Source organism: Amphiura filiformis, chromosome 8 (assembly GCF_039555335.1).
Source record: "Amphiura filiformis chromosome 8, Afil_fr2py, whole genome shotgun sequence".
NCBI classification, from domain to species: Eukaryota; Metazoa; Echinodermata; class Ophiuroidea; order Amphilepidida; family Amphiuridae; genus Amphiura; species Amphiura filiformis.
The window spans coordinates 42329149-42401237 of NC_092635.1; the positions used below are offsets into that span (position 1 = coordinate 42329149).

At 36.7% G+C, this 72089-nt stretch overlaps 3 protein-coding genes across 3 annotated transcripts; all 3 read left to right on the forward strand.

Moving 5' to 3' along the window:
- Positions 1-329: 329 nt before the first annotated feature.
- Positions 330-16614, forward strand: LOC140159064 (isovaleryl-CoA dehydrogenase, mitochondrial-like). The gene is made up of 11 exons (XM_072182394.1): positions 330-508; positions 3782-3871; positions 5507-5558; positions 6584-6753; positions 9927-10020; positions 10912-11045; positions 12702-12798; positions 13844-13937; positions 14090-14171; positions 14780-14957; positions 16352-16614. The coding sequence occupies exons 1-11, from the start codon at positions 335-337 to the stop codon at positions 16486-16488; spliced, it is 1302 nt and encodes a 433-aa protein (XP_072038495.1). The 5' UTR covers positions 330-334; the 3' UTR covers positions 16489-16614.
- Positions 16615-26032: 9418 nt separating this feature from the next.
- Positions 26033-40708, forward strand: LOC140159552 (broad substrate specificity ATP-binding cassette transporter ABCG2-like). The gene is made up of 17 exons (XM_072183044.1): positions 26033-26053; positions 27765-27973; positions 28425-28484; positions 29417-29531; positions 30358-30510; positions 30812-30969; positions 31453-31604; positions 32380-32487; positions 33611-33690; positions 34189-34254; positions 35121-35206; positions 35796-35885; positions 36400-36524; positions 37127-37281; positions 38300-38389; positions 39071-39135; positions 40004-40708. Exons 1-17 carry the CDS (start codon positions 26033-26035, stop codon positions 40152-40154), a joined length of 1884 nt encoding a protein of 627 aa, XP_072039145.1. The 3' UTR covers positions 40155-40708.
- Positions 40709-53876: 13168 nt separating this feature from the next.
- Positions 53877-68846, forward strand: LOC140159553 (broad substrate specificity ATP-binding cassette transporter ABCG2-like). Its single transcript, XM_072183045.1, has 11 exons — positions 53877-54026; positions 54512-54571; positions 54751-54865; positions 57361-57513; positions 63081-63238; positions 63872-64023; positions 65237-65350; positions 65899-66065; positions 66655-66720; positions 68504-68589; positions 68843-68846. The coding sequence occupies exons 1-11, from the start codon at positions 53884-53886 to the stop codon at positions 68844-68846; spliced, it is 1218 nt and encodes a 405-aa protein (XP_072039146.1). The 5' UTR covers positions 53877-53883.
- The last annotated feature ends 3243 nt before the right edge of the window (positions 68847-72089 follow it).

A 72089-nucleotide genomic window follows, 5' to 3' on the forward strand; every position in this document is an offset into this window, starting at 1 on the left:
ATCAAATTAGTAGACTTTCTGTAAAAAACCAAATCATTGGTGCCTGATGGGAAATACTAGTACGCCATCACCGGATTGCTCTCAGCTCTGCTAGCTGGCGCTCTTTAAGCTTGCTACTCGCATTCAACAGGCAGAGTTCGCAAAACTAACGGCGTCGATATTTGCCAACCCTAATTAACATGATCAAGGGATCGAAATTAATTATTCATAACCGATCGATAACTGGCCTCATTTTCTAAGTAGCAAGCCAGCGGGATATGTCATAGGTTTGCGTTGATAATAGAACAACCGTGAATCTAGTGTCACCCCCTTGCCAAAGGTCACAATTTTCAAGATGGCGTTGTTTACGAAAACAAGCAGGCAGCTTGTTCGCCAAATTACAAAAGCATTTTTACCTCATTCGAAAACAGTATTACCTACTACTTCAGCACAATGTATTTCAAGACGCAACCAGTCTACATTAGAAATAGATGACGTGGTATCGGGACTCACAGAGGACGAAAAACAGGTGAGTTGTCAAAGTTACAGACAGCCCGTAGCCCAATTAGGTAAGCTTAAAAAACAACAACAAACTCTTCCTTTATACGTGCATACTAGACTGCAGAACTCAGTCCTCAATGATAGTCAGTCACTTATCTTTTGGTCGTTATATGACTATCATTTGAGGACTGAGTTCTTACTATACATCTTCCGAGGTGCAGTTTCAGACAATAGCTTGGGATCATGGGATTATTGGGGTACCCTGTGTAAAGATAGTCACTTGTGCTGAGCATGAAATTGGTCACTTATCGCTCACTGTTCAAAATGTGACATCTACACCAATTACAGTCCCCGAAACTGTCTACTTTTTAGCCGACCTCAATTCGAAACATTTAGTGATAGTTAAAAATGCGATCCCCAACCCTTTGGTTACCTTTGGACGAATTTTTGAAATCTCCGCATGTGTCTCCGTGCTCTGAAATTCCCGGTACAAACATCGAAAATGTCGCAATGCTCAGTTCTCGGTGATGATACTATATCCGCATCGCTGTTTTCATACATGAATATGCATATCTCTGACCCCTGTAAGGTCAAGAACGTGGCGTTGATTTCAACCAATCCGATCCACCGCTTAATAAGCAGCTTGATACTGACGTCATATCTGAGGTGACCAGGAGGCAGGAGCTACCATTTTGGTAAACTGAACTCGACTCGTATGCGTTCTTTTGGTTCACATAAATCGAACAAAATTTTCAATAACGGGTAATAGTATGATTTCAATTTTTTATTAATGAAGTTACTTGTAGTTTTGAGGAATGACAAAGTTGTTTTTGGAAACTTAGATGTTTGTTTCAACTGATGATGTAGGATCGCAAGGTGAGTGAATTCGTGAAGAGATTTGCTTGTTTGAGTGATAGTAGGATACGGGATGTAGGCTAGTCCTCTGTGTTTGACCGGCCCGACGCCTCAATTCACACGCGTCTCAATTGCAGTACCTGCTTACCAGACAGCAATACTGCGTATTGCTGTATGGAACCAGATATATTATTGGGGCAGAGCCCCAGAGGTTATCTTTTGAATTCTTTCATGACCACTGAAGCATAGTCAAGCCTGTCAAGGACACTCGGCGTGAATTGATAGACCATGTCACTCGCCACAAAAGAATGTCAAAGGTCACCCAACACCAATTTGGTGTACTTCCGCGCCTCGGAAAATGATGTTTAAAAGGTACTTTAGGACTATGTGCATACCTCATATTGAGTATTGTCGCACGGGCTTAACGTGCACAGTTTTTTTACCTATGCACGATCCTGGAACCTAGGATTGATTGCAGATATCAGAACCGGGTTTGGTCCCCCTTCTCGGTTCGAATAGCTCTGACACTTAACGTGCACAGGGTTTGACTCTTCCTGTACACGGGACCAACGGCTTTACGTGACTTCCGAATCACGGACGAAGCACATACACTACCTATATCTGCACATGCTAAGCAGTGTATGGGGGCGAGAATAAATTCTTCAATTAAATTATGATATTAAATAACTGAACTTAATTGAAGGATTCCCGACTATTAGGCTAATGAAAGTTGATTCCTTGTTTCCCGTTACCCTACTCCGCTCAAAACCAATTGCTGACCAAATATTTCATTATTTTGAATAAAACATTGATTTCTAACAAACTTTAACATACCAATAAAAAATTGTGGTTTTAAATTATATCATAAACCTCTTTCTGTTGATTTTCTTTGCAGTAGGAGCATAGCATATGGTTAATAATGAATTAATAATGAATACCTACTCACTTCCCTGTCTCGTACTTTTTGATCTGCTCTGATCTCATCCCGTAAAAAATATTGTGAAACTTTTGATAATAGTTGTACAATCACCTTCAGGTGGTTGTAAACTACATCTGTAAACTACAAACTGTGATTTATCACATGTATACATGGGGGTAGTTATTGGTTTACACCTGTAACAGATGCAATAATGAAATGGTATGAAATAATGAATAATGAAAATGAAATGGTCACCTACACAGTCATGAAAAATTGTGTAACGGGAAACAAGGAATTGACTTTCATTGGCCTTATAGGAACTTTTTGGGAGGGAAGAGAATTTTCACCTCAGCTCAGCGATCATCAATTCACTGACATTGTCACACAATCGACCCGTGGATGACCTGTACCAGAAAGGGATGTTATAAGAGACTGTTGTGCCCTTTGGCATCAGGATAACATGTTCTTCGATTGAAGTTCAAGTTGATTATTACTAGTGATAACCTGATTGAATTCCATCATTTCCCTCCAAAGTTACGGCGGATTTATGTATTTTTTCTGATCGTAATATAGTAATACTTGCAAGGGTCTGTGGGACTTTTAAACTGGTGGAAATGATTTGGGAAAGGTTTTCCCGAGACTGGCAATATTATTTCTACGATCAGCCAAGTTTGGCCATAAGAAATATTGTCATTAAATTACTGGAAGTAATTGTTTTCCTTTGTTTATGAGTGCAGCCTCAATGCATTGTGGGTAAAATTGACATCATTCTGCTCAGAAGTGCTGGACTTTTAAACTCGGAAGTCGCGATAACCAGCTTGGCTCAATCCATAAAATCTACTCATCTCCGATTGATTATTAACCATGATAGTACATTATACAATAGGGGAAGGTCTCCTGGATTCTCCTAATTTTATCTCGATGATGTGACATTGCTTACCTGTGTGATTTCCAATCATTTGTAGAGCCAAGATTTCTTCGTGATGTGGGCCTACATTTTTTTGTACCATGCAGCTATGCATTCAGTTTATGAATAGAGACACTTGCACTGTATGTATTGCAACTCCACGGTGTAGCTCTGGGGTTTCAATTATTAGAAGTGCTACATCGGTGGTGCTTGGAACATGGTAAATTTACGATTAGCCCTCCAACTTTTTACACCATAGTTCATTGAAACACATGCACGCTCAGCTCTACCTCTAAGGTTCACAAAATTTTTAAGTCCTTTTTTGTAATTTCATACCACCCACTATATTACATTGTACATCATACGTGATTGGTCAATACAATATTAATGCCCAGTTTTTGGTTATAAGCAAGCTGTACAAGAATGAAATGCACATCAATTGCAACATATGCGATAGAATTAAGTAGTGATTTTCTTTGTTTTACCCTATTGTTTGATTCAAAATTAAAAGAGAAGCATATTTAGTGAAAACTAACAATTTGTGGAAAAAATATAAAAAAATTGTAAATTCTTAGAAGTTGAGTGTTTTGCTCATCATTGTTGTTGAACTATTTCTACAGTTGCGAGAAACTATAAGACGTTTTGCAGTAGAAGAAATTGAACCTATAGCTGCTGAGATAGATCGGACAGATAATTTTGCTGGAATGAAGGTGAGTACTGTACCATACATATTATTTTATGGTGCACACCTTTTAAGCTTGCTATTATAAATCGATTAATTGGATAAAAAGGATCCTTTTCAAACAGTATTGACAAATTAAGATCGGGGGTGGGGGGTACTGATCAAGTTTGGTTTTAGTAGGGGTGTGCCGCTGAGAATTTAAAACTGGACCCATCAATATATACCAATTTTTCAAGAAAACTGGACCCATCGATATATATTATATATATCAAAAGTCAAAAATTTTGGCTGAATTTAACCCAAATTGTCTTAGTTTTTACAAATGTTCCTCCAAATTCTGGGGAAATTTAAAACATTTTGATTGAGATTGAGGCAAAATTGTGTTATTTTCAACAAAACAGAAAATTAAGAAAGGACCCATCCATATTATAAAATTATACCAAAATTGGCCTAGAAAAAGGGGGTCATTGATATAACAAAAGGTCGAAAATGCTACCCAAATTTGTGGCACTTCCCTGTATGGTCATTTGTACTGAGTACCCCCTGGGATTGAGACCTTGTTCTTAGCACATCTCTGACACAATCTGCAAGTTGAAGAAAGTTAATGTAGAGAAAACCCACAGAGTCCAGTGATTAGAATAATGGATCTGGATTTTATACTACTCAACGCCCTAGACTGCTGCCCTCATTCGTCAACCTTCTGGATTGACGACTGCGAAAACTATGTTGAAAAAAGTGACGGATTTTGCAACAGGATTCCTGTGGCATCTAGAGCATTCGCAGTTGTGTCCAAATTGGCCTTTTGACCAAGTTTGTTGTTTTTAGAACTTCAGAGCGTGTTCTTGTTACAACGGCGTGGTACAGCGATGCAGTACACAAGCACCGCTAGTCAGTCATGCTATAGCGCACAACCAAAGTGGCATTGAATATTTTCAGAAGTCCGTCATGATATGGACTGTAAGTTAATGACTACAAAGAATAACACAGTACAATGCGCAGTGTAGACGGCTGATTGGAATTAGTCTCATCAGTTGATAATAATGGGCTATTAGAATTGAAATCCATATACTGGGTATCCCCTGATAGACATTACCAATAATCTCCTACACTACATGTATGGAGTGTGAATTTCAAAAATGGCTTTCTCTGAGGTGAATAATTTCTTTCTATGTATATGTTTCGGTATCTTACTTGGAAATGGATAATCTGTAAAACCTGGTTCACAATGTGATATATTTATTTGGTGATATGATATTTATTACTCTTCATGTTGGTGCCATACAAAAAATAATACAAATACAAAAGTTGCTACAACCCCATGCTGATGTGTCTCTCAAGGATAGCGTGATAGAGAGTGAGTTCTCTTAGCACCTACCACAGGTTTTTATCCCACCTCCCTATTGTTCGAAACTGGTTCAAACTCGATCTGAATATGATGAACAGATTGGTTATGAAAAGTATCAGATCGATCGTAAATTTGAAATCGTCTTACGACAGTGTTTCTATTTCTATTTTTTTTAAATAAAAATATTATGAAAAAGGTTGATTAACCATCAGCATTCTACCTTGTTACACGCATGTACCAGTTTCTCTTTCTCATTCTTTTGCTGCTGAAGTTTGTGAATGTTAACAGTGAGTCTGTCTTTGTTTTCTTTTCAAACAGGAATTCTGGCTCAAGCTTGGACATATGGGATTGCTTGGTATAACATGTCCAGGTAAGTATAGATAGTCTGAGAAATTATGGTATACCAATGCAGCCTTTGTTTGAATGTTCTGAACACAGACAGCATGAACCAGTTGACCTGGCAATCGATTGTGACATCACACTACGATGGTGAATAAACTGTGAAAAACGCAAATGAAAAATGAAAAAATAAACAAGTGTACCTGAAGTGCCAGGGGTACTAATAAAGTCAAGGAACTATTTTATTTTTTCCCCGTGGTATAAAATCTCAACTTTTTTTTTTTTTTTTATGTTTCTGTGTTTTTTATTTTTACAAGATATCACACAAAAAAGAATTACAAAGCAATCATAAAAAAATCACAAAAGATCACCAAAAACAAAAATTTTGCACAAATTTAACGCTAATGATACAATCCAGCAACAAATGTTGAAAAATCATAGCATACCTCATAGCATAGATCATGCAGCCATCAAAACTTTATGAAATAGATACAGCAAAAATTACACATCAAATCTCCATTTACGGAAATGGGCAGAAAGCTTGTCTTTTCCCTTAGCAATAAAGTATTCTGTTTCCTATTAAATGTAACATGGGCCCTAAATCCAATAAAAGTTGGCTTTTTATTTTGAAATTTACAAATATAAATATAATATTTTAAAATAAAGTCAAGTAACTATTTTGATCTTTGGGCCCACACATATGTGGTGCTTATGTTATCCCCCAAACGGTTGTCTGTCTGGTTCTTTGTTTGGTTGGCTGGGTTTTTTTTTGGCTGGCTGTCTGGGCGGAAGGAATTTCATTAATCCACTGTGCCGCTCCAAAGCAATAACGGATCAACTTCAAACTTGGTATGGCGATTGGATATGGTGGCCTGATGTGCTGTATAATTCTGTGTCTTGTTATTTGCATATTTATAGTATTTTCTGTGCTTCATGTTATTTGTATTTATAAACCTTTGTTATTTACACACCTTTGTGTGTGGGGGGGTGGTCACCTTAATTTAAATTACGAACTGCGTAATTCTAGTTTATATTGTACTTTCCATTTTTCTTCAGAAAAGTATGGTGGTACAGGTGGAACATACATGGATAATGTGATTATCAATGAAGAGATAGCACGTGTGTCAGCCTCTGTTAGTTTGAGTTATGGTGACCATGCCAATCTCTGTGTGAATCAAATTGTACACAATGCAAGTGAGGAACAGAAAGAAAAATATCTGCCCAAGGTAAGAATGATGCACTTAATATATACATTGTACATGTAGGCCTATCATACAGGCTGAGAAAAATGAGATTTTGCCCGACATCTGACAGGCAATTTCATTTGCAACATGCAGTGCAAATTTTGCAGCGGGGTCTACACTACTGCAGCAAAAAATTACCACATAGCATTAACCCAAGACAGAGACAAGGAAACACACGGAATGCAATATCTTAGGACCACTTATTGACCATCGGGATAGACAATAAATTTATTTCATGCACTTTTCCATTAAGGGCTGGGGTATGAACGTTTGGACAGTATTTATTTTGGGACATTAGAGCACATCAGACATATCGAATTACATTCTGAATACGAAGAATGTCATTCTGATATCAAATAATTTAGATTTTTTGAAAATCGCAATTTAATACACATTTTATGGCAAATCATTAAAATTGATATTTTTGATATTTAACAGTACTTGAAGTAAACTTTATAAATCTGATGATTTATACTTAAAGTGTATGTAGGTGGGGTGAAAAGCCGACGATCAATTGAAAATTTGGACCTTTTCAGTATTGAAGATATGGATTTTTTCCCCAAAACACCAAAAAAAAAAAAATTAGGTCTTTTTGGGAAAAAATCCATATCTTCAATATGAAAGGTCAAAATTTTCAATTGACCGTCGGCTTTTCCTTCCTGCTACATACACTTTAAGAATATATCATTAGATTTATATAATTTACTTCGAGGACTGTTATATATCAAAATTTGAAAAATATCAAATTTTTATAATTTGTCATAAAATTTGTATTATATTGTAATTTTCAAAAATGGAAATTATTTGATATCAGAAAGACATGCTTCAGATTCAGAATGCAATTCGATAGGTCTGAGGTGCTCTCATGTCCCACAAAAATACTGTCGAAACGCATAATAAACGCTCATTTTAGATCCCTTAAAGATTCCAGCCATTAAGCATAAAAAGCACAGGGTGTGCGAAAAACCCAGAAAAAAACGGACAAAAAAGGGGAGATTCAAAAGTAAGAGCGAAAAGGCTTGACCCAATTTCTATTCTTCAGCGACCACCCGACTGAGGAACGTGAATCCCAATCCCATAATAATCAAAATGGAGGATTCGAGAGCGCAAGTGAGAATACTGGACCCAATTTATAATTCTACAGCATGCAGCCGACTGTAAAACGCGGAATCCAAAGAGTGAAAATGATATTCACTACAACCCAAAAAAGGGAATCTTTATAATGGCTGGAAACTTTCACTATCAAATTTTTCATTCTATGATTTTAGCGCATACAATCAGTTGCTCCGAGGGCTACGGCCTGGGATGAATCCTCGAGGTGATGAACCTGGAAGATACAACGACTGAAAGAATGAATGTGATATAATATTAGTATGAAATATATGGATATACATGTGCATATAACGTGAAGATGTAAGCTAAAAGAGACAAACATCTCCTAATTATTACTTTTTTTCTATTGGTTGACATTATATGCTTTTCTCTTAAGATTCACTTCCTTACTGTTGGTAGAATTTTGAAGATGAATTTATTAAAGAATGATTAACTTAACCTTTATAAATGAAATTGCTAACTGTCGCACTATGTTGAATATCCGTGCATTCATTATTTTAACTGACCTAACATGTCAGTTTTTTAATTTATTATTTAATTTTTTCGAATATTTCTTGAATACATCTTTAACTATGTCAAACAAAGAGGCATGCCTATGGCATGCCATCCAACATTATGAGTTTTTCGGTCAAATCACTTTTGCGATTTCTTTTCCACATGTTTTAAAGCACAACGGTATAAAGCATGCATAAAGCATGCTGTCAACAAGCAATAATCAATTTAGCTTGAATCAATTTTCCGGTTCCAATCAAATGTGTTAAACACAACAGCAACACTTGCTTTTTAAAAATTTTAAACACAATTTTTATAAATCACTGCTTGACTAAATGATCTTGCATTTAGTAGCACTACACTTCCCCTTTAAATGGGAGAGGTGGGTGGGAAATAAATTTTTTACGTCCTCCCGGTTGCTGGTCAACAAATGCAATGATCAAAATCTGCGATCTCTGTGGCCAAACCCATATGAAAGAAGCGCTCTCATTGGTTGAAACGACGATGCTAAAATCGCGACCATGGAAACTCCCGGGGAATTCCGGTCTGACAAAATACGACCCGGAAGTATCTCTGCTTGGGTCAAATGAGTTGTCTAACTGTTTCACAAGTTAGAAAACTTTATTTTGAACAGTGACAAATGTTGTGAAGGCGTAAGACAACTTTATAAGACAATGTCTGATGCCCTGTTAGGGTGAAGCTTATAGGCCACCTCATTTTTTTAAATTATTTAATATATAATTGGCTAGTGAGACAAAAGTGAGCGAGTAGGCAGTCATGGCTAGTTAAGATTGTCTGAGTGCCAGCCTCGCGTGCCAGCTGCGGACTCCGGTGGAACAGTGGTAAAGCTCTTGACCGGTAATCGTGAGGCCCAGGTTCAGTCCCTTCCAGGTCCTGTCTTTTTTTGCTTTCTCAATTTATTAATGTTAGTTTGCCAGAGCTTTATAAATTCATTTCAATATACAGTCCAACCGCCCTTATCTAGACCTCTTTTATCCGGATCTCTCTATTATCCGGACATGTGATCTTCATAGAAAAAAATGTTTTTAATGCTTTGACAGCTTGATTTCATGCACTGAAGCATTTAGAAGGCCATAACTATGTGGCATAAAGCACACAAATGCCATCTTTCAGTGTTATTACCCCATTTTAAGTAACCCTTTTCTGTCTCAATGTTAGCACTTCAGATATTCAATGCAGAATTACATATAATTCACTTATCCTGATTTTTCACTTATCTGGCCAATGCTGGGTCCCATCATGGCTGGATAAGAGAGGTTGGGCTGTAAATCTATTGTAAGTGGGACGCCATTGGAATTAAGTTTGCACTGTTAGCTAGACTATATGGGTCATCCTGACATCTCGACATTTAGGTGTCTGATTATGTTGTTTCCTTGCTTGATTTATCTTGTTTTCATATGTATTTTGTGATGTCAGTCGATTTGTCAAATAAACATGGAATAAGAAGTGCTTTAGGCTACACCTGAGCCATAATGGTTTGACACTTAAAATCACTGACTCTTCTTACTCTGTATTTTTTGTGTGTTAAGTTATTAACCGGTGAACACGTTGGAGCCTTGGCTATGAGTGAACCAGGAAGTGGATCTGATGTGTTGTCTATGAAACTAAAAGCTGAAAAGAAAGGTAAGAAACATTGAATGGCAAATTTTAATTGTTATTCCACCTATGGTCTCAATAACCTACAATGCTTGTCAGAATGTGTTGGGACACCTATGGAAAAAACTACACTGTATTATGACCTTATTCCTGTTATTTTTAACATGCTGAAGTGCTGCTTTCTTTGGTGTCAATCCTAAGCCCTTCTCCTTTCCTATTCTTAGTCATGGAGTGGTCTATTACGTAGATACATAATTTGAATGGACAATCACATGATTTTGGGTGTCATCTATCAGGCTGTAGACGACCCCACGACCACGTCATCATGAGTATTGATAACACGTAACACGCTCATAGAGGTGCACGTATGTATCGCGTTGTATGCGTAGACGCAGTGCGAAATACTTGCACATGCTAGCAGTATGCGCAACAAAAGATGTGAAGTTGTAAGCAAGTTTCGTTCATTTTTATAGAAAAAGGGGAGTTTTTATGATGGTAACTTAATTTTTTGCTTTAAAAATAGTTTACAGTTATTAAAATAATATTTAACTGACTAAGAATGAGAATAAACGATAGGAATTTTTATTTTGACTATCCTCTATCTATGATAGACGACAGGCAAGTCCAATATTTTTATCGTAGTGGATACCGAATGCGCCGGCAACCTACTCAAAATATTGGACTTGCCTGTCGTCTATCACACGGTAGAGGATAGTCAAAATACAAATTCCTATCGTTTATTCTCTAAATGTTTGGCAAATATAATAAGCATATATGATTCAACATTAATGGTTGAAAGTTTCCCAACACTTTTGATGAGCATTGTAGGTCAGAACTACAGACAAAAATATGGATAAAACCAGCTAGCTGGTACTACATGTAGGTTAAATTATGACATTGTTTTCATTGTTTTGACAGGGGATTATTATGTACTGAATGGAACCAAATTCTGGATTACTAATGGCCATGATGCTGATGTGTTAGTAGTCTATGCTAAATCTGACTTCAATGTGGATCCAAAGAATGGCATCACTACATTCCTTATTGAAAAGGTAACACATTGGGCTATTGCAGTTGAAATCCATATACCCCATATGGAAGACATAGCCTTAATCTATCACACAAGGGGTGTAGATTTCAAATAGAGTCACTCATTCTGAAGTTATATCTTCCATAGGGTTTGTATGGATTTCAACTGGAATAGACCCTGCAATAAACCAACCGGAATGATATAGCAATTGAAATGGCAGCCATGTTGGAGGACAGTGTGGTCACCCGCTGTGGTCTTTATGAAATGTATGTATGTATGTACAGTTCGAAGGTGACAGAGGGACAGGTCTCTAGACCGATTCCGTAACCATTCATACCAATCACCTGTTATATTGCATTATCATGCGAATTGGCCCATGTTACCTTACGGAGGAGAGGATTTTATTTAAATGAGGTTGACTCTCTCATGAGTGACGTCATATCTCTTCTTTACCCACTGCACTCCCAGATGTGTTGAGGTTGGGGTGGGTGTGTACGCACATGTTGGTTTACACTAAACAACACTAGGTTAACAAGCATGGTACATATTAAATGTGTGATGTCTCATGATTCCATTGTAACCAATCAGCATCTTGAATGGCACCAACTTGACATCATACATTCACATACCGCATTCATGTTCATTCACCTACTGTTTTCTAATGTGTCTGAGAACTTGTACTTGTAAGCACACTGGTTCTCCTATACCAATTGCTCAAGGACCTTGCATGTGTCCTTTTAATGTATAGTGTTACATAGGGTAAGTGGTATGTCTTCGTATAGTGTACACACAGACACACGCCCCCCTACCTATACCTGCTGGAAACCGTGGACATTGTGTATTGCTGATGGACAACAGAGGAAGTCTGAATCAACGTTTAATCACCAAACTGAGGACCAGAATGGTATATTTTTTGTGTATAACAAAAAATAACTTACCAAACCGAAGTTGCTATTTTTAATCCACAATAGCAGACATAACTCTCAAATGCATTTTGACATGCAATTGGGACCTACTGCAGACCTCTTCAAAACAAAGATGGTGCTCATTTGTAGCTAGGTCCATGGTTTGGAATGCAAATAGACTCCTGTTGTGTCCTTGGTTGGAGGTAAACATGCACACCCCACCACACTCACACAACACATGCATGTCTTATTCTTCAGAGGACATGGTGTTGAACACACACAGTCACCTCAAATAAATATTTCTGTCAATATCACCATTCTGAGGTCACATGTTTCAAGTTTGGTGTCCTCAGAAGGTGGGAATATGAGGGTATGTGTGTGTAATCGCCTTCAATCGAGGACGCACATAGCACTCTACATTCCAACCGCAAACCACTCGACAATGCGGGACCGTCCTTGGTTAGTGGAGGTCTGCAAACGACCACAAATGCATGTATAATATACTTGCCAAATACATCCTCTATCATTAGATGAGATTAAATTCCATACTCTCAAAAGTACACAAACAAAATGGCGGAAAACGTCCACGATATGTCGATTGAGAACGCATTCGGATATCCATGTAGGGGTGTGTGTGCAACTGCATTCATGTATGTGTGTGCCAGAAAGCGATAAACAGAGAAGTAGAAAGTTGCCTGATGTAGTTTCACTCCTAGAATTACAAAGAAATATTTCCTCTTTAGATTACTGATCAAATTTTGTTATTTCTGCAGGGTATGGAAGGATTTAGTTGTGGACAGAAGGTAGACAAATTAGGGATGAGGGGATCCTCAACGAGTGAGCTTGTTTTTGAAGATTGTAAAGTACCAGGTAAGGACCCCTAGTCAATGTATTGGGGGCAGATGATGACCTGCACTTTTCTCATTATGGGCTATTGCAGTTGAAGTTCATACACTCTGTATGGAAGAAAACTTCTGGTGTTGCCCACTAAATCGTTACCCGAAGTGTTTCCACTGCGAAAGTCACTGCCACCACTATTAACCACTTCAAACGGTGGTTGACGGTGAGGTTCACTCGCATCATCCAGCATTCACCTACACCCTATCTGTTTCTATACTGTGCCAATAAAGTATCCTTACACTTGGAAAAGTAACCACAATTTCAAAACTGAACAATATTAGGGTAAATTTGTTTTTTTAATAGATGCACTATCTAATCCTGCACATTATGACAGCACATTGAATCCAATGTGACCTCAAGAAGTAAAGTTACAAGCAATTGAATAGTCAAAGGTAAAAGTGACAAACTGGCCTATACAAGGCGCAAAAAGATTCCAACAAGCGCAACAAAGAGACAACACGTTTCTTCAATGAAGCGTTATTTAAAGCAGTTTTTATTTCAGTTTTTACTACTCTGTACTTTTCATAACTTTCATTTTATTTGTCAGTTCTTTTGTTTCAGTTTTCTTTTGTTCCTTTTGTTTTAAATTAAAGCCAAATGCATAAATTAACCATTCACCACTCTCAAACCAGATTTGTGGAGTTTTGAATAGGCCAGTTTGTCACTTTTGAAACTGGACCTTCGTCTAATCAAATGCTTGTAACCTCTTGAAGTGACATTGGATTCAATGTGGTGTCATAATGTGCAGGATTAGATAGTGCATCTATTAAAAAAATAAATTTACTCCAATATTGTTCAGTATGGAAATTGTGATTATTTTTCCAAGTGTAAGGATTCTTTATTGGTGCAGTATACTTGGTCCGTTACCACGTATGCTCACATCCCCCCAAATTAACTTGAATTCACCGTCAACCATTTGCTCAGTAGAAACAGGCTGATAACCCGCCCTCAAGAATACTAAATCTGTTTTCATAAATCACTATGTTATTGATAAATTGTTTCTTGGTTTACCTAGCTGCTAATGTGATGGGAGGAGTGAACAAAGGAGTACATGTACTAATGAGTGGACTAAATCTAGAGAGGCTTGTGCTTGCAGCTGGTGGTATAGGGTAAGTATATAGATGATATTGATATTATCAAGCACAACAAATATCTTAAACAGATGTTTATCATGTATCGTCATTGCACACATTACTATTCATTGCCTGATATTTTGTTGGTTAAGTGCATAAAATTACTTTGTGATTCAAATGTTTTGCAGATTAATGCAAGCTGCATGCGATGTTGCCTTTGACTATGTACATCAACGCAAGCAATTCGGACAACCTATAGGACATTTTCAGGTAAGCCATCAAACTTTGTTTATTGCAAAAACTTTGTTTATTACAAAGGTCGTAAATATCTTGAGAATTTGCCCAAAATTTGTAATTTTTTGCCTAATACTGTGGAATTTTCAGTGATTTTTTTCTCTTGGCTGAATTGATACTGGGGAGGCGGGAAAGCCCATGTTTGGGATGTAGATGCCGGCATATCCCACTTGGCATTACCACTGCAGATGCTACATATGCACACTTTTTTAACACTTTCCAGTTTTTTGATGTGAACATTTCTAAATCTAATATTTCAATTTTTTTTAAAGTATTGCATACATTAGGCCAAAAAAAAGGTTTGTCTCAAAGCTCACAAGTGATTTTTTTTAATTTTTTATTCCTGACTTGGTATTTTTATGGTAATTTGAGAAAAAAAAATCTTGATTTTCGCCGAATTTTTTCGGAAAAAACTATAAAAAATGTTTTTTTTGAAATAAAACAAATTTCCGCATTTCTTTTTTTTTTCTCTCTCAAGCTTTGAGACCAACCTTCCTTTTTTTGGCCTTAAAGGAATTCATTAAAACAACAATTTCCTCCATAAAATGATAAAATCTTTGCTCCTTTCTCCCTGTTACTTCTAGCTTATGCAAGGCAAAATGGCCGACATGTATGTCAAACTGCAGGCATCTAGAGTTTATCTGTATAATTGTACAAAAGCCGCTGACAAAGGTCATGTGACCAACCATGATTCTGCTGCTGTCTGCCTGTATGTGGGAGAGAATGCTACTCAAGTTGCACTGGAGGCCATCCAGTGTCTAGGTAGGTGACATTTGGTACCGTAAGTTCAAGACAATAGCTAAAGGGAGGGGGAAGAGGCAGGGGCAAACTGAAAATAGTTTTTGGCTAAAATTGGGGATATCAGTTAAATCAACCCTTTATAAATGCTCTTTCCGCACTATCCAGGACAATTAATCAATGCATTGCGCTATTTCAGTTGAAATCCATACACTCATTATAGAAGACATGACCTTAATATCCCACACAGGGGGTGCAGATTTTAAATCAGTCATCACCCACCCAGGTAACTCCATTCCCAGTGTGGAAGATTAAGGTCATGTCTTCCATAGGAGGTGTATGGATTTCAACTGGAATAGCCCAATGACCCGGATTTTGTCCCTTAATCATGGCACACTTTGTTAGAATCAAAAGTCATCTGGCAATAATCAAGAATGTGCATGAATATTGGAGATCAATTGTTGATTCTTGCAAACCTATTTTAGAAGAATTGATAATGGCCAGACTTGATTATCTGAGTATATCCAAATTTGAAGCCAAATTTTATGATTGCAAGATTTTACCTGAAGACTGTAAAATACCTGTCATGAGTTATGTTAACATTGTGATTATTTATGTAATATTTGAAGGGCTTTGAATAATTTGAAGAATATATATTGCACAGGACAGGCAAATATTATACAAGTCGAAGATGAGTGTAATATTTTTGTGTCAAGTGTAATATCTTGTATCACACAAAAATAAGCCATTCAATATCATTATTATTATTTTTCTCAAACTGACTTGGTAAGAATAAATTAGATTAGACCTGACAACCAAGCACAACTAATGTGAGTGTAACGCCGATCAGGAAAATGTATGCGCGTGCACATCATCTGCGCAATCCGCATACAATATTTTTTTAAATATTGTAGTTATCCAGGTACTTTGAAGAAACTATCCAACATGCAGATTTATTTGTGGCATGTAGAAAGCTGATATGAATAATGATAAATAATTATTGCTTGGATCAGAGAGATGGATCAAGCTCAAAGTGCACATTTTGGCTCAGAAAGTTATTTTTCACCTAAATGACACCCAGTTTTTAGTAGTTCCACACTGAATGACCTTGATATTTTTTAGTCCACACTGAATTAGCCCTCGTTTTTTTTTTTAAGAAACCCTACACTGTAGGCACAGGTGTGTCACTTTTATATTTACTAGCAGGATTTATATTTAATGGGGTTAATATATAATTGCCCACTAAGACACAGGCAATCATGACTAGTTGAGATTACTTGTTGTAAAGCACCCACCCATTAATTATGAGGCCAGGGTTCAATTCCTGGTAAGCCCAGATTTGTTCACACTCTATATATTATATATCAGTTTACCTGACGCTCATAATATCATTTGTTTTAAAATTTTCTTCTCTACAGGAGGCAATGGCTACATCAATGATTACCCAACAGGCCGATTCCTTCGTGATGCCAAACTTTTGGAGATTGGAGGCGGCACAAGTGAGATCAGAAGACTGATTATAGGACGGGCTATGAATGAAATGTTTAAGCAGTAATTTTTTGATCTCAAGATGCATACACTACAATATTCCTATTGGGGCAGCCTGCACAGGTACACCATTGCCAAGTTACTTGGCTGGTACCGTGCAGTACCAGGGGAGTACCAGTGTAGCACCAGTGTTGTACTACTGCAGGTGGGTCCTGTGCAGTAGCAGCATTGGTACTGTTTAGGTACTTGTGTGAACCAGTCAGGTATCTTAGTGATAGTGTACATGTGCAGGCGGCTATAATAGGAATCTTGTTGTGTATATCTCAGACTTGTATGGAGAAATTTTAGATGGGATGCCAAATTGTAATATGTATATGGGATACACAAAATGAATACATATATATTTTTGTACTGCAATGATATAACTTTATGATAAGCAATGTGAAATTGCTGTGTGTTTCATCCACATTATTGCGGGGTTGTAATAAGACTCCAATAATTTTATTATTGGTTAAGTTTTAGCTTGATGCTGGTTTCATACTTTGTCGCTCTGACAACAATTTTGCTTCACTGTTCAGTCGCACCAGAAATGCTAGCTGTGACCAGCAGTAAGCCGATATTATATCGATCACTCCACCACTTTGCCCAAAGTGGCAGATCGCTAGAAGTTCAAGTCAGCCATATGCGAACAGGATACGATTTTGAGCCAATGAGCACAGAGCGGTGCTGAGCGGCAAAATCCATAGTCATGCTGCAACATTCATATCATGCCGCTGCTGCTCAGCAGCATGCCCCTCTGCTTGCAGAAAAGTGCAATTGGCATGATGAAAAGTCGTTCAGCAGCAAGTGGCAGAAAGTATGAAACCAGCATAATTCAAGGCAAGTCACTTGAGTCACTGTACAAATTCAATGTGATAGAATCATTGTATATCACTCAAATCAGTGGCCTCATTTTAGCTCAATGCACAAGTCATGACTTGTTAAAACACTCTACATATGGAAATAAAATCCAGGATTTTTTTGAAACAATTACATGCATGCAGAGGATGGCAAATCTGCTGGTTTCATACTTTCCTGCTGCTTGCAATTGCTGCTCTGCCAATGATTTTGATTCACTGCACAGTCACACCAGAAATGCTAGCGGTGACCAGCAGCAAGCCGATATATCAATCACTCAACTGCTTTGCACAAAACGGCTGATCGATAGGAGATGAATAATCAAGTCAACTCGGGAGCGGCGCCATTCTGACGTATGAGAATATGAAATTATTTCTGGTTGTGCTGGGTGACAACGTTGGTTTTCATAGTCATGCCGCTGCCACTCGGCAGTGTGCCGCTTGCAGAAAAGTCCAAGCGGCATGATGAAGTATCATGTTGCTCAGTACCAAGTGGCAGAAGTATGAAACCAGCATTAGAGGATGATATAATTGACACTGTCATGATTACCTTGTACGTATTACATAAAGTATAGGAACTTAAAATAATGTTCTTTGTAAACCTGTATAACAAAGGTGATTTTTCCAGTTTATTGAACAAAATGTAGACTTTGTAAGATTTGATTTATGACTCAGGAATTAGCAAGTTCTTCAGCATCTTCAATGCAATCAAGTCAAATTATGTGCAATTCTTTTTTATAAAAAGTGCATGTTGGCTTTGGAACCATGATGACAAATTCAAGAAATTTTAATCAAAATTATGCTATTGTATCATAAAAGTTTGAAAAGTAATGTACATCACATATTTACAGCTGTCCAGCAAAAGTTCAGTTTGCTTCCTTCCAGCAACAACACAATTTTTATTTGTATTATTATTAGTATTATATCAAATCCAATCATAAAACAAGCATGCAAAAAGCCTAATGTTGGTTGGTGTTAACAAATATCATTATTAATATTATTATGGTAAGCTCTTGGATTCATCATGTACCAAGGGGATTAACCGACCAGGGTTTGGGTGAGCGCTTATATCTTATATTGTTTACATAATTGCACTTGTAAAAAAATGACCAAAAATTTTAGTTTTGAGTTAAATTGCACCAGCATGCGCAGATTTGATGTTAGAAGTAAATGGTGACCACCGAGATCACATAGGCTATTCCATTTAAAATCCACACTACCCTTGTGGAAGATTTAGCTTAAGTCTGTCACAGAGGGAGTATCAATGTTGAATAGAATAGACAGTTGGGTAACTTCCATTTGTAATACTCACTCCAGTTGTGGAAGATATAGGTAAAGCCATAATACAGGGGGAGTATGGGTTTCAAAATGATTAACTCTGACCAATTACATTTGAAAAACATACTCCCCCTGTGGAAGATATTTCCTAAATCTTCCACAGGGGTAGTGTGGATTTCAACTGGAATAGCCCATTTCTTTTTAACATCTAAATGGAAAGTTACACATTACACAAGCTAAATGGTTCTGATGTCGATAAGAATCAAAATTAGAATTTCAATTTCATTACCTGTGCCATTCTCAGAGCTTTATTTTGTTGAAAACCCCATAAATATTAGACTTACAGTTCCAGAGATATGGTCATTTTGGTGCTGCTCAGAACAAATAGGATAAAGAGTAGGGGAGGATGAGGCTGTTGATCTGATCACACACCTTTTCACACACCTTTAAGGCCATCTTAATTTAATTGTTTTTCTCAAAGCCCTCCTGCATTAGTAAAATCTCCTGCTTTTTCCATGTTATTCCTTCTGAATTGAGTAAATTGTATTTTTTCCACAACACAAAAATCTCACATTTGACATTGTGAGATGTGAAACTAGAATGGATAAAATCTTCAGCTTGACCACAGTGAAACCTTCTTGAGAAATGAAAGGTGGTCTGGCAAAAAGCTTGTCCAACAGTTTGATCAAAAAATTAAAAGTACTTAAAAAAAAACCTAAAAAAACCTACATTTCTGCATTTGGTTTTCAACTTGGGAAGGGCTTTTGGACAAACTATTGAATTAAGATGGCCTAATGATAAATGATAGTTTTTATGTGCAGATAATAATAATAATAATAAACCCGCTTATATAGCGATTTCAGTCCGAAGACCTCAAAGCGCTTTACAAAACAACAAAATATTAAAAACATCTACAGATCTCCAAACAACAGCAGAAAAGTACAGAACGAAGCAATCAGATACTGAGATAGTGGTGATATTTTAAGCCAAGAGAGGATTTTGCTTCTAGACAATTTGTGAGGACTGGTAGAAGAGCAGACACACCCTGCTTCAAGAACTGTGATGCACAAAAATTGGACATAGGGACATATGATTTGCAAAAAATGTATATATATATAATATGTAAATTAATTTTAAGGTGTCTGATATTTTGATGGCATTTATGGTTGATCATAACATTTGTCTTGGATGAGACCTGTTCTCACAAAATAAACAGAAAATTGCCAGGGAAAAAAAGGATATACCAGAAAAGTTGAGATACCAATGGAAAACAAAAAAATTCTTTGAAATATTGACTTGTGAATGCCAAGTGAGTGAACAATCGTAACAAGTTTTATATACCTCATATATAGATTCCTGTCATCTGATTGGTTAAAAGTGGGGGCATTGTTTTAACTATTCCCTGTATTGAGAGAATTTCATCAAAATGAACTATTGACTGGTCATGGAAATGAACTATTGACCGGTCATGTGCATCCTTTTCAAAGTGCGCACTCATAACCATGTACATCCATTCAGTATATAAAACAAATATTGAATGCTTTATATTTTGGACATGGTTAAATTTATAGGCCTGCGGTGATCAAAAAAAACCTGGCTGCACCTCAGGTCATAACATGGTTTTGAGATCACCTTAATTGGGCATATAATTTTAACCATGCCCCTTATAGCAGTCAATATTTGTTTATTATATCATTTGAATGCTTATGATCCAGAGAAAATGAATCTAACCATAACTCAGAAATAAAGATTTGAAACTTTCCTCTCGTTTTGTACAAACAAAGGACTCTCATATGTTATTATCTTGTGGATGAAAATTATATTGATATCACAAAACCTGTTGTACATGGTTTTATCATGTATTCTTATTGATTGGGTGTGGTTTGTAAAGAATTTATGTAATTTGATTGGTTTTCAGGTGTATGATATCACACAATATTGGATAGTGATATAAGACAGGGCGCACACAACTGCGGCACACTTGTTGATCCTCAATGATCATGCAATAATGCGCTTGCATAATACACAGGCGCAAATTAAGAACGTGATTCAGCAGTTTAGATGTCCGTGACGGTTTTGTTCATTTAAAACAATGGGGGTGTCCTCAACCTGTGACTGAGTCACAAAAGTAACTTTCTTTTCAGTTTTACTTATAAAAATTATACTTCAACTGAATAAGAATGAGGAGATAAATGACAAGATTTTGTCTTTGCCTATCCAATATCGTGTCATAATGGATGAGCTGGCCAATATTTTTATCATAGTTGCGCCGGCATCCACTACTCAAAATATTGGCTAGCCCATTCATTATGACATGATATTGGATTGGCGAAAGACAAAATCCTATCTTTTATTCTCTAATTATTAATCTAAAGCAATCAGTTGCATTGATTAATACATAATTGACCTCAAAACAAGGTCGATTGTAACTTGTTACACGCTGAATTTCATATCTTTGTATACTGATTGTCATGCGCATATCATGATAAAACTCATGATTTTCAAATAAAGATCCAAGGTTAGTGACTTTTTATCAACAAATGCATACTTGCCTACATAATTGCATTGGCGGCACCAGATTGCTTTTTTTGAGGGGTGAGCATTGGGGAAAAGAGTATTGATTTGGGGGATAATATGGGAATTTTCATAAATTGTGGATTTGTCAACTCAAAAGTGGAAATATCTTTTGTGGATTTGGATTAATTTGACCTTTGACCTTAATGCCCTCTATCTGCTCAAGCATAAAATATGTTACTGTGTAATTTGAGATACTTCTCAATGAAATTAGCCCATTGAAAATTTGACCCCATTTAACTAATCCCATGACCCCTACCAGCAGTGGGTCTGTTGCCCGAGGTCTGTTGGTCAATTTTGTGCTAAAAATGCTAAGCCTAAAAAATATTAGCCATTTCAGTGATCCCAACAAAGGTGTAAAAAAAATAAAATTATATATAAGTTGCCTAAGAGTGAAGAATAAGTCATTAAAATTATCAGTAGGTATTTTTGCTATGAAAAATTTGCACAAAAAAAAATGAAGAAAATAGCAGTATTGACAAAGTTGAAGCCCTTTCAAATGCATGTAGTTAATTTCTCAAGTATAGACATCACAGATTCAACTAAAATGTCATTAACCCCAACACCCAAAAATACCACAAAAAACCACGATGAAAAATTAAGCGCATGTGTGAATCCCAGGGTCTGCGATGACGCAATCACCCGTAGTGTTATATGCTCATGGAATTGCTGCCCGGGCAGCGATAACCTGTGTAGCTACCGGTCCGTGATCGTGTGGTTGGCATGCAGGGGATCAAAGGTTCGAATGCTGTGGGTGCCAAGTGACTTTTTTCTTCATCTTCTCTCCTTTTTCGTATCTTCTGTAATATCCGATATCAAAAAGCAGGGTTAAGTGTTAGGGTTAATTCAGCTTAACCACTAGCAGGCTATGTTAGCACATCTATGACACTAACAAAAGTGCCAAGATCTGAATTGATGATCCTCCGGATGAGCAAATCACTGAATGGGCCTTTAAAGCTCCAAAGTCAGAGACTGGTTCCATCTGTGGTTCAATTTTAAGTTCAGTCAGTTATCTTGCTGGACAATCAGATAAGAGTATGCTATGTCCTATTTGACCATTGTCCAGCCAATGTATAAGAGAAGGTGAATGTGATTTGCATGCAATAGATGGCATGACTGTTCAAAGTTCATACATTCTCATGTGCTACGCTTGGGAAGTGATGGTGTGCAGCATGTTATAGGGAGTATACATGTTTAGTAGCCAGCATCGAGGTAGATAAGGACAGAGCGCCCTGCTCCCTGAACCGATGATTCATCTGCTCAAGATTGCTTGTTGCCAGTTCGTTATAAATCAACCCCTGAATTACCCGCTATGAAATAACACACGGTTCCAAAACCATGCATTAAATCTACTCTTTTGTGTAAAGATAGACGAAGTTGGAACAAATTATGTATTTAAACGCATTATATTTCCTTGTGCATTCTCATTTTATGTAATTATTGCTAGGAATGCACGAATATCCTCTAAATCTAGTACAATGTAGGTTTCGTCAGTGTTGCCCGATCATCCAGACCACTTTGCCACATTTTCGGCTTCATTCGCAAAAGTAGTCTAGATGATCGTGAAACTGGACAAATGAACTAGATTTAGGAGTGTATATTCTATTTTTTAGCCAAAAATAGTAAATGTCATATTTTTGGCATTATTTGGTCAATAATTCAACAAATTCACTCAGGATCCAAAAAATGAAAGAAAAATAAAACATTCCTGAAATGGAGGGTCTAGATTACAAAAACCACACAAAAGCCTCATTTTGGTCTATTTTTCTATTTACAATCATTTATGTCTTCAGTTGATAAGTCCATCTTAAATAGTTTGTCTCAACACCCCCGCGGATATTAGTAAAATCACCCACTTTTTGCGTGTTATTCCAGCCGAATTGAGGAAATTTCATTTTTTCCACTTTTTTTCTCCAAAATCCACCACAAAAATCTCACTTCTGACATCGTCAGACGTATAAAGTCATAAACCTCAATAAAATCCTTTATCTTGAACATGGTGAAACTATACGTGCATATTCTCCAGCAAATTCTTGTCAAAAATCTTGTCCCACATTTTGATAAAAAAATATTTAAGTGAAAAAAAATTGCATTCCGCATTAGGGCTTCAAATTTGCTACAAACTATTAAGATACCCTATTAGATATCAAGGGGGGGGGCTAGGTAGTTGAGTCGGACAAATTTTTTTAGCACCTTGGTGAAGCAAATTTTTTTTAGCACCCCAAATTTTTGGGGCCCTGTTGTTGTGGATTTTGGTGAAAATTTGTGAAGTAGATTGAATCAATTAAGTGTTTTGACACAAAAGCTAAAATAATAAATATGACGAAAAAAAAGGGAACAAATCTGCATGAAGTGGGAGAAAATTTACAGTTTGAAAGCTAAAATAGTCAAATATAATAAGGTTAATTTTTCTTCACTAACTGTGACAATTTTGTTTTTCATCCTTGACACCAATTTTTTTTTCTGGCCTGAGGTGGAACAATTTTTTTTTTTTTGGTCTGAGGTGGAGCAAATTTTTTTACTCAGATGACGAGGCAATTTTTCTTTGCAAAAAACTACCAAGCCCCCCTGAGGGGTTCTTCTTGCTTAAATGTTGCCAAGGTTAAAGATTCTGTTTATTTAAAGCATTGCTTTGCAAACAAATGACCAATTACCGAGTGGACTACAATATGTGTGTTGTCTCTGATATGTACCTCATCAACAAACAACCAGAAGGTTAATAAACTTTGTGAGGGTAAAGTTCGCTAAACTTACTTTGCGCATATTAACCTGACTCGGAAACAAACAGGGGCAAAGTGCAAGAAACTTTTTGTACGTAATATGTGTCGTGTTAAAAAGTTTATCGGGAACTTTTGAAATTGTTTACAGTCGCTAAATAGTTCATTAACCCTAGACATGTATGCAGGGTAGGGCTGTATAAAAACTTTCCGAGACGTGATATTAGACTAATAAACTGAATGTAGCCAAGAGGTGTGCTGTGATTTGATAGCTGTACGCAGAGAGGTTTACAGTCACTATATAGTTCATTAACCCTAGACATGTATGCAGGGTAGGGCTGTATAAAAACTTTCCGAGACGTGATATTAGACTAATAAACTGAATGTGGCCAAGAGGTGTGCTGTGATTTGATAGCTGTACGCAGAGAGGTTTACAGTCACTATATAGTTCATTAACCCTAGACATGTATGTAGGGTAGGGCTGTATAAAAACTTTCCGAGACGTGAGATTAGACCAATAAACTGAATGTGGCCGAGCGGTGTGCTGTGATTTGATGGTTTTATGCAGAGGTTAATATACGTGTTGATACACTGTACACTGTAAGTATGATTGTTACACTTAATTAAAAGTTTTAGTATACAATGTTTTTAAATAATTATTTCTGATAATTTAAACATATAGGAAAACTGAGTAATTGTGTATTATTATTGCGATTGGAGTAATAAGAGTTTCAAAGTTAAATGGTCAAGATAGCAATTAAAAAAAAAATTTACCACATTCTGCTTGAATAGAAAGAAAATTGACCATTATTGCTGATATTATATCACGTATGACATGTGATTATGTGAAGAAGATCATGTATAATTATGTTTGTAAATTAGTGTGAATTTCATAAGTCAAGAGTGCTTTGGATCAGTATTTTGGTCTAAGGGGAAAGGAAGTCACTCACTAAAGAGTCAAATATCTAACTCGTCATTTTTAATTCTTGCCTTTTGCTGTGAAAATGACAAGATCTTTTTAAATCAGTATCAAAACCAACTATATTAAAGCCTGTCTACGTTTATAATACTTTTTGTATATTTGTGAATATTCTTAATCATCCTGGTAGATAAAGAAAGTAAAGCAAACTATTAAGCGATGATTAACCATGATATAAAAGTAAGTCCACATGAATTGAATATTATACTTTACTTTACAATGCTTTGTTTGACAGGCAAACATCTTTCTGACAAACTTGATTGTAGTGTGCCTCATGCCTGGTGTGGCTGTACCAATTAAATTGTAGTGAATGTTAGCTGCAGGAGCAGGGTTGATTTGAATTCTAGCTATCTATTCGTTTCATTCATCGTTTGAGGCAGGGTTTGAGGCCAGGTTTGAGGTAAGTGTACTATTATTCATGTAGCTAGAGTTGTGAAAGAGATACAAGACAAGTAATGTGTGGATCCTGGGCTTGTCTTTTGGAAGAGTTTGTACAGAAATTATTTCCCACAATAAAATATGTGTATTGCATAACAAAGATATGTGCTATTATGTTAATGTGAAAGACATGATTCTGTTTTGGAAAATGCACTGAAAAAATGCAGTATTGGTTTATAATAAAATGATTTGTTTCAAGTACTCCCTGTATGGATCTCATAGACAAATAGGACTTTGCAAATTTGTGGTTTATCATTTGTTTCATTCATCTATTGTCTTCACAACCCTTAATATGCCTTTCTCATTAAATTTTGTCATTTAGAATCTGTGAACAAGATGTTTATGACCAATGGTCATAAATCTATTGATGACCAATGGTCATAGATAACTTGTTTAAAATATATAGGTCTAGCGAAAATCATTATTTTAAGAACTGCCAAATCTTATAACATAGATCTAGACCCCATTTACACAGAAAATAATCTAATTACATCATTTGAAGTTGACTTATGTCAAGTTCAAATGACGACAACCCTGTTTACACACAAATGAAGTCGACTTCAGGCTCTGTGTAAACAGGGCCCGGTCCAAGATTCATCCCCTGAATGAATTCATTATTTGCCCCCGCTATTTGCCTTGAAGAATTTGCAGTAAATTCCATTTGTATCATTACTTTCAGATTGCAATCTCAAGAATTGATAAAGAAAAAGAAAACTTGGCGGATTGATGATGGGAGATAAATCCGAAGAGGTGAGTATAATATATGACTCCAACATATCAAAGGAATCTATAATACAGCAACAGGGAGCATGTGCCTCCCAATCAACTGCAAAATTTAGAAAATCCCAAAGGAAACTTGCTGAAAAACGGCTTCCCCCCCAATCAGACCTGGTGCCCCCAATCATGGTCGGTGCCCCCAATATGGAGACTCATGCTACGCCACTGTGCTGCAATATGTGATCTATAGAAAATGTTATTATTTTTCCAGGGATCCGTATATACAGCACCTATATAGATGTGATCAAACAATAATTTGCATACTAAAGCTTGATCGTTACAAGAGTTACACATATTTGGCACATTATGTTTCATGCAAAATGCAACTTGAGCAACGACCCACTTAGTAAATCAGTTTCCCGGGTGCATACCCAGGGTGCATAGTGAAATAATCCGTAGGTACACTATTTGCCCTTCATTAGCCACACACAAAAATGGTAGATCTGGTGACTCTTTGGTTCTACCTCATTGGGACATATAGGTATATTTGTTACAGAAATGCCCAACTACATTTTGATGATTTACATACTGTTCTGGTTGGCAGTCACTTTAGCTGTAAATACGCATAATCCCAGATCGTTAGTCCTGATGTAGGTGATTAACAACCTCAGGTGTTGCTGTTGGTGGCTACTAGATGATGAACTTCAGATATATCTATTGTGCCTAAAACTTTTTAATCCTAACATTTTACATTATATTTAGGTATCCATTAAATATTGGACCATACTTTGCATACTTGTAAATGTTAAATTGGTAGATATTCTAAAGATAGCTCAAATGGTAATAGTAAGATTTTTGGTGCATTTTGAAAATATGCAACTTGCCTATTTTTGGCGCTAAAATGATGTCACAGACAATTGTTGACACAGTAAAAAATGGTATACGTCATATATATTGTAGTGCAAAGTGATGTAATACCCGAGTTCAAGGGCTAATGTGTACAAAGTGAACTTTTTATCGAATTGATAATCAACAATAATGATATCATTATAATGACAGTGCTAGGTATTGTATAGTCAAGATCAATAAGCTAACAAAATATTTATTTTGTAACTGGGCAGTAAGTGATTGACCTTTTTGGTAAACCCCATAAGCCGTTGCGAGTACACCTGAGATATCGTCATTTGACGTCACTTTGACTTGTGACATCAAGTGATGACATCACAGGTGTACTCGCAAAGGCTTATGGGATTTACTGAAAAGGTCAATTGGCTAATTTCTGTATTAGTGGTCATTTGGGGGTTTTATTTTTGCAGATTTCGTGAATGGAGTTCCATCCGTGAAATAAACACCTCGCAGAGTGCCCCTCTGACAAAAAAATAAAAGAGGAAATTAGGAGGGCAAAGGAAAAGAAAAGGGCAAATTCAACCCGATCATGGGCCAAAATAGTGTAAAATACAAAAATGTGCGCGCATTGTAGACATGAAGTCATTTGCATGATTATGGCAAATATAGTGTAAAATGCTCAATTTTTGCATGCTACATGCGCAGATCATCCCAATAAAGCCTTCTTTGAAGCTCGAAAATCTATGTATTGTATGATGCAACTGTAATATTTTTTGTCTATGCCCCCAAAATTTTATTTTGCCCCCTGACCCAAAAAGCTGGTTATGCCCCTGGCTATAACACCTTGCCTCATTACAAGAAATAATCTTCTGATATTCATTTTTTTTTCTGGTTGTAGACCAAACTGTTGCTTTCCGACAGCAACCATCATTCAGGCAGCCACCATTACAACAGCATTTCTGACTATTCCGTTGATAAGAATCACAGCCCCAATGATGCTTCAAACAAGTATACAGGGACATTGTCTTTCCATGACATCCAGTATACAGTACAAGTCAGTGCAGGAATGTGTAAACAAAATGAGAAAGTCATCTTGGATGGTATCAGGTAAGTTCAACCATGTTTCATAAAATGCTCAATTTGAGGATACTAATTGGAGGTATTGACACAACAAAGTAGTTAATGGTGTCTCCAACAGACGAGGTGCTATAGTTTATTCCACAATGTGTCGATTAGCCTAACACACAAACCATTGAAATTCTGTCATAGCCAGAGTTTCAAACAATATCCACAAAGCATGCAATGTGTAACACCATAGCTATATAGTGAAAGAATGATGGTATATTATATTCTTACACAAAATTTAATGTAAAAGTGCAAGACATGGACTCTTTCCCCAGATGCCCTTGTGCACCCTACTGCATCAAATGCTCATTTGTTAAAAGCTACCGGTTTATTACCATTTCAAATAAATAATATACCTTGTCACCAGGTTGAGTTTTACTACTGATGTAATTATGATAATTTATAATAATTTTGAACTAAATTTTTGTTCTAGTGGTGTTTTCAAGCCTGGAATGAATGCAATCATGGGACCAACTGGAGGAGGAAAAACAAGGTAAGTTACTGCTGCAAAATTTCTTCACATCCATTCCTGTGTAAGAGAATACACATTTACTGGCTAAGTATAGACCACTTGACATGTGACATCATTGCCCGACAATATGCGTGCAACTTGTGGCACTTTCCATTGTTCTTTGCCCTGCAGTGTGGGTATGCATCGTAGTTTGCTCAGGGCACTTGCATTTTAAATCGCCCACGCCATTTCATATAGTACAAGAAAGCCATTGAACAGTGTAGCAGTTCGTTCAAGCATATCGATAGACCAGTCCCTCGCCTTTGTTGATAACCAATGATGTCAAGTCATAGATTCTAAATCGATAGTCAAGTGGTCTATAGTTTATATCCCAAATTTCATCTGAGACCCTGTTGATGCCATGAATAAGTTGCAGTTTAATTTCAACCTTATATTCAATTTAAAAGTGGATTAATTTAGTGTGTCTTGTCTCAAGTTGAGAGTAACACCATGTTGAATTCCGCAGTGGCAGATTTGATTCGGTGCATTCATGCTGTTGCATCACCAGTGTATGGACAAATCGCCCTTCTATGCGTATGTATATGCCCCGCAGGATTAGGTTATGGCATGAGCCAAATCTGCAATGGCAAAATCAGACATGGTGCTACTCTCAACTCGAGATGAGACACACTATATGCATCAAATCGAGTGAGTGTTGTTTATACTCTCAGTAAGTCAACATCCACAACTCAAAATAGAGACCTGCCTTTCCTCTATCACACGATAGAGAAAAGTAAAAGTAAAATTCTTATTGTTTATTCTCTAATTGAATTGCATTTTTATCCCATATGAAAACCATATTTTTTATATAAGATTAGAGATTGATAAGCAAATGCTCTGGTACAAGCATGTAACCTGTTCACATGATGTAAGACTACTAAAACTGACTTATCATCATGTTGATTTTACTGTAGCCTCTTAGATATTTTAGCTGGAAGAAAATCTAAGCAAGGCATATCAGGCACAGTACTTATTAATGGTGGACCACAACCAGAAGACTTCAGACTTCTATCAGGGTATGTTGTACAGGTAGGTACCAGAACTTTACCCAACAAGGAAAATAGCTTCAAATAGGTTTTAATATTTAAAAATAGGAAAAGCGATCCTGCCTGGGAATCGTACCCAGGACATCAGGCATGGACCTCAACCTGAAGACTTCAGACTGTTATCAGGATATGTTGTACAGGTAGGTATCAGAACTTACCGAACAAAAAAACAACAACTTTGAATAGCTTTGAATATTTAAAAATAGGAAAAGTGATCCTGCCTGGGAATTGAACCCAGGACCTCAGGTTAATGAGGCTTATGTCTTAACCACTCGGCCGTGTTTATTATTTGTGACTGCGAACCTGATGAAAAAATTACGTTTGTTATTTCATACTCTCACTTGTAACTCCGATGGGGGGGGGAGGAGTACTTAAGTTTGATTTTGGTTGGGTGTGCCACTGAGAATTTGAAAGTGGACCCATAAATATACCAAATTTTCAAGAAATTTGGACCCATTGATATACCAAAATTCAAATTTAACCATATTGTCTTAGTTTTTACAAATTTTGTTGGACAATTTCAAAATTTTGGCTAGATTGAGGCAAAATTGGGCTATTTTTTGAGAAAAATGAAAAAAATTTGAATAAAGGACCCATTCATATACCAAAATTTGCTTAGAAAAAGGGGTCCATTGATATACTAAAAGGCCGAAAATGCTACCCATATTTGCGGCACGTCCCCGTATGGTCATTTGTACTAAGTACCCCCCTGGGTTGTAACTCCATCTACAAAATATGAAAGAAGGTGTCGACACATATCTTCACAGTGTAATTTGTTTTCATTAAATGAAATATGTGCACTATTTCAGGATGATGTGGTTATGGGAACACTCAGTGTTCGTGAGAATCTTGCCTTTTCTGCAGCATTGCGTCTCCCTCCCAGTGTTACTGAAAAGGAGAGAGAGCAGAGGGTTGAAGATGTGATTCAGGAATTAGGACTGCAGGACTGTGCAGACTCTAAGGTAGGTTCAGTAGTCCGTAGAACCTTGACTGACCCCTCGGTCCTGATTCCAGGAATTAGGACTGCAGGACTGGAGTACCTGATATATAATAAATTGAGAAAGTGAAGAAAGGACTTGACCCTGGACTCTGGATTACAAGTCAAGTGATTTCCTCCTGCGCTCCCCAAGTTCAAAATTGGTATGCGAGGACTTGTTTAAATCTTGGTAAACTTTTTCCCAAGTTGCTCTATCTGAACACTTAAAATTGATCTTTTGGATAATTATTTTAATTTAATTTCGTTACTTTCTATCACGCATCTAGGTTGGATGTGAATTTATACGTGGTATCTCAGGAGGAGAGAGAAAGAGAACCAATGTTGGGATGGAGTTGATTATTAAACCAATATTCCTCTTTATGGATGAGCCTACAACAGGATTAGATGCAAGCACTGCTGGGTCCATCATGTCAACAATGGCACAGTAAGTTTCCTAACACTATCGTGTGTGATATGCAATATTTGAATACAGGACTTTTACCTTGACCACCTTGTGACACTAAACCTACATGCAAACTACAGTGGCATAGTATGGGTCGTCATATTGGGGTGCACCGCCATGATGGGGGGCACGGGTCTGATTGGGGGGGCACAAGCCATTTTGGCTATTGTTCTATTGGATTTTCTAAATTTTGCAATTGATTGGGGGGCATGACTGCAAAGCTACTGAAATCAAAAGTTACAAGCCTTGGACTGCTTACACTGATCCAACTTTGTAATCCACTAGGGTCTGATTTCTCGAAGCTTGGCTAGTGGTCAGGCTTTCTATGTGAAAGTAGCTGAAATTTACCGTAGAAACAGTCAGGGTGATATCGGCCGGGTAGTAATTATAAAATTCAAGTTTGCTGTTATATTAGTTACGTTAATACATTACCCACATTGTTATTTATCTCCATAATAATTTCAGATTATCACATCGAGGGCACACCATCATATTCTCTATTCATCAGCCTCGTTTTGCAATCTTCAATCTCTTTGACACACTCTATGTTTTAACTAAAGGACTAACTGCATACCATGGGCCTGCTACAGGGGCTGTAAAATACCTTTCATCACTTGGTAAGTTGGGCCTAAATTACACAGCTGATGTCCAAAAAAACTCACTTAGGCTAATCTCTTAGATTTTGTCAAAATCAGACATTTTGTCAAAATCAGACATCATTTAAATATCAAATGTGTGACCTGTTTTGTCAACATCAGAAATTTGTAGGAATGTCTGATTTTGACAGATCACACATTTGATATTTAAATGCAACCATGTAATGAGTGATTTCATGAATTATGCTAAAAGTTGTATAATTTTGCTAAGAGCTGTATTGGACTATAAATTATTACAGTTGAAATCCATACACCCTCTATGGAAGACATGACCTTAATCTTCCACACAGGGAGTGTGAATTTCAAATGGGGTTACCTGAATTGGCGACTCCATTTGAAAGCAACACCCTCTGTATGGGAGATTAAGACATGTCTTCCATAGGTGGTGTAGTGATTTCATTTGGAATAGCCCATTTTGTCATTTTGGTCCAGTTTAAGTGACACTTTATCATGACCAAACATTAATTCATATTCAAGTCCATTGAGATAGAATGTTGTCTCGCAAGGAATTCCATGTTTTACAAATTTACGTAAGCGTGCACGAGTCACGTATTATGCAACGCACACACAACTGGCATAAGAGCTGCACCCAACTGTGTGCACGCCATTCTATAGCAATACATGATGTTACGTACGAGTCTTTATTATTTCGCCTATTATAAGCCCAACAAACTTTAATTATGTCATAATCTAGTTTAGGTTTAAATAAAGCATATTTTCTTATTCTGTTTACCAGGCTATGTGTGTCAAGAGCATAATAACTTCGCTGATTTCTTGCTGGATGTTGTTATTGAAAACCAAGCATCCACATCATCTGACCGCTCAGCATCTTCTGCTGATGAAGGTAAGTGTACTGATGCTAAGTTTGATATATTCAACCTGTCCCCACAAAACACTGAACATTTTGTTATGTGGGAACAGGTCACATATTCACCATTGATAGATAGATTTTGAAAAAAATTTTGAAATGTTTTGCTGTTTTCTTAAAACTTCTAAGGATTTTGATATTTTAACAGATCAAGGAATATTCAAGGTGGGTCAGTCAGGTGGCATATTTAAAAACATTAATTTTGTCCATTTATACCTTCTTATAAAGCACCTCAAACTTTTCTATCTATTGAACAACTCAATTCAGAAAATTGTTTGTACTTTCCTAACATTCTTGTAATGTTAGGCAAGAGTTAGTAAACACCCCTCTGCTGCTAGGAAAATCAAAAAGTTTGTTGATGCTCCAGTAGAACATGATTGTAAGGTAACATGAGAACTAACATAATATTTCCATATTTTGACCTGTATCTTAAGAATTACTGTAAAGTATTTGTTGCTCATTTGAAATAATTAATATGAAAATGGTTATCACTTATTATACAATCCACTTCAAGTGTGTTAGTGAAGGAAGTGCATATTTCTCTGGTCGCAGTATTGAATCGTGCGCATAAAGTGAATCGCGCAGAGCGTATACACATGTGTACAAGGGCAGCTTGTCAGCACGCATGTGTCGCAACAGTGATAAAGCATTGACATCACTACTGATCTTGAAGCAAACTGATGTTTAAATCATCAAGCAGATCAGGACTACTTGAATTGCAAGCCTTATTGGGCTATTGATAATTTCCACAGGGGGTATGAATTTCAAATGGAATGAAAACACTGATTAGCTCCATTTAAATTCCATACACACTCAACCTGAATCTTCCACAGAAGGAGGGTGAGTTTCAAATGGAACTGCCTAATATGTTCATTCCATTTGAAATTGCTACTCCCTCTGTGGAAGATATTTCCAAAATCTTCCACATGGAGAGTGTGGATTGTAAGTGAAATAGCCAATTTTTTTTGTTCTCTTTCCATGAACAGCATCAGAAGATGTAGAACGAGGTGACCTCCGAAACACTGATACTCGACGGGATCAAATCTCATTAGCACATCATTTCCGCAAGACTAAATATTTTGAAGACTTACAAAATGAGACAAAAAGATCTACGAGACCTCTCAAGAGGACGATACTGGTGTAATCAATGTGGGATATCCTACTTCATTCTTTACACAGGTTAGTGAGTTCTATATCATTCTTAACACAGGTTAATGAGTTCTATGTCATTCTTAATTCTGTGTTTACGAATCTATAGTAGCAACGTTGGGTCATCGCAAAATATACTTTCCAAAGGTATATTTGGAAGCACGGTGGCCTAATGGTTGGAGCGCGAGCTTCATAATCGAAAGGTTGTGGGTTCGAGCCCCACTACGGCCAGTGTGTTGCGTCCTTAAGCAAGACGGCTTAATTCCTAATTGCTTCACTCCACCCAGGTGTAAATTGGGGAGCTGCTGGGGGTAATCACAATCTAAGTCGCTGAGAGTACCTGCGCATCAGTTGCGGACTTGTGGAAGCGGAAATGATTCTGATATACCCTAATGGCAGCGGAATAATTGTTGAAGTGTGCTGGTACTTAGGTGTAGCGCATGTTAAATCACGGACATTTTTAAGATACTCTTAACCCTGGTTAGTGAATCTTAAATTAAATATAATATATCAATGCCTTTATTTCAGTTATATTACTGTAGCAAGAGAGCATTTCTGAACATGAAACGGAATCCTAAGTCATCTTACGGACAGGTAAGTCAATGGGTTAGGACATTGTTTCGATAAGATGAGGGCAGTGTAGCAAAATGGATCTATGTTACTTTCACAAGCTGAATCCTCAGGTGCGCTTATGTTTGTGGAGTATTATCCAGAGTAGTAAAGAGAGAGGTTGAAATCAACATAGTAACTATTGTAGCTTATACATCTCAGTCATGAGGAGTATTTGATCTTTACTCTAGTTCTAACGGAGTGTGGACATTTTAAGCTTTAAACTACTTTAATCCATTTTCCCATAGATAAGTGGACCATAGATAGGGTTCGTAATCATAGGCTACTGCTTGAGATCGCGGTTCCTACCTGTTATTCGAAGCGGCATTATTTCGAAGGTGCATTATTATGAAGGTGCATTATTCCAAATTGAGCAAGAGGGTTGTTATTTCAAATTTTTGCATAACCCTAAGCATAACTTTGACCCTAACACTAACCCTAACCTGTATACTTACTCTAACCTTAACCTGCACCATAACCCAAATTTTCAGATTAACCCCCCTTTGAAATAATGCCTTTCTCAATTCAGAATACCATCCTTTCAGAATAAAGCTCCTTCAGAATAAATGGGCAACCCAAGAAAACAGTATATGTCCATAAAACTGCTCCACAGCCTTGTTGCCCATTAGATTTGGCATGCGTTTTAACAGCACAAGTCCCAAGGTTGGTTTTTACATCGTCTTTACATCATATATCATGTCATCTACTGAAACAGTGCACTAAAAACACATGGTGATTGGTGAAGTTTCTCTATGTTGAAGACAATGGCTCTTAAACCCCCTGTCACTGACCTTATGCGCTTGTTAAAAACTCATGCCCTTACCTTATGATACAATTCATTCTACTTTCAGATTTTGGTGACTTGTTTTTTTGCCTTTATTGTTGGTGGAATATTCTTCCAATTGGAGGAGAGTGCTACTTCTGGAATACAGGATAGGTGAGTTTGTAGTAAACCTGGCAGTCTTTTGTTTGAATGCCAATGATTGCATATTAGTTGCACTGAGAATTTTGTAATTAATGATTCTTACTGACAACAGGCCATGTAGGCCTAAATGTCTGATATTATGTCATCAACAACCTAACAGCAGGATGGCGTGGCTTCGCTAAATTTGTAAGAGATTGGTGAAATACCCTTTTTGGATGTCTGGGGGGAAAGTGGCTAGTGATTTATTCTAGTGAACAACCTGATGAGATGACTTCACATTTGATGACATCATTAAAGTTAATCTAGAGGTCATTTCTTATCCGACCAATAGAGACACAAGATTTAGATCAAGATAGATCATGTGGGACAAACTTCCAAAGCCTAACAAGACCACAGGCATGAAGTTATGAAGTCAATCAACTTTGACGATGTTACTTGATGCGATGTCATCACAGATTGTTGCTTAGCTACCCAATATAATAGAAAATCATCTACATACATCTGATAAAAGACATGGAAGCAGCACTCTTGGTAAATGTAAGATTTATTGTAGTGGACAAAAGCAATAATAGCTTAATAATATCCATTATTTTCTTTACAGAATGGGTGCATTTTTCTTTATTCTTATGCTGACTCAAGTCATGAATGGCGGTGCAGTGGAACTTTTGATGGATGAGCGAGTTGTGTTCATGTGAGTCTATTTTAGTTTTCATGTGGCATTACAACATGCACAAAATAATGAAAGCCAGAAAATAAAAGCGTAGTGATTTATAGAGTGCTACGCAGAGGCACAATTCCATAATGTATGATTTCGGTCAAACTTTTAATTTTGTTATTATTTGTCAAAAATTATTGCATAATATTAGTAAATTACTATGATTTCGGTCAAACTTTAATTTTGTTATTCTTTGCTAAAAATTATTGCATAATATTAGTAACAACTGTCAAGAAGATGTTCATTTAATGAAAACGCCCAAGGTCTCGCATACTTGGTTCTAAAGTTCTGAAGTTTTGGGATGTCTATTTTTGTATATATTTGCTTGTTTGTTACTCCATATTTTTGGGTTTATCTCAGTTTCAAATTTGCTGTGTTTGGCCTCCTTGGACCATGTTAGATGTTGTACTGTCTATCATTTATTTATTTTTCTCTTGTTAGAAAATTGTCCTTATTATTTACAGCTGCACCTGTCTTTGCTTTATTCCAGACATGAAGCTAGAAGTGGTTTCTATCGTGTTTCCTCTTATTTTCTCTCCAAGTTATTGGCAGATTTGTTGCCGCAACGAACCATTCCGACTATTCTATTTGCATGTATCAGTTATTACATGATGGGTAAGTTATTTGTTTGAAAGTGAGATTCCCACCCACATACACCCAACATACCCACACCATCCCCCCCCCCGTGAATTACAAATACTTCCGAGGACCTGAAATAAAATGACAAAATTTTTACAAGTCCAAATCCAAATGTGTGTGTGTCCTCGGTGTGTCGGTGGGTTGTTATGTCAAGTGCTCAAGAGGTCGGTAATACCGAATAAATTCGATTCCGGTTAACACTACGAGGACATTAATCTATAGAGGGAGTAGTAGAGTATAATACCTCATTTGTCACCGTTTAACAAGGTTTGCGTAGCGAGGACGCGTGTTTAGGTCCTCGGTAAAAAAAATGTCCTCAGTGTGTTGGTGTGTTGTTATGTCAGAGTCCTCGGAAGTATTTGTAATGCAAACACACACACACACACACACCCCCACACACGCCCCATGATGTAGCATAGGTTAGGACAGGGTCAATTTTAATGCATGATACCAAAGTGTCCCAAGATTTTGTTCCCAAATTGTAACTCCTATTGGCAAAAATAATAATAATAAGTTTATGAATATAAATTGCTTTTCCGTAGACTCATACAAATATGTATTCTTTTGAAATATCACAGGTTTAAAACCAGGCGTGGAGAATTTCTTCATCTATATGTTAGATTTACTAGTCTGCGTATATTCGTCCATTGGCTTCAATTTCATCATTGGAGCCAGTTGTAGGAAACTTGCCAATGCAGAAATGTTCATAGCAATCTCATTGATTTTACAAATGGTAAGACAAATTTATTTAAAGCCTCAATTTGACATAAAAACATCTTCTTAATATTAGTTGATGATTTTGATTTTGATGTTGACTTTGATGATTTTTTAAAGCCAAAAATTTGCATTCATGTAAAGCTCGCAATTGACAGGCGCTACGATTTGTTGTACTTAATTTCAGATCTGCGAACGTAAAATACAATTGTAATGAAATGGAAGTATGTTTATTTGTTTTAAGAAAATGATAAGGAACACGTTGGATTCATTATTTTACAATTTATGTTGAATTTCTTGCCAATTTTCGTTTCAGAGGGCAATTTTTGACCACTCAGTCTAAATATAAGTCTAGCATCATTTGTTTATCAGATATTTCCCCAAAGCAGCTACTTACTTCATTTGCACAAATGAGTGGCTTAGGCAATGAAAATAAAAAAATCCTGTTTTACAGGTGGACAAGTAGGGTCATTTTTCAAATAGGGTCGGTCGGTCGGTCTGGCAGAATTTTTATTTTTTAAGAAGAGTTTGGTACATCTGCAGGCATATGGCAGATGCTTCTTTGAATGCAATCTTTAAACAATTTGATTTTTCAAAGGCAAATAATGAGACATTTGAAGAAATTTTTGTTTCTAAAATTGTTGAATTATTGGGCGGTATTCATTTGTGCATGAAAAATTAGTTTTGCCATTTTGTACAAGTGTGTGTTGTTTGGGCCTGTAAAACAAGGTTTTCTCTTTTCGTCACCTTATCCAAGGTGCTTTATCTCACTTGCATTGCTCTACCCAGAGGTGTAATAGGGAGCTGTTAGGAATATTGTCCATTGAAAGCCTACCAAAGGTAATGAGCATGCCTTTGTGATTGTATGGCAGCTGACATATTCTAACGATAGCAGAATAAATGTAAAGCGCTTTGATACACGTGAAAGGTGGCGGTGCTGTATAAATGCCAACATTTATTGATTTTTTTTTAGTATAAAGTGCTCCAGAATCATTGGTGGTGGATATATGACTTGCATATTTTCTTTCTTTTCCTAGTTATTTTCTGGATTTCTGATTAACATTCAATCCCTGCCACCGTGGTTGGCCTGGTTGGAATACTGCAGTTTAGCACGGTATAGCTACAAGGTGAGATCTTGGTCTTCCTTTATTTTTAAGTGAGTGGCATAGCCAGCACTTTTTCAGAGGGTGGGCAAACGGGGGCAATTAATCCAACTTTTAAGGGGGGCAAATTTTGATGCAAATGGGCTAAAAAGCACTAAAAGGGCTTAAAATCTTACATACCGGGCTGTTAGCACCTGGGGGGACTTCTCACAGGGGCTACCCCTGGCTACGCCACTGGTCAAAAGGAGGCACTCTGGATATGACCAAAATGAAAAAACAGCCAAAAAACAGGGGTGATTTTTTTTTTTATGGAAATTGAGTTTTATGCAAATTTGTGATGCTAATAATGATAAAAATGTTGCCTGAAAGTTTCGGATTGAAATGCCATCTGCAATTTTTTTACACTTTTAGATTTTTAAACTTTGATCACTTTCCTACAAAGAAATTGAACATTAAAGGACGATATCTGATTTTTTACTTTTAAGACAGTCCGACTTAGGAATTCCATAACTGAGCTTAGGGATATCCGATTTAAACAAAAGAAAAGCAAACGGACAGGGCAATCATTCTAAAATTTAAAAATTATCGGCTATTTAGCATATAGATTATATAAAGTGTGATACATTACCTTTTTCTTTTAAATAGTTTTAGTGAAAATTTGATGTGTGAAATCTATAATCCTGACACTTACTATATCTCCTACAGGTTTTGAGTATCAATGAACTAAAAGATATGGTCTTCTGCTACCCACCACCAAGTAATTTCACATGGTAAGTTTTAAATAACATGATTTGGAATGGGAAACCTTAAAATCCATTTTGGAAAGTTGTTCAGTTATGAATTTGGTTATGAATTCTTGAAGATGAGGGCTTAAGGAGCTAAAGTATCATATAAAGCAAAACAAAATGCTACAGTACATGTATTGAATAACAAAACAGGCTGTGCAGAGAAAATGAGGGAGTGGAAGAAGAAATGATAGAGAATGAGAGTGTATAAGAGGGAATGAGAGAGAGAGGGAAAGAGAGAGTTGAGTGCTCCTATCTTTATGTAAAATTAAGTAAAAACATAGTAAGGAGATGAAAAAAGCCCTGTCTTATGGGCCCAACCAAATTTTGCATTTTGGGGAATTTTTGTGCTGTATCCATGTAAAATCAGCATTTTTTTGTGTTAAAATACATCAATGAAAAAGATGTGCAATTTTCTTTACAGATTTAGGTTATTTTTAGGGTCATTTGCAAAGAAAAAGAAGAAAAAAGTGCCCGAGGCTAACTGTAATCCTACTTGAAAGGCTCGTTCAGGCTTCAGCCATAGAGTAGAGTTTTTCCCGTTGCAGAAAGGCCGTAATGTAGAGTAGAAAAACGCTGCTGTAAAATGCACGTAAAACATTGAAATATAATACACTACAAGATTCTTATTGGGGCTGTCTGCACAGGTACATCATTGCCAAGGTACCTGACTGGTACACACAGAGTACCTACACAGTACTAATGCTGCTTCTGCACAGGACCCACCAGCAGAGGTACTACACTGGTACTGCCCTGGGACTGCACAGTACTAATCAAGAACCTTGTGGTGTATATTCTGGCATTACAGACTGATATAATCTGATATTAAACATCGCATGTTTTATTATTTCAGTATACCTGGCAATTACTACCTTGAGATCCAGGGTATTGACTACTCAACATGGGGACTATGGCAGAATTTTATGGCTATGGGTATCATTGGCTTAGGCCTCTATATCATCACTTATATCAAACTGAGGACTGTACCAAAGATACCAGATTGAATACAGACCACAGCAGCTGAAGGGAGTATCCCATCATGCATCTGCTTGCTCCATAACAAATACATACAAAACATAAGTACGAGCGGCTTAGATATTGAGAGCTATGAATAGTTTCACAATACTTTGGAGATCATATTTTTTCAAACAAAAGTCTTAACTCCCCTGGTATAAGCGAGTAATTGAAAGTTGAAGTGAGGGATTTTGTGTACACTTTCTATGGCATGTGCAGTTCTACTGTGGTACTGCAGAGCATGATGGGATACACCTATCTGCTGCTGTGAATACAGACATAGATATTGCTGCAAAGTTGTGGTGTATGCTGGGATATAAGGCGATACACAGTAGTCAAAAGCTGACGTCTATTTTCCCTAACCCTCCCCTGATCCAACTAAATCCAACAGCTTGAAGCCACTGTGCATGCATGCATCCCATGCAAGCGATGATGCAATCACCCGAAGTCATATATATGCATGTTTTGTTGGCTGGGCCAGTGAGACACCTGTGGCTACCAGTCACCGATAGCGTGCTGGGTGTGTGAGGGGTCTGGGGTTCAAATCATGAGGGAAACAAAAACCTGCTCTCTTTATATCCTCCTTCCTTTCCCATAGCCAAAAAGCATGGGGATCTTAAGGTTAATAAAAATTACCAATTTCAAAATTCTACAATTGATTTGTTTGGAGTGGCTTATCTTTAAAGTGTAATATGTGACTCCTCGCCACAACTGAGCCCGGATGTCGCCAGTGCCACTATTGAGATATGCTCCATCGAACTTAACAATAAACAATAGGAAAGAAAGGATTTATTGACTGTTTTATTGATTTTCACTACTTAAATGTCAAGTACTATAGACATGATATACATCATTTTAAAGCTAATTTCAAGCAGAATATTTTGGTTGAATATCTCAAAATGATGATTGGCGACATCCGGGCTCAGTTGTGGCGAGGAGTCACATATAGTATCAATGGGCAAGAGCCACTGATCTTAGAATACATTTATAAATATTTGGTCAGTGCGGAGAAGAAGTCACCAGTGACTGATGATAGTAACAGGGCATTAGCGGAAATATTCATAAGATAAATGAATATTTTACTTTGTTAAAAATATTTTCCTTTGTTAGTTTCCAGTGAATTATGTGATAAGTTGGGATATTGAACTCAATACAAAGATCGCCCACTGCAATGAGGGAAGAAATTTAGGTACAACACAATTTCCCATTACAGGAATAATATACACAACAGGGCTAAATATTTTTGATGTTCACAAATGTATGTAAGCTGTGACCTTTACAACTGAAAAATCATGGCATAACAAAAAAGAGCAGCTCCGAAATGATACTCAAAACTCAAAAATACGCATTTGTGTATAAAACTTGTATCATGGCATGTTTGAAAAACCCTGCATTCCATATACCGTAAAAACTTGACAGAAGGCATATGTGCTTACAATCGAGCGCTTTTAAAACATGCAAACATGAAGAGCCCCATCCACAAAAGTGTAAAGGGTTTTAAGCAAATCATTGATACACATAGGCCTAGTTAATGAGCAAGTAAACCTGCAAACGTGTGTCTCAACCCCATAGCTCAGTTGGTAAAGCGCCCGACTTTGATACAATTTCATGTTTTCAAAAGTGCTCGATAGAAAGCACATATGCTAACTACCGAGTTTTTACGGTAGAGAATTGAATAATAATGCCTTTTTTGTCACAATCTTTTGTATCAAATGAAATAATTTGACCTGGCATTCATTAAATTAATCCTAGCATCAAAAGTTATACCAAAATTACTTCACATAATGCATTGGGTGTCAATAACCCCACAATATTGTGCATTATTTTGTAAAACAAGAGACTCATAATATGTACTGCTGTATTATTTTTGTAAGTATTTTGTATAGCTAAGTATTATAATGTAATACCAACAGAACAACATTAATAATAACCACAATGTGGTGTCTATTTGCTACTTGCTTTTGTTCAAAATGTGATTATTTAGTGTATGTGTGTTTGATCAGATGAACTCCCAGGATGAACTGGGGAAATACAACATGTAGGGTATAAAGACCCACCATCTGTGCTTCCACTGATATAGGGAGGGGGTGGTGGGAGAAGTTACTCATTGGTAGAACACCAGCGCAGTCACCTTCGGAGCCTTATTTCACCCTTTTTATGATGAGCAGTCCATTGTAGTTTCCCCTTGTGAAAGTGGCTTGGGAATAGTTACTTGAACTGTGTTACTTCTGTTTGCTTAGAGACTTTGCAATAAAGTATAGACTTTGCAATAAAGTAAACCTACCAGGAGGCTTGTATTCTCAAAATAGTATGCACCAAAATTTGTCCCCTCCTCTTCGCACATGCCAGATTTTGGGGAATTCAAATTTCTAATCATGAATTGTCTTATCATGTGATTAGGGCCCTGCAGCAGAGTATGTTTGCAATTGAGCGTGTCGCTTTTTCCCTACACCTTTTTATGGCATAACTTAAAAGAGTGCCCAAAAAATCTGTTGTCCCCCTTTCAACCTGCCAAAAAATGCTTTCCCCCTTGGATAATTTAATCCCTGGATCCCAAATGAATATACACATAATTATTACACCACCCCTAATGGTAAAATATAGCTGGGTGTATTTTTAGATGTATAATTTTGAATAAGATTTTGCTACAACAAACCTTGAGTTGCTTTCATGTAAAAGTATGCTGCGATGTCAATATTGGGACCATTGCAACAAATGAGGTATCATTATGCACAGAAATCAATTCTGCTTCCACTGCTTTGTACGAAATTGGCATACAGCAACCGGTTTTGGAATTAAGGGTCATTCATTGAGGGGGTAGTTCTTTTTAATGCATTTATCTGACTAAGGCACCTATTCGAGGGAAAAATTTCAAGAAATACCTAATGAAATAAATGATCCTGCATAATTATACTTTGATCAGCTTGTAATTGGCGGGAAATGTTAGGCTTTTACCACTATTCACTCGGTCGGACATCCGGGAACATTGTCCCCTTCGTCCTCTTTGCACAAGCGCGCACATAGCAACCAGCTCGAGAAAGAGGAACTGCACATGCGCACACTGGTTTTACAAGGCTATTTCCCCTTCGTGACGTCAGCCCGACCAAGAGAATGCTGAAAAATAGTATGAGTTATGAGTTTTAAAATATTGGACTCGATTACATCTCGTCCAATATTTTAAAACTCATATCTCGACCAATAAATATGGGCACAATTGATCCAATTTTATATCATAGTTGACCTGTCTGGACTATATTGCGTGTATTAAGGGGGTACTACACCCCTGTGGTAAATTTGTGACTATTTTTGCATTTTTCTCAAAAATTAATAACACACTGGTAAAAAAGTTATGATATAAAATTGGATCGGTTGAGCCCATATTTATTGAGTCGAGCTATGAGTTTTAAAATATTGGACGAGGCGTGAGTCGAGTTCAATATTTAAAACTCATAGCGAGACCAATAAATATGGGCGTAAAGCATCCAATTTTATCATTATTATGTTTTGGATCCAATATTATCACAACTTGGATCCATCAAAACATAATAATGTATATTATTGGGGCAAGGAATCCAATTACTACACTGAAATTTCAGTGACTCAAGACAAGTGGTTCAGCAAATATGATAGGAAATGAGGTACATCCTAGTGGTACCTCATTTTCTATCATAAGTATTGAACCGCTTCTCTTGGGTCACTGAAATTTCAGTGTAGTAATTGGATTTCTTACCCCTATAATATACATAACTTTTGTTACCAGCGCACAGTGTCATCGACCCTATATCTTCATGGCAGGAATAGCCATGGTAGGTTGAATCCACAGCCACGATTAGCCATTTGGTTCAAACCTTTAAAGCTCTTTAGAACTAATAATTAGTCGAGGGACATAACTAAGGCTACTCACAATACCGGGTAATTGATCTTGGTTGTGCGTGAATAAGCTTGTATACCCCATTGAGGTCAATGGTCATCGACTTTTATACTGCCTACAGTGAGTGCAGCTGTACTACACGCTGTAGTCTATACAGGGTATTAGAGGACCAACGCAATATAAAATGGTCAGATTATGAGTTCAAAGCGCACGGCCAATTTTCAAAGCGCATTCTAGCGACTATCATATCTGTTCAACACGTATTTTCAGGTGTATGAGACCACATCTGGTTTCTTGAGAAAAATTTATTTGCGGGAGATATTCATCAATTTCTAACCCAGTATTCGAAGATTTTCGTCTGATATCAAAATTGTGCATAGCAATTCACGTGTATCGATCCCGTGTATTCATTTTAGTGTCCCTGCTCCACCAAATAATTATTAGCCAGGCGGTGTCGGTGTGCAGCGTGTTATTAGTTTTTGAGAAAAATGCAAAAATAGTCGCAAATTTATTGAGGGGTGTAGTACCCCCTTAAAGTAAACATGTTAAATAAATTAGGTAAAGTATAGGACTTTAATTAAAAATTTGTGATACTTCTAACGAGAGGTAACTTAATTTTTTGTGACCACCACCTCTTGTTAAAATGCCCCTGTGGTATCCTATGGAGGACAACCAACAAGTACCAAGTATGTTAATTCTCATATTTTGCTGTCAAATTGTAGGCTTGGAATAATTATTAGTTTCCTTTAAAAACAAATGTGTGGACTCTCATCCCTAGTCTTATACTTTGAATGATAAAGTCTGCACAAAAAGTAACACAGCTGTTATAAATATGCATAGCTTCAGAACTAATAATTGTTTTCACAATATTTCAAAGGACAATTTATTTACGCGCATTTTGATACCATATTTGTCAAATTTTGTTCAATATTTACAACACAGCAGTGTTTTGAAAGAAAAATACCTGAATATAAAAGTTGCAGCTATTTGTATTGATTTGAAGTCAGCGTGAAGATAATTGACAATGCTTGTGTAATAACCATTGATCGCTGTAAACTGCAGCTTTGACATCAGTTATTTTACTTTAAAAGCACTACTGTGTCGATAATATCGAACGACATTTGACAAATGAAGCTAAAAGCGTATTTATAACAGCTGTGTTACTTTTTGTGCAGACTTTACTATGTCTCACTTTCTTTGTGTAAGCCAGTTTCAGCAGGAATAGCATAAAGGAGATAACTGGGTAGTTAGTTATTACAACTATGATTCATAAACAATTGCAGAGGGTTAACATGGTCATGGTTTTGTTTTTGATATAAAACTTAAATTATCAAAAACAAACAAACTAACCAAAACCAACAACTGAGGGTTAATAAACTTCTTGAGCATAAAGTTCACTCATCTTTTTCTTGTGCATATTAAAACCATATTATAACATTTCCATAAGAAGTAGAATTGTATTTATTTGGTATAAAATGTTAGTTTTCACTGTCAGATATGTCCTCTTTTAATTTGGGCCCAAACAGACGAGGCAATACAATGAGAATCGCTATTTAATACCAGCGCATATGTCGCCAATGCGAGTCACTCATTCAAATGCGAGTTGTGTCTGCTCTTTTGATATGTCACGACTGCCCGCACGCTATGTAGGTACTGTGTTATGCACATCGTGTACACGTTCGACTAATATTTCCATCGTAATAATAAAACGACGGTTCCTACGGTTTATTCAAAATCTTGAATTTCGATGAAACTACAGCACCTAAAGTCTTGATCATGGGTTTGCAGGGTATGTTAGTTTACTAAAGTACGTAACAATCGTGTAAAAAACAAGAATTTTGAAAAATATTGAGGGTGTCTTCATCAGCAAATGTTATGATATGGCTTTAACCCCTAACCGTACCAAACATCAAAAAACCTCAATTCACAAAGCACCTGCAAGCGCGGGGTATCCCATGTGCTGTGATTACATCATCATGCGAACTGTATAGGTACAAAAAGCCCCGCAAAAAGCTTGGTGGCAATGGCAAGGTGTGGCTGTGGGTGTGTCTGGCACCCAACAGGTCCCTGGGTCAAAACAACACCACCTGAGAAAAAAAGTTTTTGCTTTCCTTCCCCTCGCCAATATAGGTCTGGCATAATGGTAAACTGACTTGCTAACAAACAAGGCTGATCAAAGTACAAAGAAACTTTGTGCAAATCTGCACGTTTGTCAGAGGTACAATATGTACGTAACTTTTGTTTTACTAATTATTTACAACAAGTCCGATCAAAGTACAAAGAAACTTTGCATGTACGTTTGTCAGAGGCACAATATACGCAACTTTTGTTTTATTAATTATTTACAACTAGGCCGATCAAAGTCAAGAAATTTTGTGCATATCTATACATTTGTCAGAGGCACAATATACACAACTTTTGTTTTACAAATTGTTTACAATTGATAGGTCATTACTCTGGGTTATTCCTTACGTATATTTGCAGTGTAAGCCTGTGTAAGAGACCAGTGAATCGATCAAGTGGTGTGCAAATTTCTAACAAAATATGTACTGTGCTTTAATGTGGATACTTATCAGTAGTGATCAAAGCTCGAGTAATGAATGAAACAGTGTTCATTTGAATTCTTGTATATAGCATCTTTCATTCACCTTTTGAGGTAAGTGTATACTGACAAAGCATATAGCTACAAACCAGGACAAAATTGTTGGATCACTTTTAGCATGTGCTTTGATCCCCCCTTCCATCCTTGTATTTTGTTTCTGATGTTGTGGGAGTACCCAACATTGACTGGGGGAAAGGGGGAGGTTGGGGTGAATTTCATGGTGACTGTGAGGTCATTTGAAGCTTCAAAAACACCTTAGGTGATCCAACACATTTTGTCCATGGTGACTGTGAGGTCATTTGAAGCTTCAAAAACACCTTAGGTGATCCAACACATTTTGTTCTGTATTGTATAGTTAAAGCCGTATTGTAAATTTGCTGAGGATCAGGATGCCCTCAATGTAAAAGAATTCTGTTTCATATGATTTTATGCATTAAGTGTGTGTTGAAATATATACCCTTACAGCTCCTTTAGTATCTTATTGGGATCGGTGGCGTAGCGTCATAGGGGCACGGGGGATTGCCAAAAATGGCTTGTGCCCCCCCCCCCCATCAGACCTGGTGCCCCCAATCATGGTCAGTGCCCCCAATCGGATGACACACGCTACGCCACTGCTGGGGATTGTAGCCCAAAATATCGTAACTCTAAGTATAGTCATAAAATTCAGTGTCCCTTATCATGAATTTAGAGTGCATGCATTTTGAGTCTGATCGGTTGGAAGGCTTCAGCAGGTGATATTGCGTCAGAACCATAAAATAAACAGGGCCAGCCAGAATACAGCCTATGCGAAAAAGGCATGGTTGAACTATGGTTAACCATGGTCAACCATGGTTCAACCATGGGTTTTGACCATGGTCAAACCATGGTCAACCATGCTTTTGAAAAATGGCACCACGGCCAGAGACCATGGTCAACCATGGTTAACCTTTTGACCATGGTCTATCTAAAGTGACCATGGTCAACCATGGTTAAAACTTAGCATGTTTGACCATGGTTGAACCATTGTCAACCATAGTTCAACAACCAGGGTTTTGACCATGGTCAACCATGTTTTTGACCATGGTCAACCATGTTTTTGACCATGGTCAACCATGTTTTTGACCATGGTCAACCATGGTCAACCATGTTTTTGAAAAATGGCACCACGGCCAGAGACCATGGTCAACCATGGTCAAAAATTTGCATGTTTGACCATGGTTAAGAAACAATAGCAATCAAGAGCAATCAAGCTTAAACTTTAAATTAGCACCCGATAGAGGGCAGGGCCTGAAGAATGAGGGAAATTATGGGGTAAATATTTAACGGAATAAACTGCATAATCATAATATTTAGATTTATTCCGTTAAAAATCTTATTTTAACTTATCAAATTACTAGTTTTTATATTCTATGGTGTCAAATATTTATTCACAACGTTGTAAATACGCATTAAATACGATTAATAACAACAGAGGGCGCTTTTTCTCATTCACTACCCAGAGTCAACCATGGTCAGGTGAGGTGATGACCATGGCTGACAATGCTCAGCCATGCTAAAGCATGGTCGACCATGGTATACTTAAAAGTGACCATGGTCAACCATGGTCAGGTGAGGTGATGACCATGGCTGACCATGCTCAGCCATGCTAAAGCATGGTTGACCATGGTATACTTGAAGTAACCATGGTCAACCATGGTCAGGTGAGGTGATGACCATGCTCACACATGCTAAAGCATGGTTGACCATGGTATACTTGAAGTGACCATGGTCAGGTGAGGTGATGACCATGGCTGACCATGCTCACCCATGCTAAAGCATGATTGACCATGGTATACTTGAAGTGACCATGGTCAACCATGGTCAAGTGAGGTGATGAACATGGCTGACCATGCTCACCCATGATAAAGCATCATTGACCATGGTATACTTAAAAGTGACCATGGTCAACTATGGTCAAGTGAGGTGAAGACCATGGCTGACCATGCTCGGCCATGCTAAAGCATGGTATACCATGGTGACCATGGTTGACCATGGTCAAGCCACCATGGCTGACCATAGTTAACCATGGTCAACCATGTTTTGACCATGGTTGACCATGGTTGACCATGCTAGCACGGTTGACATTTCGCCTAGGAGATTTGAATGAAATAAAAAAATATATATCCAAAACTAAGAGAGAGTGCATTGCAATGTAGGGTCCATACAGGGCCCACTTTTATCGGCCCAGGAGCAGATCCAGACCAGGGGTGGGTGGACGAGGGGTATATACACCTTGGTCTGGGGCGGACATTTTATAAATGAATTTAGAAGAGCAGCAACGACACCACTTGCATTACATTCCAGATGTTAAATCCACATCATATGCAAAATTTGAGGAAAAATGAACGAGTCTGTTTTATTTTAGGTCCATTTGTCTATAACTGGTCTTTACATGTAGCCCTATGCAGAGAGTGCCTGTTGAGGGCGCTATAACCCCCATTTTAGGAACAAAAATGTGATTTTAAAAACACGGACATGTGCGAATTTTCTAAAATTTTCAGAGTATGTAATATGAACATGTAGAAATATAATCAAGTAGTTGCCCTACCTGCTCTTTCTCCGAAAAAATAAAAAGTCCTGTACCTCAATGATAATGAAACCTAGGTGGGTAGTGGCCCCTCTCTCGCACAGCTTGGAAACCTTACTAATGCTTGGTGTATACAGGGCCAGAAGGAGAACCCCAGACCTCTCGCGCTGTCGGGCACTAGCGCATTTGACTGCTCATATCCATAAGTACCAGACTTGAGTCCTGTTTATCAGAACAGTCTGTAGCTCAGTGGTAAGAGCGCCGGACATACGACTGCTGTAGAGGTCTGGGGTTGAAGTCCCAGCACAGGCAGGTATGTCCGAGTTTTTCTCTGGTATATCTGCTCATATGCATGTTATGTTTCCATTTGTAAATTCATGGAAATGTCTGTAGCTCAGTGTAATGGCGCGTAATTCTTCTTTCCCTGTATATTGATATATTAAGAATAACGATTAAGCATCATTAATTTGATCTTGTGCGCTAGTTGTAATGTTTGAATGTTTCCATGTTCCAGTGTATGATGCGTAAGCCTCTTTCTCTGTTTGCTTGGTGTATACCTAATTAATTTCAGTTTCAGTTGTGCTTAGCTACTTTACAATGAATTAATCCAATTAATAGTTAATTCAGTGAAATTACATTTGTTTTTTCAGATTGCAGTCTCAAGAATCAATAAAGTAAAAGGAAACTTGGTGGATTGATGATGGCAGAAGAATCTGAAGAAGTGAGTATAGTGGCTTCACTTCCCAATTGGGTACTTCGATTCTGGTCAGGTACTCATGCTCAATCTGAAAAAAGCAAGACTAGCGCTAGTCTCGAGGCCAGAGGGGTATCAAATCCAAAAAATGACTCACTCTAGGGATATCATATTCCAAAAGTCTCTTCTAGTCCTGCTAAGGATATCAAATTCACCTCTTTGAGTCTCCAAAGGGGTATCAAATTTTCTGATTCCATGCCCACATCATATCAGGGTGTTAGCTAGGGTTAGCTAGCCACCTGTCCACCCATCATTTTGGACAGACAGTTTACTCCTCGTACAGGCAAAAGTGATGCCTGTGACATAATGTTAAATTCTAAAAATAATACCTGAATAAGTTTATTGAACCAAAACAAGTCCAGCCAAAAAAATTACGGCTATATCAATAGTTATTTGAACTGACTAAGCCTCCAAAAGTGGCAGAGGTCTGGTTTTTGTTTTCAGGGTCAAATTTTGGATTGGACCTGGACAGGTAGTTTTGGTGGAAATGACAGACACTTGTCAAATCCTAACTAAGACCCTAAGTCCCACATATCTTAATTTTTGGAATTTTTCAAAATGTGACTCTTTGACTTTCAAAAGTCATTTCTGGTGCATTGTTGTATTTGTGTACTTGGGCTTGGGGGGGGGTTTGACTTTCACCAAAACTCCTGGTGACAATAGTAGTGTTAAGGGTATGTTTTTATAAAAATCTTGTCCCGCTAGGGGTATGTTTTTTTTATAAGCCTTTTATAGAAGTCTGGTCCCATTAGGGATATATAGGGTTTACCTCCAGGAACCTCGGATCTAGCGTGGGTACCCAGAACCCTGCCCCCCCCCCCCCGGGCTGCCGTATCTGTTAATTTTGGGTAGGGAGGTACCTGAAAAGATTTTGATATAAGTAGGGGAGAGTGGGGTAAGTTGAGCCAGGGGGTAAGTTGAGCCACCCCCTCTAGACAGAAAATTAAAAACTTACCTTACTTTGCAGTTCCACTTATTTGTATATGACATAACAGAGGCTTCTCAAGTGTAATATAGAATCACTTGCACATAGGGTAAGAAAACTACATTAGAAAGTTCATTTTATGCACTTTTGTTCAACTTTTGGCAAAAACCAATTTTTTTCATGTTTCACCCAGAAAGAAAAAGGCTAAAATGATAGCATTCTGGGTATTGAGGATGTGATATATGAACACTATTTTAGAAAACGATTTACAACTGTAAAAAGTTTTAGTCAGGCGGGTGGCTTGATTATTAAAAAAAAGGGTCATATGGGGTAAGTTGTGCCACAGGCCATGGGCACAGTGTATTTTACCCATACGAAAAATCATTCCGTACGGACCGTACCGTGCATGCACAGATCACTGGCAATCAACCAATCAGCAGTTGGAAAATCGTTAACCCAATGATGTCATCGCTGCATTTTCATTGATAAAATTCAGAATCGTTCAAAAACACGAGTTTTTAATTGCAAATATTTAATTTTTGTAATCATGAATGTCATTGTACTCAAATTAACATTAGTCATTATTGTAGCGTTGAATGCGCTAAAGCTTGTGAGGCGGATCTGTTGCAAATTTGGCGGATCTTTTGTTTTTTGTGACATTAAAAATCCATCTTTCGCATGGCCGCTGTGTGTATGTATGTGGGAACAGGGTTCAGCTATGCACGCGCTGCATGCATAAACACTAGTACTGCTGACTGCACATACCAATCGTAGCAGGGTGTAAAATATACAACAAAGTCAATATTTAATCTCAAATACGTTATGGGGTAAATATAAGCATTTGAATAATTTAACAATAATTTGAATCTGAAAAGTAAATGAACATGACAGTTCATGAGTGATTTTACAACATATTTGACTGTTGGATAAATATGGGTGCTACAGCTTTGGAGCTAAGGCAATATGGCGTATTACTTTGAAGTTGGTAATGGGTAAATTACACTGTGATGGGGCAAGTTGAGCATAGGAAAAACCAGCAGAAATTTCCCAAATTATTTTATTCAAAGGAAAATCTTGTCAGAAATTACTTGTATGCAATATTTAGATCAAACTACTTCTATATCAAACTATTTTTCGAAATAAAAACCTGAAAACAACAATTAAAAAAAAAGGCAAAATTGAATTTCACAGCTATGGCATATACTGTGCATTTCTATGGTGGCTCAACTTGGCCCCGGGACGGGCTCAACTTACCCCACCGTTGGGGTAAGTTGAGCCAATTTGCAAATGATTTTTGGCGTCTCACTGTGAAAAAGTGCAATATATTGATTACAATTTTATGGTATCATAACCAAGTAAACATACATATGTTTCATTTGTAACACTGCATATGGGTCCTGCTTTATTTATTTGAGTGTAGTAAAAGTAAATGTAAAAAGTGGCTCAACTTGCCCCACTCTCCCCTACTGATCAAAGGTCTTCATTCTATGTTTTTCGTGGAACATGTGGGCAATTATTTGCCTCACATGTCAATTCTACACACCACACCAGTACAGGTTCCAAGTTTTCTTTCAAAATTAAAAAAAATAAGAATTGTACATTTGCATGACCATATTTGGAATCAGCATGAAAAATGTAACTTAAAATGAGTGCAAACAAATCCAGTATTGGTTCAGTGGTACTTGAGATAGCTCTTGATATTTTGAGAAAATATCTCAAAACTTGGACTTTTTATGTTGAATCCTATGGCTAGCATGCAGAGCATTAATTGAAGAAGGTTCAAGGGCTAGTGTTTACAGAGTGAACTTGATAATACCCAACAATAGTTACGATCAGTATTAGTAATCAATTGACTAACAAAATGTTTACTTTGTAAATATTCTAATTGACATTGTAGATGATTGCTTAATTTAATGGTAAACTTAGTTTTTCCGTTAAAGAATTAGAACAGACAAGTGTTCTATCGGGGCAAGATTGACTGAATTTTGATGTCGTCATTGGTTTTACACGTAAACACAAAAATGTCTCAAATTATTTCAAAACTGTACGCATGTTATTAAGTACTATTTTATCAGTCTAAATCCATTGAGGTTCGACAGTGAACCTCATTGTAAGTACTGTTTTTTTAATGTTTTGTATGAATAACGCACAGTATGTTTATGATATATACTTAAAAATTTCCTCCACTGTGTATCACGGTTAGCGTGGTGTAATGGTAAAGTTTTCGCCTGCCACGCATAGGGTCCCGAGATCGAGTCCCACTCACTCCCGGCTACAAAATGTTTTTTTTTGTTCACATTAATTTTGAATCCAAAAATATTTATTTTTATGTGAAAATGTATACATTCACTAAGAAATATATTTTGTGCATTTTTTTTTTTTCTGTAACGGGGCCAATAGAGCTAAAAAAAAACAACTTGGCACGGGGCGTCCAATGTCATACAGGCCAGGCAGTGTTGCTGTCATATTGTCTGTTTTGGTTACGATATTGGCTGTTGCCACATGAATAATGTCGTCCACCATCGTCTGTGTTCTATATAGCCCCCTAATGCCGTTGAATAGTCAAATATAGCCTGACATACCGTACAGTTTTACCCTATTCGCCGTAGGAGTGACATAATAATCGAATTAGCTACCATAGCAATAGAGGAATACAATTTTTGAGTAGATCGCCCTGCACTACAAGCAGATTGCACCAATCACCTCGGGAATCACATGTGTATGTCAGCAAACATAGATTGAATATAATACCACTCTTTTCAAAGATACTAATCTTACAGGTGCGAGTTATCAGCCTATCTTTGACATCTGTGGTTCAATGCATAGGTACCCTAGGAATGTTGTAGTGCAGGGTGATATATTCAAAATTGTATTCCTCTATTGCTATGGTAGTTAATCCGAACAGAACTTATTCAGAGATGCAAAAAAAAATTGTTTTGTTTTGTTTATTCATTATTTATTTCTCTGGTTGTAGACCCAAATGTTGCTTTCAGACAGCAACCGTTTTAACAGCATTGATGACATGTCCAATGACAAGACTCACAGCTCCAACGATGCTTCCACAAAGTACAGAGGGACATTGTCTTTCCATGACATCCAGTATACAGTACAAGTCAGTGCAGGAATGTTTAAGCAGAATGAGAAAGTCATCTTGGATGGTATCAGGTAAGTTCAACCCTGTTGACAAAATACACCTGTTCATGGTTATAAATGAGTTTATTACTGATCTGGCAGATCAAAGTGAGAGATGTGCCCCCCCCCCCTTAATTTTTGCACGCCACTGCACCAAATGCCTATTGGTTCAGAGTTACTGGCTTTCATTTACATTATAATTCCATTTCAATCGTAAGTGGCTTTAGAATACCAAGAGCTATCTTAAGAACCACTGAATCAATACTAGGCTTGTTTATACTCATTTTAATGCATTTTTCATGCTGATTCCAAATATAGTCATGGTAATTTATATTTCTGGAATTTTTGAACTTTTTATAGAAAATTTGAAACTTGTTGTCTGCAGTTGACACCCACGTGGAGAGAATTAAACCCTTGAAATAGTGACCTTTAAAAATGTTACCAGCCAGGATACGACATGTACGATACACCATCATGAATGTAATAATGATATATTTATATTTGCTATGTTTTTCTAGCGGTGTTTTCAAGCCTGGAATGAATGCAATCATGGGACCAACTGGTGGAGGAAAAACAAGGTAAACAAATGACAGGATTTCATGTATACATGACATTTCTACGCACTGAACAAGTGCTACCCCAACTTCTATCTTTATATATATATATTATAATACACATGCTGCAATGAAAAAAGGCAACTATGCTCTCAAACCGGTGTTTTAAAACTGACTTATCTTCATCTTCGATTTTATTGTAGCCTCTTAGATATTTTAGCTGGAAGGAAATCCAAGCAAGGCATAACAGGAACAGTACTTATTAATGGTGGACCACAACCAGAAGACTTCAGACTTCTATCAGGATATGTTGTACAGGTAGGTATCAGAACTTAATTGATTTAAAGCCGTAGTCAGAGATGGGTATGATCATAACATCTTCTTTTTTGTCCTTAGTTCTACAGAGAACTAAAAAATAAACCTGTGCTGAAAATACCAGTTGATTCTGACTATTTTATGATCATTTCTGTTTACTGTGTTGAATTTGAAAAAATGCAAAATTTTCTTTTGTAATATGTGAGCGTACACTACGAATGAGCCGTAAAGTCGGCAAATTGTATTCTGAGATACAGTGTAAAATGTGCGTGAAGGTTGTATTCATAGGTACCTCAATTAGGTGCAACATGTTTCTCATTTGATAGCATTTAAACCAATCAATAATCCTATTACTGAAGAGGATAATAATCTTCTACCTATTTCTATAGAATCATTAAATAGCTCTAGTCTTTATTTGCTTTGGTTAAATTCTGTTCAAGTGGTGGGTTACAATTGCATTGTATTTTGTCTAGGTATGTATAACCAACAATTAATAATGAGAGGACATTCCTGAACCTCGTTGACTTGGGGATGATTTGAAATTACCACCAATTATGACTTTATTACCAGCAATGTGGAAAAAGAGACACATGTAGAACCGAAAAAGGTACCATTTTGGTACCATTTTGTTGAAAGAGCAGAGTTCAACAAACCATAACCCCGCTTCTGGATATCATTTGAAGTCAAATGATATACCATTTTAAAGCTTATGATATAAACACAAAATAAAACAAAATTGACTGGGGGCCGACTCTACGGCTGATTCGTAGTGTCAGGTCACATATAGTAATGCATTTTAAGGCTTATTCATCTCAGGAATAAGTTACTATATTGGTAATTGGCATACAGCGCCAAACCTCAGAGAGTATCAGGAAATTTTGGATTCATGCCATGCCAAATTGACCAATATCCCTTTAATCTAAACACTTCATTCATATTAATGATGCTATTAGCAAGGGGGTGACACTAAATTCACGGTTGTTCTATTAGCAACGCAAAACCTATGAAAAATTCCGCTGGTTTACTAGCTAGAAAGTGAGGCCAGTTATCGCTCCGTTATGAATAATTCATGTTCGACCCCTTGGATCATGTTCTAAATTGATATTGGCAAATAACAACATTGTTAGTTTTGCGAACTTTGCCTGTTCAATGAGAGTATAGCGCGCTTCAATACATCTGGGCACAAACCAGGTAAAACGATCCAGTTTAATGAAATGGCGGACGGGTATTCCCATCAGGCACCAGTGATATGTTTTTTTTTTTTTTTTCTACTAATTTGATATGAAATGACATGTTGCAATAGCAAAGTCAAAATTAGGACTTGCTGTCAATAATATGAATGAAATATGTGACAAAGGCAAGGTGTGAAATACAAGTAGTATTTAAGTTATAATAACCTTTGATACCCGACCTGACCTTCTATCATGGCGGCTTATTCGTCTTATGTATTTCTATTATGCTCTCAAATAAAATAAAATACCACTCTGCACTAAGCAGACAGAATATTACTTGGCTCCCAGCATGAATTATTGATTTTATACGGAGGTAAAGAAATGCACAGTGTATGTGCAAGCCGTGCATCAATACTCCAAATATTTACGGTAAATCTGAATAGTGGTCATATGACATATCATGTGTTCGGGAAATCATGTGGCAACATTTTAAGATTTCAGGCTTGTTTACTAGTTAATTGCCATTTGTACGCTTTATTATTTATCTTTGTTAATTAACATATATTTTAAATGCTGATAAATCGTGGTTGGCTGCCCATGATATCTGTTAAATTCAATGTTTTATGAATATAATTCTACCACGCAGAGGAGGTCATGCAGCAGAATTTCACATCACCTGACTTAGCTAGATTTCGATGCTCTGCTCTTCAAATTCATGTAAATTTCAAAGTTTAAAAATTTAATATATTTAATATGATACTAATTTTTTGTTATAACCAACTGGTACACGAAATATACTAGCTTATTACCTATACAGAAAGGTGATTATCAGCCTCCACTCAGCAAATTGACATGCCCGGCATATGCAGCCATTCTCCGCCTGGATAACATGACTGTCGCCTCAATACGCCTGGGGCAAATTTAAATAACAATACGCTATTTACATATCAATTTGGCCTCATGCTAATTAATGCTGCCCCATCCAGGAGTTCATCTATGCTATTAGAATCACATCTTAAAGGTGGGTGACCAAATGGGTTATTTCAATTGAAATCCATACACTCCCTAAGGAAGACATGACCTTAATCTTCTACACAGGGAGTGTGAATTTCAAATGGGGTTATCTGAATGGGTGACTCCATTTGAAATCTACACTGTGTGTGGGATATTAAGGTGATATGTTTCTCATAGGCATGATAGAAGGTAAATGGATTTCAACACTTTCAGCCTCATCCCCTTTAACCCATCAAACTTGAGATTTTTACACCCCCCCCCCTCAAAAAATGTGTATGTTTCTATTCTCTATTGCTATTACCTATTTTGCAGGATGATGTAGTGACAGGAACACTCAGTGTTCGTGAGAATCTTGCCTTTTCCGCAGCATTGCGTCTCCCTCCCAGTGTTACTGCAAAGGAGAGAGAGCAGAGGGTAGAAGATGTGATTCAGGAATTAGGACTGCAGGACTGTGCAGACTCAAAGGTAGGTTCAGTAGTTGAGCCCACAAATCATAGAAAAAACTGGTATGTGTTGAGTGCTATACTATCCTATGATTAATTTTTTATACAGATAACAATTTTGAGTGGGTTTCAGAAATAGTTCAAAAGATGGTATTTTCTGCAATTTTCAATTATTAATTCAAAATGATTAAGATACCTTTTGTTCAGTTACAAAATATTTAATTTTCTTGATTTAAAACCATATTGTAACTTATGCTACTTTAGTAAACTAACATTCCCTGCAAAAATCAAGACTTTAGGTGCTGCAGTTTGGTAAAAATTCGAGATTTTTAATAAATCGTCTGAACAAGACTGTTTATTAGGCAAAATAAAAAAATAAACATGTTTCATGTCCCCTCCCGCTTCCTTTTTTGAGGTTTCCTCAAATATATTTTTATTTTTTGAAATTCAGTTATAACTTTTCAAAAAATATGTCTAGGAAGTTGAAATGCTTTCTATAGCCTTGTTAAGATATAAGAAACATTTTAGATAGGTTTTGTGATCATTGGAGGGGGTGTAACTCTCAGAACAACAAATAAAAAAGGGCCTCCTCCTTTTTCCAGGCATTATTGTATGTACGATAAAACAGCTCTAAGTATGGGTATTTACACCAATTTTGTGATAAAAAATAGAAAATAAAAAGCCCCCTCCTCTTTTTACTTGGCCTTATAATGATGGAAATATTAGTAAAACTAGCGGGAGACCCGCGCTTCGCGCGGGTCCCCGCTAGTTGAGTAAACGGGAGCGGTTAGTAAAAGGGAGTGTTTAGTAAACGGGAGTAAACGGTGATGATAATCATGCTGTCTTGTTGAGATCAGGGCCGTAGCACGGTCGAAAAATGTGGGGCGGCCATCACAAATATGGGGCGGCCAAATTACAAATCTATGCCCATATTGAAATAAAGATACAAAGAAAAACATAACAAATTTCTCAAAAAGTGGGGCGGCCATGGCATCCCCAGCCGCCCCGCTTGCTACGGCCCTGGTGTAGATTATTCATTCAGTAATAATCAGATGTTGATAATCATAGCTCCTGAAGAAGCTAAACTATTTAAGTGAATATCCAGATCTTTGATGTTCTTATACTCACTCAATCCCTCAGATTTATTTTGCAAATCTGTCACCCAATGACCCCTTTTTTCACCAGCTTACATCTAATGACCCCCCCTTTTTTTTAAATAGAAATTTACACCAAATCTGCCAATATTTTAGGCGCTTCGCACACATTGTGAACAAATTAAAAATTTTTGTAGCAATTTCAGTTTCAAAAAGGCAAATTTTCACAAAACGTTGCCCAGAAAATTATATTTTACGGTTAATGGCACTGAATTCCCCGCTAATTGAGTAAACGGGAGCGGTTAGTAAAAGGGAGTGTTTAGTAAACGGGAGTAAACGGTGATGATAATCATGCTGTCTTGGTGTAGATTATTCATCCATTAAACCATTGCCGTGACGTCACTCTATTCAATTTACTGTTGATTATGATCTACGAATCAACACTTTTCTGAACGAATCACGGTTAAGTGTGGATTCGTAAGCACGAATCCATCGAATCTACCGGGATTGAACCCGGTCGCACGCGTGAGAGGTGTCAATGCTGACCACTACACTATTGCTACCTTGTCGATGATTCACGTAACAATGCTTAGTTAAGTCTGCCATTGACGTATCGTAGTAAAATCATGGAATATTTTGTTTTTTGAACACAAATCATGAAAGGTTTGTCTTTACCATGTTTATTACACTGAATTTGGCAATGAATGCTTTATTGAATTCACCAATTAATTTAATTTACCAAAAGAAACAAAACAAAAACAAAACAAAAAAACCACGGAATCGAACCCGCAACATGATAAAAGAATACATTTACATAGGTCTAACACAGAAAATCTAAACATCCAGCGCCTTAGCCCGTTAGACCACGGAGGAATTCGATGAATCAACAAGTGGTTTTAAAGGTGTTAAAATAACAAGTGAGGTAATATAAATCGATTCAATGCCGCATTAGTGCATGTTCTTAATAATTATATACAAATATAATGCTGGAAGTGAATGCAATGAAGACTAAATATTATTAGAAGTGCTTTAAAAAAGTAAATTACAAACATATACAATGAATACAATAAATATATATATATATACAATGAATATGCCTAAATTTAAAAAATGCATAAAAGAAATAATAATAATTTTCAATAGATAAATAATAGATCAATAAATAAATATATGAATAAAAGCTTATTATGAAAAGATGAATAAATAAATAGTTAAATAAATATATAGATAAATGAATAAAAAAGAATGAAAGAAAGAAAGAAAGAAAGAGAAGGAAAGAAAGAAAGAAAGAAAGAAAGAAAGAAAAAGAAAGGAAAGAAAGTGAAAAAGAAAGAAAAAAAAAAGAAAGAAAGAAAAATAAGTAATAAAAAAATGTATCCACTCTCTGCAAGTAGTCAATGCAATAAATATTTATGAAATAAATGAAATAATAATAAGAAAGAAAGAAAAAGAAAGAAAGAAAGAAAGAAAGAAAGAAAGAAAGAAAGAAAGAAAGAAAGAAAGAAAGAAAGAAAGAAAGAAAGAAAGAAAGAAAGAAAGAAAGAAAGAAAGAAAGAAAGAAAGAAAGAAAGAAAGAAAGAAAGAAAGAAAGAAAGAAAGAAAGAAAGTAATAAAAAATGTATCCACTCTCTGGGCCTAGTCATGCAATAAATATTCATGCAATAAATGAAATAATAATAATAATTTCAAATAGATAAATAATAGATCAATAAATAAATAAATGAATAAAAAATATATGAAAAGATGAATAAATAAATAATTAAATAAATGAGAAAAATGAATATATAAAGAAAGAAAGAAAGAGAGAATAAATAAATTTAAAAAAGAAAGAAAGAAAGAAAGAAAGAAAGAAAGAAAGAAAGAAAGAAAGAAAGAAAGAAAGAAAGAAAGAAAGAAAGAAAGAAAGAAAGAAAGAAAGAAAGAAAGAAAGAAAGAAAGAAAGAAAGAAAGAAAGAAAGAAAGAAAGAAAGAAAGAAAGAAAGAAAGAAAGAAAGAAAGAAAGAAAGAAAGAAAGAAAGAAAGAAAGAAAGAAAGAAAGAAAGAAAGAAAGAAAGAAAGAAAGAAAAAGAAAGAAAGAATTTAAAAAATGTATCCACTCTCTGGGCCTATTTATATTTGAGGCAATGGTTTAAGTCAGAGAATACACTCGAAAGTATTGATTCGTAGATCCCAATCCACTCGCTATCGCCGTGGATTCGGATCTACTGAATCAATACTTTCTCGTATTCTCCTTAACGTAATAATCAGATGTTGATAATCATGTTAGCTCCTGTCATGTAAGAAGCTAAACTTTTATTTAAGTGAATATCCAGATCTTTGATGTTGTTATACTCACTCAATTCCTTAGATTTATTTTGCAAATCTGTCACCCAATGACCCCTTTTTTCACCAGCTTACATCCAATGACCCCCCCCCTTTTTTGTATTAGAAATTTACACCAAATCTGCAATATTTTAGCGCTCACAGCATTGTGAACAAATTTAACATTTTTGTAGCAATTTCAGTTTCAAAAAGGCAAATTTTCACAAAACGTTGCCCAGAAAGTTATATTTACGGTCATGGCACTGAATTTTAGCGTTCTCACACATTTTCTTGGAGGCCTCTGAATGACCCCCTTTTTGACCATAATCGCCATAGACCCCTAGTGTCATACTCTGGTAGGGACAGGTACGTTACTTTCATATTCGAGTGCCCCCCCCCCTCCCGGCGCACCCTCCATCAGTCACCCTCCCTCCCCTCTTGATACCCCCTGCGTAAAGAAGTGTCCGTTTTGGCTTCTGTTTTGGACACCTGTACACTTTAAAGCAATGACAAAACAAAAATGGTCCCCGAAATGGCTTCAATTAGGCCTCTAGGCCTTTATTTTGATCAAGTGTTCAATTCTGAGTGGACACCACCCCCCTCCTCAGACCATCAGACAACCCTCTGCGGCGTGCGACCTATCTGCGGCGCGAACCTATAAACCCAGACGCAGTACGTGTCAGGGTGCGTGACTCGCCACTAATCGCGCGCGTGCATTTGACACGTTTTTGGTCATGACCTGAGCGGTAAGGTTATTGACCTCAACGGCCTAGCAACCGACTATTTTTTTTGTTATTTCCATAGTGATTGAATAGTTTTGCAAAAATGAGCGTCAGATGGTTTAATGGCAATATGTACCCGGTCAATGTACGAATAAATCAGAGCTGAAAGTGAAATCATCTCTGAGTCTATTCGCGAACAAGATTTAGCGACTTCCTTTTATTTATATAGATGCGTATGCGATGGTCATAACACAGTACGTATACATGGCATGTGTGACGGTCATACATACATCAAAGGGCCGTACCGATGCACGACTGACAGAGTAACACACATTGGGCATTAGCAGCGCTTGTAGTAAATTCCAATTTTCTTTGCTTTACCTCAGTTGTTCGGCTCAAAATTAAAAGGGGACATATGTGACAGTCAAAGCTAATATTTTATGGACAAGAATACTAACCTATTTTTATGGAAATGTTACAATGTGGCTTTAATGTATATCTAAAGAGGATTTTTATACAACATCTGCTACATCAGAAAGCATATTGAAAAGAGTTGTTTATTCAGTTAGGTTGCTTTATTGGAAATATCAGAACAATCCTATTTCTCAAATAGATAGATGCCAGGTTTATTGAAAAGCTATTAATGACATTTAAAATGTATAGGCCTCAATGAGTTTGCTTGATTTTGGAATTGAGAGTAATGCTTGAATATAAAATCCCAGGCTTTGATTGAATATTTTAATGATTCTGTAGATTCTCCCCATATTGGTTAATTGTTTGTTTGTTTAATTGCTTGCTCTATGGGGAAACACACTTGGGTCCTGATGGGTACAGGTTCATGCAAAATGCTCAAGCCAGGTCAAAAGTGTATTTAAGTATGCTGGCCTATATGGAAAGAAAAGGAAGAAATAGATTTGGAGACACAGACACGGGAAAGCAAGCCATACACTCCCAACAAGTCACAAGTCACAATTTTACTGTCAGCCATTGGGTGAAGAGAGGACATTCGTAATCCAATCTCAACTTCTATTTTGATAGCATTCAAAATGGCCGTTTTGATAGCATTCAAAATGGTCATTTCCCGGGGGGGTCACTCCCATTGTGGCCTGTACACCATCCGCGATAATCAACTTTTGAAAAGCACCCTAAACAAGGATTTAACCCTTGGCTAAAACGACACCCTAAACAGGGATTTCATTCCTAACATCAAATTTCATACCCTAAATTTCATTTCCGCTTATTTAGAAATTGCAATTTTGCTACCCTTTTTTTCCAATTTTTCATGTTTTTGACACCCTAAACGCGATACGCGCCTCTCATGCCTACCCACGAAAAACCACCCGTTTTACGCGTTTTCATTATCGCGGATGGTGTACAGGCCACAATGGGAGGGACCCCCCCGGGGGTCATTTTGTTATCATTCAAAATGGAATTGCTTATTTCAATTTTGTTACTCTCTACCTCACACATAGGTTGGATGTGAATTTGTTCGTGGTATCTCTGGTGGAGAGAGAAAGAGAACCAATGTTGGGATGGAGTTGATTATTAAACCAATATTCCTCTTTATGGATGAGCCTACAACAGGATTAGATGCAAGTACTGCTGGCTCCATCATGTCAACAATGGCACAGTAAGTTTGTAATGAAGTTGATATTAAGCCATTAGACCCTATTTCTTCTTTATGTACGATCTTGCAATATTTGCAGAGGATGAATTAAGGATTTCCCATCATGCACTGTCAAAATGTTATCACCAGAGTTTCAACTGCCACTTTACTTTTCAAATCCCATTGAACTCTGTGCAAAAGATGTTGTTTTAGAATTGTGTGTGTGTCATTATTACTTGGTCGACTTCAGATTAAAAATTATGTGTAAATCACACCTTCTGTAGATAACATAAAATGTGAAATGGACTGGCATAAAACTGATGTTTTTATTGTTTACATAACTGACCAAATTCAAATTTAACCACACACATCTATACAGCAGCAGAGCAGTGGTGTCATGTTTCCTCACACTGCTATGCTTGGGGCATGGTTTAACCCGGTGGGATATTGGGTAGTGCTTAAATCATCCTCTGCAATATTTGCATGCTACAAAGTTACATGTCAAAATATTACTGACCCAATGTTTTAGAATGCTCATACTGATCTAACTGGCATCATGTGAATGTAATATAAGTTTACCACAAAAAAAGTGACCATTACATTATCCACATTTCGGCACCATCCAATTTGATTTATTTTTTACTTTAATTATTTCAGATTATCACATAGAGGGCACACTATTATATTCTCTATTCACCAGCCACGTTTTACAATCTTCCGCCTCTTTGACACACTCCATGTTTTATCCAAAGGACAGACTGCATACCATGGGCCTGCTACAGAGACTGCAAAATACCTTTCTTCTCTTGGTATGATACTTTACCTACATGAGAATAAGAGAAATTCAAAATATATTTTTTTAAATCTTTTGTTATTCCAACTAATAGAATAGAATTTGTTATCGTAAATCTAATCCATCTACCAATCAACCAGCCCTTGACTACTAGGGCCCACTGGTGTAATTCCTGATGCTCACTATGGCCAGTCCTACTATATTACCAGGAATACATACAGTGTTTATTTTATTTGAAAAATTCTTCTCTTTTAAACCTCGCCAAAATAATTGTGATTCGGCAATTTGAGCCAGTTTGCGTGACACTTTACATGACGAAACATTTATTCGTATTCATACCCTGATTGTCCATTTTGATAGAATGCTGGATGATTTGTGCATCAAAAGGGAGGTTATTGGTATCTCACAAGGATATGTTTGACATGCATGGTAGGGTTATGCAATGGGCTATTCCATTTAAAATCCATACCACCCCTGTGGAAGATTTTGAAAATATCTGCGACAGGGGGAACATGAATTTCAAATGGAATGACCATATTAGGCAGCTCCATTTAAATTTGATACTCCCTTTGAGAAGGATTCAACCTGAATCTTCCACAGAGGGAGGGTGAGCTTCAAATAGAGTTGCTAATGTGTTCATTCCTTTTGAAATTCATACTCCCCCTGTGGAAGATATTTCCAAAATCTTCCACAGGGGTAGTGTGGATTTTAAATCAAATAGCACAATTTCCTAGGCATCAGGAATGATTGAACTACCATATTTGGCAGAGGAAATGGGTCCATCACTCAGTTTCCCCATTATTGTTTTACCAGGTTACAGATCGTATACAAATTAAAACTCTAGCTCTGTTTCGTACCTTCCTGTGGCTTGTTAATAGAGGTTATCCACTTTACTCATGTGTGACTTCTTACAAAAGGAGCTGGTTCCTGTAGTATTCCTCATTCAAACCAATTCAATGCACAACCTCGGAGTTACTTGCATGACTTTGGCAGGCTATTTTGAAACACTCATGGCTGCACATGCAGGTACTTCTTTTGAAAGTCCTAAACAAGGTATAGCAGTTGCTGATAGGATATGCAGCTTATAGAACACGGATAACATCTATTGTTCCCAAACTATTAAAGCTTAGATCTTGTAGGGTAAGGTGCCTTTTCATGTGACTCGCACCATATCTATAATAGGTTTAAAGAAAAAAATATTTCTTATACCTTTTACCTATATTTACCAGGCTATGTGTGTCAAGAGCATAATAACTTGGCTGATTTCTTGCTGGATGTTATCACTGAAAACCAAGCTTCCATTACATCATCTAAGCTCTCACAAGGATCAGCTGCGGATGATGGTATGTTGGTACTTTAATTTATTGATGAAAAGTTTGATGCAGTAAAAGCCTGACAAATTTGCCATACCCGGTTATATTTTATATTTCATAAGTCCCAAGATTGCAGTGGAAATTTTAAGGTGGGTCTGTCATTTGCTGTATTTTAAAATTCCTTTTTATTGTCCATTTGTATAAAGCACCCACTTTTGTTCTATTTGGTTTATTTTAAACCATTCAATGTGAAAAATAGTGTTGCTTTCCTGAGTTATCATTTTTCTCATGTTAGATGAGAGTCCATCAATACAAATCATTTTAGACTAAGTGCTGCCAGGAAACTAAAAATATTTGCTGTTCCAATAGAACACAGATTATAATTAAGAATCACAAGAACAAAAAATCACATTTTCCATATTTTGACCTGTATCTTGAGAACTACTTTGAACCACTTGTTGCTCTGTCAGATCTGATTTTTCACAGAAAATGTGAATAATATCACTTAAGCATCAAACATGGCAGTACTGCTTTAAATGCAAGTATTGGATTTTATTTTGTTCTCTGTCCATGAACAGCATCAGAGAATGCAGAACTGGTTGGCCATACCTCTTTAGTACATCATTACCGCAAGACCAAATATTTTGAAGACTTACAAAACGAGACAAAAGACATCTATGAGCACTTTCAGAAAGATGATACTGGTGTTGGCAATGTGGGATATCCTACTTCGTTCTTTACACAGGTTAGTGTAGTGACTTATATATCATTCTTAACACAGGTTAGTGAGTTCAATATCATTCTTAACATGGGTTAGTGATTTCTGTATCATTCTTAACATGGGTTAGTGATTTCTGTATCATTCTTAACATAGGTTAGTGATTTCTGTATCATTCTTAACAGTTTAGTGAGATCTATGTCATTTTTTACACAGATTAGTGAGTTTTATATCATTCTTAGCACAGTCTAGGGAGTTTATTTTCATTCTTTACACTGCGTAAACGTCGGTTAAAATGTTTAACCAACAGGATTACCAGGTGTACGACACAAATGTTGGTTAAAATTTTAACCAACAAGTTTAAACTTTTTAACCCATGTCATCAGAAGTTTAAACTTGTTGGTTAAAAATTTTAACCAACAATTATGTGGTTCACCTGGTAATCCTGTTGGTTAAAAATTTTGACCCACGTTTTGGCAGTGTACAAGTTTAGTGAGTTCTATATCAATCTTAACACATGTGAGTGAGTTCTAACATAAGTATGCATAATCACTCTCAGTCCTGGTTAGTGAATCTTAAATAATGTCAAATAATTCTATCAATGCCTTTATTTCAGTTATATTACTGTAGCAAGAGAGCATTTCTGAACTACAAACGGAATCCTAAGTCATCTTATGGACAGGTACGTCATCATGCAGGGCTGTCAACTTTTTGGAATTGCTTGGTGGGAGACACTGTCAAACAGTGGCGTACTGGGATGGAATTATTGTTTGCCGACTACAATTATTCACTTCCATGATTAATTGAAGCCGGGCCTTGGCATTACATTTACCTCCTTGGCGTGAGATTTTGCCACCTTGGCGTAAGAGCGTGAGAAAGAGCCTGAACTTGTGACTGTCATGCTCAATGTATGACAGGTGACAGCCATGATCATATAAGACATTGTTTTGATAAGGAAAGGGCTGTGTAGCAAAATGGATTTACATTGTTTTGATTGTTTAGAATTATTATAGCTTATCCACATACCCTGGAAAGATTTCTAGGGTCTGTGGCTTATTCCGTATCAGTCACGAGGAGTATTTTTTATCGCTAGTGTATTGTTGAGGTATGTGGAAAACAATAATAGCCTTAAACTGCTTTACTCCATTTTCCTATACACCAATCCGAGAAGCCTTTACTGTATTTGGCCCTCTATTGACGGTAACACAGATGAACCAGAGCGGGAGATTTAATTCGTAATTCAATACTCATGATTGTGTATTGAATATCACTGTTGTGTACAATTCCCGGGTAGCACACAATAATGGGTGGAACCCCCGACCTCGGGACACCGCAGTTTTACATCAGGGACACCGCAGTAATGGCGAAGTCGGATTGGTGTATAGATGAGGTGATGCAAGAGTTCATAAACACAGGATAGGAATTGATTGACATGCTTGCTTTGATAGAATATGACCATTGCACTGTTCAATAATGGGGTTCAATATCACTGTCCAATGTTATCTTCTTTTTTTATTATCAATTTTACCATGTTTTTGATTATATTTTTATTGTAAAGTGCAAAGATCTCATGAAGTGGCTGTATATAAGCTCTGTAAGATTAGTTTAGATCTGTCTTGCCCTATATGTGACATGATCTGGTCCATGGGGGCGGAAGGCGGCAAATTTGAAATTGAGATATAGGCAAAAATATGGAGTAAAAAACAATAAAATACATAAGAAAAAAAATTTCATAACTTTAGAACCAAGTATGCTAGACCTTTAGTGTTTTCAGTAAATGATAGCCTATTGTATGTGTAATGTAATAATTACAGGAACTCAATTTTCAAAAATGCCTCTTTTGGCCCCCATGGACCAGATCGTGTCACATATTTGATTTGGTGTGTGTTTTATGTGGGGTTTTATGGTCCCTCAATGTTGCAAACTTAACAATTGACAACAATATTGTTATCGGATACCACATGTCACTAAAACACACATGCCCCGGGGGGATCACTCACACAAATGGTCTGTACGCATGCGTGACCAAAAAAACAAGGAAAAGGGGGTGTTTTTTAGGCAAGGCAAGTTACGTGAGTGACGCATTTAGGGTCTAAAAAACACTGATTTTCAAGAATAAGGGTACTTTTCTGAAGCTGAACAACTTGTTTAGGGTTTACGAGTCCAAAAGGGTACATTTTTTCATTTTTACTAGCCAAAAAACTCATTTGGGGGTAAATTTTATATTAAATTACCTTATTAAGGGCCTAAATTTGCTGGTAGGGTAAAACTCGTTTAGGGGGTGTTTAAAGAAAATTTGGTCATGCATGCGTACACTATCATATTTGAGTGGCCCCCCCGGGACACATGCTGACTGCTGAAATTTGTTTCCATGAATGAACACCATGGTGGTGAAACCTCTGCCACTGATATGAACCTATGCTCATGCCCTTGCCTTAACACATTATGGATCATTCTAATTTCAGATTTTGGTGACTGTCTTCTTTGCCCTTATCATTGGTGGTGTATACTTCCAGTTGCAAGAGAGTGCTACTTCTGCAATACAGGATAGGTGAGTGTTCAGTAAACTTGGAGGCAAGTTGTTCAAAGGTTAATTACTGACATCAGTTGGTATGAAAGTATATGGAAAAATACAAATTTCCTTTTGATTGAAGAATTGCCTGGGACATCCAGCAGCATACCGTATTAATTTGTCGTACTACTGAAAAAAAATCAGTCAATGCCAACTCATTAACCCCATTCACAACTGTGATGTTCAACTTGTCCATTGCAATAATATGTCAATGTTTTTTCTCTCTTTTTAGATAACATTTATAATTTACTTATATAAAAGAATGTAACAAAGAAGAACTTCCTGGTATTTACCAATTACAATAGTAATATTGGATGATTGTTTGCAGAAGATTGTGTTTTAGGCAGGGGTGGGGTCAGGGAGGAAGAGTTACAATCACTGGTGGAGATTACCAGACTGGCCAGCTCTATTGACTATTGACTTAGACCAATATTGTATAACAATTATGTATATCTTCTTTTGGCCGGTTTAAACTCCAAATCTAAAGATCTTGATCGGCTACAGTCACTCCAACACAAGGCTGTCAAGTTGATTTTCTCTGCCGCAAGACGCGATAGTCCATCTCCACTTATGCATAAACTGCATTGGTTGCCATTAAGGAGGCTGTGTACTCTCAGACATGCATGTAGTAAAAGTGCAATAACTTTGTAATTATTCGCATAAAACATATAGCAGTATACATTTTATGAAGGCAAGACATCAATAAATCTTAATATAAATACAGATTTGGGGTAAAACAACAATTATGAAGAAAATCACAAAAAGTGAGTTTTCGGCAATATTTGTTAGGTACATCATAACAAAAAAACACTCTTTCCAAAATATTTTATTTTGTTTTTAGCTCAATCTTGAGGCTCCATTCCAAAAACGTTTTTTTTTTTTTTTATATTGGCCTTATATTTTGAGATATTGACCATATAAGGCATCAAATTGAACTTTTTAAAATTCACAAACGCCTATTTGCACAAAACAATGCCTAAAATCGGAAATAGACCAAAATATAAAAAAATGAGAAAACCGTTTCTTGAGTCGATCATGCTTTTACGATGATCATATTTGCTTACCTATAGATGCTGTATTTATTGAGTTATCGTGTACCTAAATCATCATTTTACCGAGAAAATGAACATTGAAATAATGGCCGTTGAAGTTTAAAGTGGTCACATTTTGCACTTTCATCGAATCTCGCAGGAGAATGCGGCAGTTTTATTTTTCTACCTTACATTACATAAACATCGGGTAAATCCACGGCCCCTTGAGAAGTTTGAGCGAAATCCATTCATAACTTGATATTTAAGGGGTCGAGCTGTATTGTCTCAAATATCTCCGAAATGGGAGAAAACTGCAATGTTTGCTGTGAAATTTTGCCTAGCAATATCTATCTCAGGTGCAAAATTTATGGTGCACATGAAAGATTGAAGTCTTTAGATTAATATTTTAGCAATCTTAATATTATTAGTTGATAGGAAATTCTTCAAATATGCCTGTACATATAATGACGCATAACAGCCCATGCAGTTTTTTATAGGTGAACTCTTTTCGAGCAGTCCGTGTTGGACGATGACCCTATCTTTTGCTGAGGTATTTACAGGACCTTGAAATAAGAATTATGATAGATATTTGTGACTTGAATGCGACGAAGGCATGTTCAAGCTTCGTCAACATACAAACTTCTACCTGATTTTACAGTCTCGTCGACCACTGTCTGGCGCATGTTATTTTGTTACTCTAAATTCAACAAAATTCCATTTTTTAGGCAAAAAGACTTCTGGAGATACCATCCTGCATGTCCGTGTTCGATTTATGGTAATACAATTAACCAATTTTGAAATATCAATATTTTCAGATTCACGGAAGCCATATTTTGTACATTTTCGACAGTAACGAGTTAACGCCAATTTTGGTAGGGGCCTACAAGTTTGTCAGTTTTGCGAAGTTATTTATCCGGTTAACTAACGAATATCAAGGTTCATAGGCGAGCTAATAGCGCTATGTTATTATATTACTTTTACTTACGATCTTCATAATGATTCCATTTGAGACGAATATAACTCCTTATAGGTCTTCAACTTTGTCTTCACACGACTAGCCATATTTTATGGAGTGTTGCCAGGCAAGTCAAAAGCAAATTGGGACAAATCGGCACTAAATATGGCCCGTAACTACATCAACATATCACCCAAATGTCCATGTTATTTAGGGTACAATGTTAATGTAAATACATTGTAATATACAATTTTAAAACATTGTTGAAAATGTTCTAACATTGTTGAAAATGTTTCTAACATGCGTATCTTGTGATTCTTTCTCCCGTTTGAGTTTTAATGTATACCTAGTATAAGATATTGACAGTCAATTCATAAGAAGCCCAAAGTTAATACTAACACTGCAGCGCTGGCAATACGACCAATTCTGTAAAAGCGATATGACAAGAATCGTTCCGCTTGATTTATCAGGTCTATAAAGGTGACAAAGGAACAGGTCTCTAGTTTGATTCCACAACCATTCAAACCGATCTCATGTTTTATTGTATTATCATGTATTAAAATGAGGATGGCTATGTCATAAATGGACCGGAACAATATAACCGTAAACTACCACCTGTGTTGAAGGACAGTTCTGAGATACAGGGTGTTCCAGAATGATCTATACCGTGTTTGAAAAATTAATCAACAGTGTATTTAATTTTAGTACCGGTACATGGAATACAATAGAGAGCTTGCGAAAGGACGTTACTTTATACTTTAACTTTAACGTCTAGAGGATTACAGAGGATTATGTATTCAAAACCACCTTGGTTTTGAATACATAATCCTCTATAATCTCTAGACGTTAAAGTTAAAGTTAAAGTAACGTCATTTCATAAGCTCTCTAATGACATAAATGTCACCTACTTATTTTGTTACTTTCATTTCAAAAACTTGATTCGTTTTTGTGTGATATTTATATTCTTAAAACTGGACATAAATTGCACGTGTGTAACTTACAGCACAGGCTTCATAAGCACCAGACATTGACCTGCTTTATCACTATCGCCCAGGCGTAGCGTACTTTGCAATATAGTGTAGAAATCATTCAGTTGTCAAAGGAGATACACCAAATTTGGCACAAATGTAGAGCTTGAAACACTGAATAATTCTTAATATTGATTTAAGTGACCTTTTCATGTGTTTTCAATATTAGTCCCGATATTTGTGCTGAATTTAAAAAAAAAAATTTACGATCAATTTTACGCCAAAAATGTAATTCTTATAGTGGGTATAACTTGTTTAAGAAAAACTTGCTGCAAATGTAATCTTCACCTTTTCCTAGTTGTGTGTTTGCCAATAGGGACATAAAAACATGCTGTGGCACAAGGACGAATCTTCTCTATAATATTTTTATAATAGGCCCCTAAATCAATCTCTGCCGGCATTTCAAATGATGAAACTCATACACCATAATAATTATTTTGAAACTGCCGCTAAAGACGACACATG

Bases quoted from the DNA above. Each gene is read 5' to 3' on its own strand.
- LOC140159064 (XM_072182394.1), top strand. From the start codon at position 335: ATGGCGTTGTTTACGAAAACAAGCAGGCAGCTTGTTCGCCAAATTACA. The intron at 5,559-6,583 runs GTAAGTATAGAT...ATTTTTCTTCAG, and splicing joins GCTTGGTATAACATGTCCAG to AAAAGTATGGTGGTACAGGT. The intron at 6,754-9,926 runs GTAAGAATGATG...TTGTGTGTTAAG, and splicing joins AAGAAAAATATCTGCCCAAG to TTATTAACCGGTGAACACGT.
- LOC140159553 (XM_072183045.1), top strand. From the start codon at position 53,884: ATGTCCAATGACAAGACTCACAGCTCCAACGATGCTTCCACAAAGTAC. The intron at 64,024-65,236 runs GTATGATACTTT...TATATTTACCAG, and splicing joins AAAATACCTTTCTTCTCTTG to GCTATGTGTGTCAAGAGCAT. The intron at 65,351-65,898 runs GTATGTTGGTAC...GTCCATGAACAG, and splicing joins AGGATCAGCTGCGGATGATG to CATCAGAGAATGCAGAACTG.
- LOC140159552 (XM_072183044.1), top strand. From the start codon at position 26,033: ATGGGAGATAAATCCGAAGAG. The intron at 26,054-27,764 runs GTGAGTATAATA...TTCTGGTTGTAG, and splicing joins TGGGAGATAAATCCGAAGAG to ACCAAACTGTTGCTTTCCGA. The intron at 33,691-34,188 runs GTTAGTGAGTTC...CCTTTATTTCAG, and splicing joins CTACTTCATTCTTTACACAG to TTATATTACTGTAGCAAGAG.